General features: G+C 47.0%; 1 long non-coding RNA gene across 1 annotated transcript; it reads right to left on the minus strand.

Annotated features, from left to right (window-relative positions):
* Nucleotides 1–2100: 2100 nt before the first annotated feature.
* LOC138067553 (uncharacterized) lies at nt 2101–15877 on the minus strand. Its single transcript, XR_011141718.1, has 3 exons — nt 15756–15877; nt 6573–6763; nt 2101–2529 (listed from the first exon to the last, which is right to left on the minus strand). It is a non-coding gene; the product is annotated as an uncharacterized lncRNA (long non-coding RNA).
* Between the last annotated feature and the right edge of the window lie 44754 nt (nt 15878–60631).

A 60631-nucleotide genomic window follows, 5' to 3' on the forward strand; every position in this document is an offset into this window, starting at 1 on the left:
GCAGGAAGCAGAACTGGAAAGTGGAGTTGGTTGTGCCGCTCACAGTTTTCTCATGTTTGAGAAAGACAGGGAGAGATCTCAACGGATTCAGGAGCGAGTGACACAATGCGAGTGCTGGAATGATGCTGGTGTGTGCAGTCAGGGCTGGCTGTGTATCGCTGAAAGGAAAGCCTCCTGGGGCACGCGGGGGGACTGAATAATGACGGTGATGGGTGTGACTGAATACAGCAACAGGCACAGATAACGGCTCCCTAGGCATGCAGACAGAGTAGAGAGCACAAGCATTTCCCTCCACTTCCTCACTCACCCCATAGCTATCTCCTTTGTTTCCGGTGCGGGGACCACAGCCACGGGCCTGGCTATCTCACAGCTTTGTTTTGGCTCTTCAACAAATGCCAAAAATCCTTCTGAAGTCAGGAGGTGTTACTTGTCGCCTCGGGTAAGAGAGTGTCTCCTCCAAGGAAAGAGCACCGAGGTGGCCTCCAGACCTGGACCTCACCTCTTGAATCAGACAAGGCTAGAAAGGCTAATCTGCCCACCTCATACTCCCTCCTCCCACCCTCCAAGAGGTTAGACACAATTTGGGAGTCTTAGGAAGGTAGGAGGCAAAAGGCTATTCCCCAGTTCCCTTTTCAGGTCTGGCTATGAGGCCTTCTCCACAGTTTTCCAAGCAGTGACTCTCTAGCTTCGTTGCCTCCCTGCTGATTGCCTCTTCCTTTGTAGCAGTGGATCAGTAACCAGCGCAAGCTGTCTCACAAGGTGGGTCCAGGACAACACGTGCTGTCAGACAAGATTGTTTTGTACTACCCAGAAGACATCATTATCCTGGAAAAAACAGCACCTTCCCGCAAGATTCGCTGTTTATCACTGTATTTGCTTTGCAATGCTTAATGTGGTCAGGTGCTAAAGCATCATGCAGGGTGGCCAGCAGCCTCACACCCATTTAACATCCACCCCCTTCAAAGCCTCTGTAAGCAGGAAGGACACAGGCCAGAGGACTCATTACATCTTTATTTGAAGGTCACCATCCATAGCTGCAGCTCACATGATGAGAAGTTCATGCACCTCTGGGCTAAGCCAAGCTGAGACCCAGAAGATGAACATGTGGAAAACCCTGCAGAGTGCAAAAGAGAGGTGAGGAGGAAAATAGGCAGGGAAAACTCTGAATTACCCAGCTTGTAATGGGGAAAGCAAGAAGTTTGAGAGATGCTGTCTGCGGAGGCAAAGAGAGAAAGATTACCAGAGCTCAAACTGCACAGAGCTGAAGGGAGAGAAGACACCACCCTCCAAAATCAGTGCAGAGAAAAGGGAACAAGTAGACAAAAACCCACTCGAACCCATCCCACAGTAGAAAAGGCCTGGAAGAAAGAGATCAAAGGTGCTTCAGGTAATGACATTTCCCCTTTCCTGAGGGCTCCTTCTAATGGTATTCTCGAAGAGGTAGCTGGGAGCCCTGGAGCCCCAAGAGAGGCCACTCAAACTCACAAGCCTCTTTCCCAGAGCAGTAGCCGAGGGCGCCCAAGGTGGCGGTGGCTCCTGCTGTGATGCTGAGATTCGTTCCAGCCCCCTTGGGCACTACTGTGGAGACCTAGTGTTGGGGAGATGTTCTGCCTCTCCCACCACTTCTCACAGCCAACCCGAACACAAGGCATTAATTCACATGGCCTTGTGTTTCTGGGGCCACCGTTCATGCCTTGCTTCCAGCCTGTCTGTCATCCTGTTACATAGGATGAGCTCCCACTGCTGCAGTAACCTGCCTAAACACAACTACCGTGCTCGCAAAGGGAAATTTGTTTGAGAAACGCTTCCCCCCACCCCATTTCACGTGCTTTGCCTCTGCTGCAAGTCATCTGCCCTTCACATCCAGGCTGCTCATGGCTTCTTTTTCATGCTCACCAGCCCACGTTCCCCATGAAAAGCGGCATATTCAGTATGTAAACGTAACAAGACGCGCGGTGGTGTGTGGTGATGAAATGACTGTTTCAAGAAGCCAGCAGCAGCATGGAGAGTTATTGCAGATCCAACTCATTTATTTTCTGCAGCTTTGCATATTTTCAATAGCTGCTCAGCCACATCCTTACCTATAACACAGGGCTTCTTTGAACAGCGCTCGGGGGAGGGAAGGCTTGCAAATCCAATGTTATTTCTGAGGGAGTTCTCGTTGCTCCAGGGTAGCGCAGCTTTCACTTACTTTTTAACAAGTTCTCTAAGTGGGTTTCCAGCTGCGTGCGGAGGGAGTTGCAGAGCAGGGTTACAGCCTCTGGTGACTGGCGCACAGCTGACCCTGCAGACACCCATCTGCACCATGACCAGCCATGACCACGGGGCACTGGGGACCGATGGGGCTGGAGGGGAAAGGCCTCCATGAGGTCCTGTGTCTTGGTATCCCCAGTCTGTCCAGTCAGACCAGCCGAGGGATCCCGCCCCGAATCATCTCGTATCTCATAGAGGTTAATATGCCATCGGGAGCCTCGGCTGCTGGAGCACACTCAACTTGCTAGGGGAGGAACAATTCTGGCTCTCTTCATCCTGGAGAAAAAAAATAAAATCGCATAGAAACATGGCCTGGATGCACCCAAGCATGTAGAAAAAGCAAGAAGTAAAAAAAAAAACCTTCTGCAATATATTTCCTGTGGGACTTCACTCCTGAGTGTTGAGACATTTCATGCCCGCAAACTATGCTATGGGAGCATTACTCATTGCCATAGCCATCAAGGGTACCAGCCTGAATAGTGCTTTGAATTAAAAGGTGACTGAGAGCAAGGCTGAGGGACCGCAGGGTGAAAGCTGCAATTCCTTGAGCTGTGCAGTGCCTCCTAGGTAGCACCCTCTTCCTGCCCTAAAGTGCCTTTCACTTTGCAGACACTCAAATATCACTTAGACCCCATTGCTCACCTGCCATCCTCCGTCATGGCAACATCTCTTCTACTCTTCCTCATTTTGTACTCCCCAATACGGAGCAAGGGTAATCATTGCTGAAGGACATAATTACTGTCTTTCCATAGGAGACAACTACAGAAATGTCACTGCATTGGATCTGGGGGGTCTTGCTGGAATTACAAAGTGACCCAGCACAAACATTAAGCAAATAGTTAAATATCAAAAATAGGTTTTAAAGATAATTTTATAGTATTGATCTGGCATAATGGAAAGCAGTTTCCATGTTCTAATCAAAAAAAAAAAAATCCAAATTAAACAGCCCCTTATTAAAAACACTCCACTATATTTCTTGGTCTAGTGAAATTCCCAAGAGCAATTTTTATTCTGCTCACTTAAATGATCATCTCTCCTTTTAATCACCAGCAAGAAAATTAACCTGCTGAACAAAGACACTTTCAGCATTTTCATATTCAGCAACATAATAAAAGACAAACTTATGCTAAAACATCAAAATTGCTGCGAAATCCAAAAAGAGACAAAGACATTCCAGGGGGGAAAAAAAACTGTTTCTCCAAATCAGAACAATGCTCTGAACTTCTCTAAATCCCCACCTGCACAGCCTTTCACTTGTCATGTCCTATCCCCACCTTAAACAAAGCAGTAATTTATCGCTGCATCACTTCATTACTTTATTAGCCGCAAACACAGCAAAGACCCACGCCTATAAAAAGCACGTTTAAGGCGGGTAATTAAAGCAGAATAATTGACCAGCTTGAGGCTGCAGCAGGGAACACAGTGCCAATCTGTTATTTTTTATTAATAAGAGAGCTCACCCAGCATACTGTGACAATGAAGGCAACAGTGGGGTTTGAAGGGGATTGCAGGGGAAAGGGAGGGCTTGGTGCAAAATTACTGCAGAACGTGAGCTGAATTCAGGTGCTTTCTGGAAGCATAAACTCTTTAATCTTGCCGTGTTTGGATATGAAGGTCCCCAGAGAGGTTAGGTGGCTGCAGTTTAATCAGAGTCATCTATTTGCTCCCAAGTGCAAGGACTCCCTTCTCTTGCACGTTTGAGCAAGGTCATTGTCGTGCGCCGGTAATGCATGAACGCGCAGCGGCTCCAGCAGATTGCTCATTAGTATTCTGTACATTGCACGGGCTAAATTTGCCATTTCATTTGCAATGCTTCTGTGTGCATTTTTCTTCCATATCGCAGGCCTCATCAGGAGAAACAGGTGCTACTGGGAAAGATCCAATAAGCATTTATACATATTTACAGCAAATACTGGACACAGCTTTTTGCTTAAGATTCTGCATTTTCCGTGAGCAGTCTGCTCTGTGCCTTACAAATGAAAAGAAAGGGAAAAGAAAGGGTAACTTGAAAATAATTCTGCAAATATTTGCAGGAAGAAAGAAAACTGAGGGATTAGAAATCACATTAGAAAAAAAGATCCTGCTGTGTGCTGGGGTTGGAGAGAGCAGCCTAGCGGCACCCCAGGCCAGGACCAGTGCGAACTCAGCGCAGGACCTGGTTCAGAAGGACGCAGGGCTGCACGGTGCTGCGTGAAGCAGGCTGCGCCGTGATGGACTCCCTCTGCCTTCATGAGGTAACATGCACTAGTGCCCCAGATAAACCCAAAGCTGAACTCTTCCCACCGTTCACTCCAGATGCCTCATGCATTGAGGCTTTAACGAGTTAATGCGTATACTTAAGTCCAGTCTTATCCAGAAAAGTCCAGAAGTAGGTACTTCTTTTTTGCTACGGCTTCTGTGGGAGCAACCACGGATCCTCAAGGCCCCACTTTAACAAAACACTGTGTGCAGACACTTCAGTGTCAGCGCAAGCATATTCTTAAGGGCCGTGCTGAGTCAGAGCGGATCAGTCCTGGTCCTGCTGTCCACCCTTCCCCCAGATTACCCCCAAAACTGGTTGCTTGTCCCCTTCTCTCTCTTCCACCTGCAACGAGCCACTGCCAGGGACATCAGTCATGGGGTGGGAGGACCTGACCTGTGCCCAGACTGGCACGAGCATGGGCACAGCTCGCTGAAACCGCTCAGCTCCACCGACCCAAGGCTTCGGCACAGCTCCTGAAGAGGCCGAGAAAATCCACACTGATTTTGGCAATGCAGGATCTAGCCACAAGCTCTTCCTCTTTTTTAAAGAATTATTGAGGTCCTTCTCGCCAATATCTATTTCTAGGTCTAATTCATTATGAACGCAGCGCTGTGCCATTGGGGCTGTCAGGCGTTTTTGCTTTTAATTGCCTATTCCTAGCACTAATGCATGTCCATGTTCTTATGGAGGCTGTTAAAAGGTAAAGTCTTAAAGTTCCCAGGCCCTGGTAATAACACAGAAAATATCATTCTTCGCACCAGCTAGATTGGTGCCACAGTTATCCATTGGAACTGACATGATATTGCTTCCTGGTATTTGAAATATTCAGTTTAAAAAATATATAAATAAATGGAAAACTGGATCCCAGATTGAAAGCAAGAGAGAAAAATCCCAGAGTCTCAGTGCCTTTGAGCGCTCCTTACAAAGAACTCCCTCAAAATCCTTCCATGAAAAAAATTTAAAAAAGGAAACTCGGCTAATAACACTTTTCCACATAAATAATGTAGATTGTAACTCGCCTTTGGAGAAGCCTGGGTATAACAGAGGTCTCTTTGTAAGGCGGCACACCGATTACATACTGCTAAGCGCTTGAATGATGATAGCTTTTCATACTATAGCATCTCAAATGCACTTAAAATTAATAAACCAAGCTGGCTCCTGCAGGGCCAGACCATTCCCAGCAGACTTGCCCCAGGATGGAAGTAACCCTGGCAGATGTCAAGAGGATCGTACGTCTTCCCCATTGCCCTTTCCCAAAGACATTTCCGGGACTTACTGGCTGTCCCCTGCCTGCACTAAGGCAGGTGTCTCCAGATGTTCTCTTCTGCCCTTATATAATAATAATAAAGGGATTAGATGACACGGATACTTGCAATGGCAAGAAGCTGGGTTTGGTGACCCCTGAGGTCACCTGTAGTCGTGTTCCTTAACGAAGCAGTGAGATAAGTCCTAACGCACACGTATCTTTGGGAGAGGAGACTGCTATGAAAGCCTCTCGTGAGGCCCTTAACCCTGGCCGTGGCTCTGCCTGGGCTGTGGCAGCCCCCCCTGCACAGAGCGGCTGCCATGGTCACCCCAAGCAGCCAGTGTTACAAGAGCAGAGAGGCATTTGGACGAGATCACTTCCCCCGCCAAAAGTAGTCTACCTGATGCATCTACCCCTTCTCCCTCCCCCAATATTATACATGCAAAAATAACCGTTAAACAGTCCTTTTTCCAGTTTCCAAAGGAAAGGTGTGGATACCAAATGGCACCTCACAGCCCTGGTAGGACGTAGAGCAGGGAGCAAAGCTGACCTTTGCCAACCCCTCCTGCTGCACCATCCAGTCTGTCATGGAAGTTAAAGGCTGGTATAACTTAGAGATACAAGGTACCCCACATGCTCAAGCTTTAGTGAGAAAATGGGTCCTCATCATTTCTTGTGCTAATGCTGGGCCAGCAGCCCCAATGTTGGGCGATGAGCTTTGTGCAGCTCTTCTTGGAGGGCTTAGACACAGGCATTAAGCCACAGCTGTCCTGAATTCCTCCAAGGACCCAGGCAGCGAGGCACAGCTGCATGCAACATGGCCATACTGACCGTCACAGGGAGAGCACAGGTGAAGTCTGCAAGGATTTTGTGATCCTGCCCAGCTTGAAACCAGGGCTGACTCTCATGGGTCCACACCTTCAGATGGCACCGGGTCAAGCAGCGAAGCTAGACAGCAAGGTTGCAAAGGGCATGCTTCCTTTCAGGCATCTAAGGAATCCCAAGAAGACCAAGTTTCATATCTGAAATGGAAAGTAGAGCATCTAAATCAGAAAGCGAGGGCTGAAAAGCACCCAAAGGTCCAGGCTTGAGTGTTTGGCTTATAGCTGCATCTTCTAGGGAAAAAATGAAAATGTGCTTATCATTAGGTATTTTATCCTCCTTAGCAAGAAATCCATGGCAAAATCACCTTAGCTTTCAATCAGGGACAGATCAGACCCTTAGGTGCATGTTAAACTGGTAATGAAAAGGTTATTGATATGAAGACAGTCCAAACCTAAAAGCTAAGATTATCTCACCTTCAAATGCAAGCATAAATATTAAAATAGAGCACAATATTGCTTCACGGAGAAAGCCACTACCAAAGAGTTCCATTTTCTGATAGTCGACATTCAAAATTAAACAGCTCCATGTGTGTCAATAAAAAGGCATTGGCTTCATTATTTGCAGTCCCCTAGCGATAATTTCTAGTCCCCTTTGGTAAATGTCATTACAGTTCCCGACAGCCATCTGCACTGTGGGTAAATTGAATGATAAATGCTCTTAGCTGGGAAAGTAAACAGGGAGGGACAGAAGATGCCCAGCAACAAGATTCAGACCATGCATTCCAGACAGGAGAACATGTTTGGTTCACCCATCTCAGAAATGACATAGCCCTTTTCCCTGTCCATCCTCTGGCACATTACCCTTTTCCTTTCCTAAACAGAATAAAAGGCTTTAGACAGGAGAGAGTGAGCATATTATTTTGACCCAGAACAGTTGGCAAGACTTTTGCCTTATATTATGAACCCACTTGGTCGTTCCTCCCAGTCAAACCACCCTGCACTCACTAAATCTACTTCAGCAATAGGGGGGAAAAAGAGAATTTACTTAATTCTCCATAAAACTAAACTGGTGATTTATACAGATTTAAAAAAATTAATTGCAAATGGATTGGTTGCAATTGCTAGCTGGTCAGCAGAGGCATCATTAACCCAGATATTTTGCAATGAGAGCAGAACATCCTCCAGAGCTGCTGGAAATCCACTCTCTGCAGCACAAGGAAAGCCACAAGAAAAGCCGTGGGACCGATTCTGACCACCCTTACTTCACTGGCCCACAACAGCTTCCAGATTCCATGTGCATAACTAACAGCAAAAGCAGCCCAACATTTTCTGTAGCAAAACTGTCTCTGCACTGAAAAATTACCAGCTAAACTTTGCTTTCCGGTAAATGCCAGACTGCTTTTAGCTCACTCCACCTTTTCAGCCTTTCTTGGTTTATTATTTATGTTTCCTCTCAAAGTTTCCCACTTGCACCATCTCTATCAATAGGCATGAAGAGAAAATCAAGAGCAGCAGCCGGTCAAATAGCACAGCAGTAGTTCTAGTGTTAGACCCCAGCCAGGAACTGGTGGACAGTCCCGGTGAGATAACAGGACCCTTTTGGACCTGCCTCATATTTAACCTCAGCTCATTTTTCACCTGCCTCATATTTAACTCCAGCTCATTTTTCTGAGGACCAGAACTGGGTGAGCAGCTAGGAGTCTGGGGGGAGCGGCTGCTATTAGGAACGTGTCATGCCCAAAAACTCCTGACTATTCTTCACCTGCAGTAGCGGCCATCTGGGCTTTTCAGGGACTTGGCATGCTAAAATAGTCAAATCCATGCAGTTTGGTTACCCAGGACAACAGAGACAATTGCTTAAACCATTGCTGTGTTGATCAAGAGGAGAAGAGTCTGCAAGGCTGTGGCTCTGAGGAGCGACATGAGGAGTCAGCCACATGCCCAAGTAGCTGCCCAGGGCTTCATGGCAGGCTGAGCTGGTGGGACCTCCAGGGCCCTTCCTGGCCATCCTTTCACCCTGGCGCAGGAGCACCTCTACTTCTCCAATTCTCAACACAGCATTATTCACGCAAACCAACAGGGATTTTAATAGGTAGAATATTCTAGGATTTCACTGTCCCCCTTGTTAGGAAGTCCTTCCTTAAGTCCAGTGTAAGCCTTTCTTACTGCAGTGTAAGTCTAATTACACCTTATTTTATCCCTGGAAGACCAAGAGCTGTTTATTCCCTTCCTCTCTCCTCTTATTTAGTTCAGCCTTGTTACATGCACCAAGATATTCACGAGTGCAGAGTGTGGAGCGAGTGAACTCTTCCTCTTGGCATCCTATGGATCAGTTCCCCATGTCAGCTGGGAGGCTGTACCTCAAGGTACAAGGTTAAGCTGGCATGACATTTTAGCTAAATTTTGCAGAGGCACTTAAAAAAAAGACCAGCAAGGAAGAGCGGTCTTAAGTTTTCAAAAGCAATGATAATTGTGCATGCATGTCCTGCATAGAATGAGAAAGAGCAAAAGCTAAATTTGGCTCCTATTCCTAATGGAGATGCCCAGAGAATGAATTAGTTACCTCTGGTGTCTCCAAAGCAGTATCCAAATCATGATTTCCAGGAAAATGGCAAGGGTGGACTCTCTGTGCATTTAAATTTTAGATCAATCTGTTCCCCACTACCTTCACATCTTCTCCCTCAGTAGGGTAATCACAGAGAGGAACCAAGGACAGTTCAGTGGATCTGCAGGCCACTGAAATGGCCATGGAGACCACTCAAACGCTTAATGGGAATTTGCACTCCTAGGGTATTTGCATGGGGCTACACAGCAGCATTTGCCCCTGCATGCATCTGAGAGTCAGCTTCAGGCTGTCTGCACCATGTTCCAGTGCACAGCAAAGCACACCTGTACAACCTCCTCGCACAGATACTTGTGTCTATGCCCGGTCCCGAGAGACCCCCAAATGTCTCAGGGGCCAGCCCCAATGCCAAGCTGGGGGATGAATTAATCACAGAGAAGCACAAAGGAGGCCATGGCAGATACATTACTGGACTGCAGGGAGGTTGATGCGACCTCCTAATGAATCTCAGGACTCCAGCAGGCTAGCTTGGCTGAAGGAAGACATGAAACGTTTGCTCCAGTCCTCTGCCAGAAGCTACCATCTCTATGGCATATGCCCAGGTCTTGGTCAGTCTCAGCCCTCTGCACGAACATGCCTTTCTTGCTACTTGGTTCTAGGAAGTACAACAAGGGGCTGCAGACTCCCACATTGTTCTTGGTCTTTGGTCCAGCAGACAGCCCTGACAGGCACCAGAGCTAAGGCCTCCAGAGCTAATTTGTTAGAGCCTTTCACATTCAGACGTCCATCCATACATACATTCTTCTAGCTCTGCATTTTCACAAGCCCCAGCAGTGGCAAGCACTATGAACCTGAAGGTTTGGAGAGAATCAGCTGCTCCGTGAGCCATCCTCCAGCCAGGGCAGGCTCCCTGCCAAAGCATCCCTCTCCCAAATCACACCAAGCTCCTCCTTGCGGTTACTCTCTGCTCTTTTTCCATCAAATTAATCTCATTGTGTGCCATTTTGCCTCCCTCCCTGTGTCCCCAGCTTTACGATTTGGCAGGAATGAGTACAACCCAGTTCGGACAGGGAGCAGCTCAGTGAAACCTGGCACCTCCTATATTAATTGCATTTATTGTTAGGCTCTGTCAGGTTTTTCTGAAAATACAGGGGGCGTAATATGATTTCTGATGGCCTGCTGGGCTCCTACTGCCAACAGCCGCCTTGGTTCTCATCCTCACACTTCACATGCAACTGTAAAGGGCTTGTGCAAATGCACAAAAAGCAATGTGCCCTTGTGGCCAGGAAGGCCTATGGTCTCCTGGGGTGCATTAGGCAGAGTGTTGCCAGCAGGTCGAGGGAGGGGATCCTGCCCCTCTACTCAGCCCTGCTGAGGCCTCACCTGGAGTACTGTGTCCAATTCTGGGCTCCCCAGTACAAGAGAGACATGGCACTACTGGAGAGAGTCCAGCGGAGGGCTACCAAGATGATTAGAGGGCTGGAGCACCTCTCCTATGAAGAAAGACTGCAAGAGCTGGGCCTGTTCAGCCTGGAGAAGACTGAGAGGTGATCTGATCAACGTGTATAAGTATCTGAAGGGGGAGTGTCAAGAGGATGAGGCCAGCCTCTTCTCCGTGGTGCCCAGCAACAGGACAAGAGGCAACGGGCAGAAACTGAACCACAGGAAGCTCCATCTGAACCTGAGGTAAAACTTCTTGACTGGGAGGGTGACAGAGCACTGGAGCAGGTTGCCCAGAGAAGTAGTGGAGTCTCCTTCGCTGGAGATATTCAAAAGCCATCTGGACGTGACCCTGGGCAATAGGCTCTAGGTGACCCTGCTTGAACAGGGAGGTTGGACTAGATGATCTTCAGAGATCCCTTCCAACCTCAACCGTTGTGTGATTGTGTGTGAAGGGCTTTCTCCCAGGATGCAGCAGTTTGCGTGTTTCTTGATGCTTGGTAGCACAAACAGACTAAAAGGGCACCAAACCTGGGCAGGCACCAACACTGCTGACAAGCAGCAAAAAAGCTGTAGAGCTGTAAAAAAAATTAGGGGAGAGAGTGATACAGGGTGGAAATGGCAGGCTCCATCCTCAGGTGCAGGCAGGCACCTTTACATCAGTCCAGCAGTAGTAGGAGCATCCTGGGTATAGACTGCACCTAGGCTCTGCCCCAACCCTTGGCATGGGGAAAAGCAGGGGATAAAGGAGAAGGCAAAGCACAAAAGACCTGAGACTGCATTAAATCATATCTGAAACCAAATAACTCCTGCGCAACAGAGAGGATCTCTGGGAGCAAAGGTAGCCAGCCCATGGCTCCTGACCTGCACCCTTCCCTCTGAATGAGGACGCGTGTGTCCCCTGGCTCCTGAGGATGGAAAACCTGAGACAGCCTGCTGTGAATTATAGGGCATGGAAGGAAATGGGGTGGCTGCAGGCCTCTCTGACATTCTCTAACCCCAGGGCAGGAATTGAGGATGCAAATGTTGGGCCCTATAGGGTTAGCATGTGCAAATTCAACAGTCCATGTAGAGCCAAGGGGGAGAAACTTCCGTCATTATCAAAGAGAAGCATTTGGGTATACAGCTGGGCTGAAAGAGAAACATAACCCACAGGTGCCTGATGCTGAAGGCACATCCTTCCTCTAGTACTTATTTAGAGTACTAAAAATTAGTGTAACAGACATTATTCGCCTTCCCCTCCTCACACTTACTAGCAGTGAAACAGAAAAGTCCCAGAAAAAAAAAAAAAAGCCCTCATATACAGGCAGGATGTATTGGCCCAGGAAACATCCACGAGAGTTCGAAGGACAACGGTCTGACAGGCTGTACTAGTGGCTGGCGGAGTTTCTCCGTGGGAGAAAAAGGAAACAAACACCTCTGAAAGGGGCAAGGAAAGCATCCAGAGACCCACCTGCAAAACGTGATACTGCAGCACAGGCATTCAGGGCCACCTCCCTCCATGGTGGCACCTCGCTCCTGCTCACCTGTTCTGCAGCTGACGGTGTGCCATGAGCTGCGGGTGACTCTCCTGGGACGCCTATACAAGCAGCATCCAGTCTCTCAGTCTCGAACTTGGAGAGCTAATCTAGCAATGGCAGGCTCAGGCATCTGTAACTTGTGAGCCATAAGTCTCCTCAAATATTTAAAACAATTTTTTAAGAAATAGTCATTCTTATAAGGCAAATGAATAGTGCAGTTGGGATCTGTTTCCTTCTCTTTGTACAAAATACTCCTGCACTTTGATGTTTCAGCCTTTAAGATAAACCCCTGCCACATTTGGAAGAATTCCTCTGTCATCACAAGGGAGGGAAAGAGGGAAGACTTAAGATGAAAGCTCAGGATTTTCACACAAATCTCACATGCGCAGAAGCCAGAGCTCAGCATGAGAAGTAGCAGCTCCGAAGTCTGCAAGAGCAAAGACAGACGCAGACCAGTGTCGGTCCTGAAAACGCCACGAGCGTTCAGCTCTGCTCAACGGCTTAGCCCCAAGTGAAGCACAACTGCAGTTTGGGTGTGATGCGCCTTCAGCCCCCGGCCTCGGCGGCTCTGCCTGGCTGCCCCCGGCGCCGGATGGCCAGCACCAGCTGCTCTGCGCCCCTCTGCGCACGAGGTTCAGGAATTACCCCGGGGGCTTTGGTTGTATATGGGAGAGCACTGCAGGTTTCTGCAGATCAACCTCTAATGTCCCTGCTCTTGCAGAGGACTGTGCTGCCAGCTTTTACACCAAAAGCCACTATTTCCAGTCCTGGGGCCTGAATGATGCAGCTGGCAGACAGCAGAGCTGCAGACTGAGCTGCAGGGAAAGGGAAACTTAATACTGAGAGATTTTTGAAGCAGAGGGATCAGCGTTCATGGCAGAAGATCGGAAATAGCTAGTTTCCTAGGTGTTGGAGCATTCTTCCACACTCTTGAAAAAAATCCTTTTGCCAGATATCTAGCCCATTGCAGAGCCACCTTAAATATACCACCAAATGCTCACTAACTCGCCACACAGCACATCTGGAATGGGGGGGTAACACCTCCTTCGCAATCCCTGACAGCAGATTATATCCGGCTTGGACTGTTGCCCAGGCTTCTGTCCCCATCCGTGGGAGGACAGGATAGACACAGCAGGACAGAGCCTGGCCAGGAGCGGAAGGGATGCTGCAAAATCATGTGCTAAATGCGCAAAGCTCTTGCAGAGGCTCACTGGTAATAGTTAAAGGAGCTTTGGCTTCAGCGCTAACAGGACCAGGATTTCATCCTTCTGAGGAAATGATCTGTTTAACTTCTGAACTCTGAGCTAAAGTAGCCAGAGAGAGATTTGTGGTCCATGCCGGTGACTGGAGGAGGTTTGTACAAAGACTCCAGCTAGTCTGCAGAGCGACTATCCGGAAAACCAGCATGCTACAAGACAGCACTTTGTCTCAAACTTCAGCTTGTTACGACACATTGGCCTCTTCACTACTGTAACGCTAGGAGTTTTGGCATCTCTTGTACAGCCCAGCAGAAACCCTATGTTTTAATTGACCAGAAGAGATGTCCTCCTTTCCTCTTTCCATCCTGCAAGCCATCTGGAGCAGCACCAGCACCACTGGGGCTGTTGACCTGACTATTGTACCAGTATTTCTGACCAGTCCAGCATAACAGACCCAAAAGATGAGACCAAGCATGGCCAGTCGGGCCTGGAAGGAGCTGAACATTAGCTCAGTCATTAAAGTTGCTTATACAAACACAGGAAAAATCCACTTGAAGACTAGGAAGGAGCAAGGATCTGCTTCTTCAGCTCCCTCTGTTTCTTGAGTAATGTCAAGCTATCAGCAGCAAGTGGAAAGCAGATTACAGCACCACTTAATCCAGGGACATATTTATACGAAGTGCTTCCTCGTCCCTCGGTCAGCCAGTCAGCTCTTTTGGTTTCCGTACAAATGACTTGAGCAGCAAAGCTGCTGCTATATCCTAAGCTGCTTTAACCATATCCATGCCAGCTGCCTTGTGTGAACCACAGCTCTCGGCCTGCCTTCCCCCGCATGCGCTGCTCAGAACAAAAAGCTAAAACCCAGACCGTGCGCTCCCCATCCAGTCTTCCTTGTACAGGAGAGGATGAAAGAGATATTAAGCCAGCACATGACAGATGTTGGCTGTGTCAATAAGCTCTCAGGCTCCCTGAGGATGAGAAGAGGATAAAAACGTAGAAAGAAGAGAACGCCTCTTTTGTTGGGACAATTTTGTCAAGGTAGAGGTAGGGGTTTTCTGGCTGGGTTGTACATGTCAGACTGCAGCTCTGACAGTAGCACGTGCTGGGCCAGCATCCACCAGCAGCCTCCTCCACCCTGCCGTACATTCAGCTCTGCCTCGTGTATCTGAGGTTGGGCACTACGTTCAGGGCAGTCAGCACTAAGTAGGGCACTAAGTTTAGGACAGCTTTTGAAGCAGAAGACACAGTGATACTTGTCAGGAAGAGCTGGAGTGCGTTGAGAATTACAAATACTGTGAAATTCCAGCTCTGTGGAATAAACATGTGATGAGATTAGGAACTGCAATTCCGTTGGGGAATTTGGAGTGGGTCTGATGATTTCTGAAGGTATGGCACGCAGTGTCTGAAAGTGCAACATCTACTTCTATTCAGTTATTCAGTATTTCTTAAAACAACTTTACCCTGATGGGTTTGGTTTTCTAGGCAGTGCTTCATCCCCTGTTCCTGAGCTTCCCATTTGTTTCCAGATTCTCCAGACCTGGGGTAAAGTATCCTGGGGAAAGGTATATAGGGGAAGTTCTTTACACCACTATTAAAACTACATCACCCGCACTCTTTATGCCTGCAACACACAGGAGCCATTCTCTGACTCCCGGGCAAGGGTGGCCAGGTCAAGAGCAGGTCATCAGCCTGGGAAGGCAGCAGGATGGACAACAGTGAAGTGAGAACATAGCAGTGACAGAGCAAGCTGCATTACACAGCTGGTAAAAAGATTATAAATCAGGAATAAAATACGAAGCACACATGAATGCAGACCCTGCTGCCAATAATTTCCACTCTTGGCTCAATTACCATTGCTCTTTTTGCAGCTGCACACATGCAGTCATTACAGAGCATTTTGGCTGCACACACTTTGTATTCTTTTTGTGTCTGCCAGCTGAATGAAAGGTCTCCATGCAAGTAGTGTGCTCCATGACACAATCCACGACACTTTCCTGGGGAGCTCTGGTTCCCATAAAGCAATAAATTGATTACAGCACAGAAAGTCATGCAGAATCCTCATCTGCTTCCGGTGGAACAGAGGTACAAGTGTGGTCCTCACGAAAGCCTACACATCCTTCTTCCAAAGGAAAAGTGGGAGGGAGGTTGCAGCATGACTGAACAGTAGAGCGGCCATAGCCGCCAGACCACAGGTCAGTTTAAACCCTGTCCTGTTTCCAACAATGGCCAACAGAGGATAGCTTTAAAAGAGTGTGAATGGAGGGCGCTGATTAGTGACATTTATTCCAGCTTCCAGCCATTGTCAGCACAGGGGCTTCTCAAAACAGATGTGGTTCCTGTGTCGTTAGCCACCTTGCATGGACCGCTCTCCCATGAACTTGTTTAGTGTCCCCTGGAGCCCGCATCAACTTTTCAGTAACTGCATCCAACCTTGGTCAAGGGGCTGTGGCTGATCCCCAGGCACTAACCTATCATGTGAAAACGCACATCCTTTTCTTTGTTCTGAACTTCTCCTAGCTTCTTTAGACGCCTCCTCTTTTTGCAGTGAAAAAGACAATGAAGAGCCAATTCCAGTCCATCCTGGCAATGCCAATATATGAACAACACCTGGGAAAAGAGAACCGGAAGAGGAGCTCATAAAATGGAGAGTGGGTTGAGGAAGTCTTGTACAAGAACACGTAAGACTCTGCTGGCCACTTCTTGGGGTTTTTCCAGACCTCCCTTTTCAAAGCAGCACAAGGAAAATCTACTTTTGGCCCTGTGTTTTAAAGTTAAATGCTGAAGACAGTGCAAAATTTGAGGATGAGCCATGCTACACATGCCTACCCAATCCAAAGGGCTGGTTTGCCTCTACCAAAAGCTGTCAGCCTCCGCTTTTGGAAGCTGAGTTTTGCAGAGAGGGCTTCTGATTGCATTTCCTTTATCAGGAGGGCAGCAAGGCCTGCTGGGAGGGCAGCATCTTAAACAAGATGCAAATAAAGCTACCAACCACTAAGAAAAAACTAAGAAAAAAAATATATATATTTGTGGCAGGACTTATATGAGCAAACTGGAGCAGCCCGCATGGCACACAGAGCACTGATGAGGTTTATGGCTGAAGGTCTTCCTTCTCACAGTAAGTCTTCTGAAGTAGAGTCATAGGATTGCCCATCAAATAGAGCTAGAAGACATAATCATCCTGACACTAATAAACACATTTGTGACCCTAATCCAAATTGCTCTGTGACCTCTGTGATATTTAGTCATGTTAAGGCTTGCTGCTTTAGAGTTCCCCCAGATGAAACCATGCCAACCTTCCGGTGAATTGCCATCAATCATGTTAAGCCCTTCCCAAAGAAACTCTTCCACAGCCAGCAATAAATCTCAAATAATAGGAGAATACAGTCAAAATTTTGGTGCAACTGCCCCTGAGAAACCAGGCTATTTGCAAGCATTTTAAACAGAAACCCCCAAAACTGCCTAGCCACTTTGGAAGTGAACCTTGGCCTCTCATCGCTACCCCTTGACGCTCAAATATCCTATGTGGCTACTAACTGGATAGGTGAAGCTGAATGCGTTTAGACACATAAAGCCCCATTTCAGCTGCAAAGCTGACTCATGCAAACCAAAGTGGTTCCCTGCAGAGCGCTGTAGCATTCAGTTCATGGTGACTGACCTGTGCTTAGTCACGCTCTCCGCACAAGCTGCTTGGCGCAAGCTGCGGGATGCTCTGCAAGCAAGACTCTGACCTCACACGTGCTTGGCTGTGTAACTCCACATCTGTGGGTGCAGAAAACCAAAATGATGCAGAAAAGAGTCAGTCCAGAAATCTTTCTATACACATCAGAAATCACACATAAATATGCAGTTCTTTCTTCCAAGCAAGCCAAGAAAATTTCCAAGACTCAGTTGCTGGAAACTGGGAGAGCATGCCAGAGGAAGACTCTTTCCAATAAAGACCCGGTCTTAAAGTAAAGTTTAGGAATCTCTAACTGGCTGCAGAACGCACTGTTCTCATACTGCTGTTGAAGTTTCTTGATTCCCGGAGCTGAATTCACACTTGGCATGTTCTTCTCTGTCTAAAATCAGCTGTAAGAGCAAGGTGTCCAGATTCAGGCTTGGAGATGTTCTTGACATCTCAGCTGTAAAAGTGTTCTGGAAAGTGACTTAACAGGGAGGGAGAAAGGTGACCCTACAAACACTCAGAGATGTAACTGTTACAGGATAGTCCCCCAGTGCCATGAGCCCACCATGAATAAAATGATGTTGCTCAGAACAGATCGGAGCCCATGGTGTTCCCCCGACTATTCATGGCCACAGGAACTGCTGCTGCCACAATGACAATGTTTTAAAATGGATATTAATGTGGCTATCAAGCTTATCCAGCATTATCCTGCTCAACAATAAGCATTTTCAAGGGGATTTTTACACCAAACAGCTTAAACCTTAGAGAGCAGGAGGACAGCAAAGACCAGGCGAGCACAGCTGCAGATGAACACTCAGGTAGTCCTGCAAGGTCTCCCAAGCAGGGCTGAGTGCCTACGGGACAGAAAAAACAGGGTGCCCCAAGAATGGCAACTCTTTGGTGCCTCCACTGTGTAGTTTCGCCTTGCACTGCCTTGATGGGATGGTTGGGTTTTTCCTCAGCTCTCAGCTTCCTTCTAAAATGGCACATTTCATCTTTGGGTCTTTCTTAGGAAATACGGTGCTGCTTCCAAGGACCTGCACTGACTGATATACAAGTTACCTGTTGTGCCCTGCTCCTTTTATCTTCTGCCTGATCATCTGTTTTCCAAGGCTACAAACACCTTGGTGCAAGGAAAGCCTCTCCCTCCTGATTGTTTGGAGAGCAGCTAGTCTCAAGGTCACTCTTGCATATAAGTGCCAGATATCATCATATTAGTACTACTACTGAAGCGTTTAAAACCAAATCTAAACAAGAGAGCTCATCAATTTAGCTGTCTCATGGCTAAATCTCACCATTATTCATGGCTTCCTTTCCTTACTGATTATAGCACAGTAGATTCATTATTATTATTTTTAATTTGGTTAAATACAACTGCATGGTGTCTTTTAATTGCCTTTTTTCTCCAATTGAACTGCCAAGGGATGTAAGCAAATTATATGGCCTAACAATTCTGCCTGCTGCAGACAGACTTGTGTGGCCAGCGTACCAAAGACACTGTGAAAACATTACCTTTTACTGGAAGTGTAAACTCAATAAACCCCCAGGAGAGCAATAAAAATGCAGTAGCCAGCAGATTTAACAAGGACATGCTCAGTGCACAGTGTAATCTTATTATGTGCTTAATGCCCAGTGGAATTACAGGAATTTGATTTAGCAACATCAGATTTCAGTTTCTCAAATTATACTGACTGCTTATAAATTAAGACTGCGATTTGGGATAATTGCTTTTCATTTGCATTGGCAAGGCCCATATATTATATTTATTCTTGCTACACTGTTTATATTTTGGAAGTGTCATAGAGCACTGCCTTTGGGACGTAAACTGTGGTGACAGAGAGCTTTCCTTTGCGTCGGTGACACTCATGTTCCTTTCCCATTAAACTTGGGTAAACCTTCCAGCCTAGCGATCTTCATATGCTTGAAAGGGCTATTTTATGGTTTTGCAAAGCTGAGGGAACGCACAATGAAAGATGAGTGCGTTTCTGGTGAAAGACTCTGCCTTCCTCTCCACGAGTTTGAGCTGGGACTGCATCCTTGGAAAGGCAGTGATCTGCAGATGTGCAGTGAAGAAATAAGTGAAACAATGTCCTCGTGACCACAGCAGCATGACTCCAGAGCGTTCACTCTTCACGTGATCCTTTCTGGGCCCTTCCACTGCTGTATGTAAATGACCCAGAGAGAATTAGGCAGTGACTGATTAATTACCGCTGGGGAGGGGAATCACGACGTCAGAAGGGACATCGCTGTGCCAGCAGGTAACAGCAATGCTTGCAGCACTGTGGACCGGATCAATGAATTACTATTGAACTGCATGTGGACATTATGAGCACAGGAGCTTTGGGACAAAAACTGTCATTTCATCTCTAGAGAAATGGATGAAATAATTAAAGTTAATGGAATGAGCAGAAGGCATAGGAATACCTGTAGAAGAAGACAGGAAATACCTTTGCTGTTGGCTTTGGCTTCCATGTCTAAGGCATCTGTACAATTTTAAATAACCCTTTCTGTGCAAGATACTGTGTACACCAACATTAGTTGATTTGCCAAGGCACATTCAAATGGACTCATACAGCAGTAATTCTCCAGTATGTTGACATACCCTGGAGTGCAAAGCCTTTACTGCCCCAAAGTCGTTAATAGATTTTAATGAGTTGATTAAAAATTTGACAAGGTAACAACTAAGTATTGTACCATTGGGCAATAATTGTAAGTGTAATTGGCAAGCACATCAACCGATTGCTAAACAAGAAGCAATTCTGTTTACTTCCTGCATGACACATGGATGCAATGTCTCACCCTAGTCTGGGGGAAAAAATGTTTTCAAGCACTTTGTGATGGGCCATGAATGTTTACTGCAATAAACAAATATCATTCTTCTTCTGATTTCCAGGCCTATGCCTTCAAAGTCGAATCGAACCAGCAAGCCCTTTAACCTGTGATCAAGTTGCTAGGTGGCTAATGAGATGTAGATAACTCGCAGACAGCTGCAGAATTTCTCTGCCTCCGGACTCAACTGGAAATGTAGCTCACTGCTTAAAAAGATCTTCGGCAATGACAATGAGGTCCTCGAGCGTTTGCCCAGGTTTCAGTCAAATTTGCCCAGTGAACAGAAAGATTTATGCACTATCCCAATAGCTACGGTGGCAATGCTGCCAGACATAGTCAGAGAAATATCTGCTCTGGAGCCAATTTTTCAAAGCATAGAAAGGTTCACCTAGGATCAGTGAGAAAGACCCAAAAAAGCCATGCTTCAAGGAAAGCTACTGCATTTCCCAACAGTCGTAAGCAAGGAGACCCTTTATAGCCCTTTTCTCATTTCTGCAGTTCTGATTTCCAGCAGGACTGTGTTCAGAGTTCTGTTTCTGGCAGTATTTTGCATGCACTTTTAACCTGACCCATTTGCGCTTCAGGACGTGCTGTTCGGCTGCCTTTTGCAACATAGCGCCTGGCAGATTTATGTGTATCAGTTCTACACGACCGCACTGCACGGTGCTGTTAACCTTCATTAAGACATTTTAATAATTGAATAAATGATGCACCAGACATGCAGCTAAATCTCAGAGCATAAAGAAACAGAGGACAACGACATTAACTGCAGACTAGGAATAAATATCACCATAAATATCACCAAGCAGGTATCACACGAAAACACCTGCCCTTGACGTTAAAAAACAAACACAGCCACACTGAGAGGGGAATACAATACATAATACATTACATCTTATCTGCATCTCAGTACAATTAAATGCGCGTGGTGAATGCTTTAATAATCTGCCAGGGAACACTGCAGGGTCTGCATTTGAGATAACCCATGAAAGAGGAAACGCTCTCATGTGCTGCCCTGAACAAAATGAAATGTCATAGGCCCCCCTTAGCAAAGAGTAATTTTTTGAGCAATAATTACACGAAGGTTCGGGAGGAGCGAGCTCTGCCGTCAGTGACACTTCAGAGAGTGATGGCAAATTAGGGCAGGAGGACGAACTCTTAGAGATACCTGTTTCTCTTCATCGAAGGAGGATAAGGGAGGGCATCTCCCAACCCCTCTTTGTACCCAGACCTCAGCGGCGGCCACAGATGGGCCTGCCTCCCGTAAATGTGCCTAATGACTTTTGAACCCTTTTATAATCTTTGACCTCTTCAGTTTCAGGATTCAGGAATGCCCCTTCTAAGGCACTCTGTGAAGAAATGCTTCCTTGTGTTTTTGTACCTCCTTGATAACCTTGTGGGCTGCCCAGTTGGTGGTACTTTCTGAGGAACCATGCCTAGAGAAAAGCCGTGCTCCACATCCTTCATGGTTTCATAGATTTCCATCACATCCCTTCCCCAAACTTCTATCATATGAAAGTTTGCAACAAATATTATACTTTTTGATCTGTGAGAATGAGTCCCTGGAAGGCATTTGGAGCCTCCTTGCTTACCCCAACCCCAAGTCCAAACCTGAGGACGGTTGCAAAAGAAAACCACTTTGGGCTGGAGTGGGTTTGTTTCAACGCAGAAAGTGGCTGGACAGAACTGGTCAGGAGGATGTTCAGCCTGCCAGAACCCACAGGGCAGACTGGCGATTAGTCTTCCAGCTTTTAATTTATCTGTCTCAACAAGAGTTCAGTGTTTTCCCTTTTTCAAATAAATATTTTTTCTTGACCTTATAATTTTTTGTGTTGTAATAAAACGGCTTCAGAGATCAAAAGCTCTTGGGGGGTCTCTCAGTGCCTTGAAGGAGTTAAAGAAAAGGGCTGGGTTAGAGGGGGCAGCCCTGCTTCCAAGCAGACTTACACACACACTTTTCCAGCTGATGCTCTTGTTTTGAAAGAAAGCAAGGAAACCAACTTGAAAGTCAACGATTTTCTAATTTTCTTCCATGGGAAAACATCTCTAATGAGGAATTCTTGTTGGAAGATTTGGAGAGGTAAAATCCACGGCCCAAGTCTAGGTAAGATGCTTTCCTCATTTGCATTTGCACCTGCTAGCAATCAGACTGGAATGTACTGGTATCTAACACTTCCTGATCTCAGTCGATGTGCTTTAAAAGAAATTCCAGATGTGGGCATTAAACCAATCCTTTAACTTTCCCTGGGAACAGCAAGGTTTGGGGACCATTTATGTTTATTTGCCCATTGCTAGGGCTACTGGTCCTGCAAAGAAAATCAACAAAAGCCGGCAGAAACCAGCTGAAAGGCTGAAGAGAAGAGAAAAAAGAATCCTGGTCCCCTTGGGAAAAATATGCTGGTGCCATTGAAATCCACATCAAAACTCCCAGCGAGTTTAATAAGGGCATGTTTAGGCCCTTTGCCCAGTTCTGCTGGCAAAGGAGCATTATCAGTAAAATGCTAAATACCCTCATTGGGCCTGATTTCAGCAAGAAATGAATATGCAAGGGCCCCAAATTGATTTGATCCCAATCCAAACTAGGACAGATATATCTAAAAGTAAAAAATGCATTTCATTTCACATTTAGAAAGAAGCTCGCACTTCTAAGGCAGTGCTTTGGATTAAACTGTGTTTATCCAACGAAGTCCTGTGTTTTACAAGCTCCAGCATATTTTCCACTGGGACAAAATCACTTTCTGCACAATCTTTCGCCAACATGGAAAGGCACGACTCAGCCAGCGTTTCTGTCGCCAGCTCGGAGAAGCCCAGTCCCGGTTCAGCTTCGGCTCCGATGGGACACATCTGAAGGGACTTCGACTGGATTTCAAGTGCTCCCCCACCACACATCCTTATTTATCACTTAGAAAAAAAGCCCTATGTCCCCTGTGCTTTCCCCTGCATCTGGGGGAGCAATGCCTACGGCACATGAAGCATCACTGGCTGCGGCGGGGGGCCGTTGGCCGCTCTGTTCCTACCATGGGCATGGGGAATCAGGTAGACCCAGTGGAGGATGAGGAAGAAGAGGGGACCAGGTGCCACCCTGCATCCTAGAGCATCAGCATGGAAGCAGCCAAGCTTTCCAGGGCTCGATTACAGGAGAAAGGAAAGGTGCTGAGATTTTGGTTGTTCTAGGTCCCTGGCGGCTCTGCCTGTGCCTCGAGCCAGCTCAACCACCTGGGAACTGCCGCTGACCTTCCCCTAGCAGATGCAACGGTTGCTCCAAGAGGTTAGAAGGTAGAAGAGCAATTGCTGGCCCCAGCAATCTTCCCCTTGCCCCACCGTGGCAGGAAGAGCCAAGGAGGTGCTCCAGCAGGCGAGCGGCCCCCTCTGTTATCTTCAGAGTCGCGGTCATGTGAAGCAGAGAAAACAAACCACTCACTTGCCTTGTCTCCAGGGGGTTCAAATGTGAAGTTTAGATTAAACAAACCGTGTAATGAAATGTCTTATGTTCCCATTAACAGAAATTACAGATGCAATCAGGAAGGGCAAAACGTGGGGTCACGTTTCCCCCTCCGGCACCATCTCTCACACCCACCCTGGTGAGCACACACTCACAAACACGTACACACACACACACACACACACACAATCTCTCTGCTCTTGGCCTGCTCCCCATGCATTTATACGTGAGCTGTGCTCCCTGGGCAGCCACAGCATTGTCAGACCCAGCAAAAGGAAACAGCCAGCTTGAGGCTGCCGGGCCTGAGGATCCTATCACACCTTGAAAGGTTAAAATCTAGGTGAGAACACGCCCTTCTCTTTGGCAACCAGGTTTTCTGAAAGGGCCGGGCAATGGCAAGTTATCATCCCCCTCAGACCATCACCACTGCCCCTCCACAAGCCCCTGCCTGAGCCCCTTGCGCCCTTTCCTGCATAAGCCCTGAAAGAGCTTCACATCCAACTGGCCTTCGCCTTCGCTCTGCACCAGCCCCTCCAAAAGGCTTTGAATTGCTAAGCCTAAATGTTTTCCTGGAGCAAAGCTAGCATGGCACTTTTAAAATAGAGATGGCTCCAAGGAAGAGGGATGGAAACACGAGGGTCTGCAGACCTCCCTCCCCACCATGCCTGGCAGTTGCAGCCTCGCAGGGTGTCTGCTCCCCCTGTGCCTCTCCCCACCTGTCCCTTCTGGAAAAAAAATTTCTCCTGCATGCACCCAGCTGCTCTCAAGGAGGATGTATCTCCTTGCAGAGGGCCATAGGACATCCTTCCCTCTGCTGGACCTGCTTCACCCAAAGCACCACCAAGACCAAGCAAATAAGCAGCTGTCCCTTCTGCTAGAGGCTGCAGCCACCCGAGAGCAAAGCGCAGCCTAGGCACGTGCTAGGAACAAGCAGAGTTAAGCAAACACCACCTGCCACCGCTGCCAGGAGACCAAAGCAACGAGAAAACGCACACCACGCTGCAAACACTGACAGAGTTGGTGAAATATCGGGAGGTTTAGCAAGACGGCGTTGCGTTTGCTAGCTGTAATCTCATTACGCCTATACCAAGCAGCTGAAAAGCTTTTAATGGTGAGGGGAGGCTGCAATTCCCCGTAAAAAAAGTCTTTCTGGGCATGCAAATTTTCCTTATTTTTACTTTTGAAACTGAAATTCCCACTGCAGGCCGTTGGCATTAGGTGGTAGTTGAAGAAGTTGATTTAGGCAAGTCTGTGAATGAGGCAGGGGTCAAAACATGTTATTTAGCCCATTACAGAAATAACTAAAACTGTGCATTTCCACAGAGGAGCTTTTTAAAGGTTAAAGCAACAACCTCAGTTGTCGTTTCCTAACTTCTAAGTGTTCAGAGAAACTGCAGCCTCTGTCTTGCTCAGTATTACGAATATGACACACAGAGGCCTTGCATGGATGAGGTATGACTTGAAGAGCAGCTCAGGCGGCTAGCAACCACTCAGCACTATCTGGCCCCAAGAGAAAAGGACCAGACCCTCCAAAGTTAAGGGAGCCCGGACACAGGTCCACAGAAAAGCAGCAGCTTTTATTGGCAGCTGATTATCAGGAGTCCTAATTCCCAACCAAGCTCCTGAGCCAGACCCCAGTACCTCACTTGTGTTGAAAAACAAAAAGCTCTCAAAAATCCAGAAGGCTACCTGTGTTTTACAGGAATACAAACCTGCAAAGATATACTGGCAATGTTAAAGCGCAAAAGTTACTTGAATTAGCAGGAAAAGGGGAACGGTGTCCCAGCGCTACCCTCCTTCCCCTGCATATCTTTGCTTTCTTAAAAGGCTTGCACGGGCACAATTCCCGCAGGCTCCCAAGGGACCCCTGCCCATGCTCACCTGCGGGTCTCTGTCCCAGCTACTCAGCGTCCTACGGGGTGCAGCAGCCTTCCTTAAGCTCAGGAGATCCTTCAAAATAGCCAAGAGAGGAGCACCGTGCGGTAGATGCTGTGGGGGAATTTCCTGAAGTCTGAATCCAAGCCAGAGCCTGTTTCCAGGGTTTTGACAGCTTTGTTTGCTACTTAACACCAAAATGCACGTTTGAAACCATTCATGGGCTTCCTCACCACTCCGGCCCTGCAGCTGGCACCAGGCAAGGGCAACATCAAGCATATCCCCGTCTAGGAAATGTGAGGCATCTACTGACAGGCCCTCTCCCCTCTGCCCCAGCCTCACTTCTCCCCGGCTGCTCAGAGCATTTCCTTCAGCTTTCAGCCCCACTCAACCTGATCCTAAATATCCCCTCATGGTCATTTCTCCCCTTCATTTTATCGGACTCTTTTTTTGCCTGAGTAAGAACAGAAGATGTGGTATTTCGCCTGCCACGCACCAGCCTCTGCAGATTTTGAATCAAAGCGTTTAGGAGGACTATCCCCCAGCGCAGCGTGGCTTCATACGTTTCCATTTTCACCACAAACACAAACACAACCAAGTGCAAAAACACCAGTTCCCCATGCCTGCCTCTTTCTAGCTGCCAAACTCAGAGGGGAAGGCGAGATCCGGTGTGGCAAGCACCTCCTTTTAATCATCTGATACTGCATTTCCTAAGACTTCAGCGGTGCTGTTACACATCAGTAGCAGATCTGTTCAGCTGGGGTTACAGGAAGGTGGTTGTTTTCAGGGTACAAGGGCCCTTCTGCTTTCCAGCCAAATAGCTACAACTAACAAAAACATTGCTGGTAAACCATGTGTTAGCAACACACTCCTGATATAATCCAGCTAGATTTATTGTTGGCAGCGTGAAGGTTCCAGCAAGACAGAACGCGATTTTTTAAAGGAGCGCACCCAATTAGCTGTATTTAAACTAATGTTCATTAGTCCTTTTTCCACAGCAGAAACTAAACAAACATACACACTGAGCAAGCAGAATTGAGCATTTTTCCCTTAATTGCTTTTTATATTCAGGGAGCTTTTGTGGTGAATGAGCTGAATTTTCTCAGGCTGCAGCAATCCTTTTTTGACTTAACATCTCCCCCAGCAGCTCTTCAGGCAGAAGCTCTCCACCTTTTCCATAGGGAGCTCTTCCTGGCATCAATATGCAAATGCTGAGATCACACAACCCATAATCAGCTCATGTACTTCAGTAAAGAGAATATGGAAAAGAAGCAGCCTCAGTACCTGGCTTGCTAGATCGGGGTTAACCCACTGTCAGATTTGTTGGTTGACCCGGTGGCAATCTGCAGGGCTAATCCTTTAGTTGTTGGGGAGCTGTAGCTCACCCGCGCACAAGCCTCTCTCTAGCAAATCCTACATTGCAGCTTGGTAGGAAAAGCTACAGCTGGGTGCTTTTGTCACTTCACCAGAAGCACCAATTTGCAGAAAAAATTTATTTAGTCACAGACAACAAACAGACACCCCACTGCTAACACATCTAATAACACTTTCATCCTTCAATAAGTTACCAAGCAAACACTTGTAGATCATCACTTCTGCCTAGATCTCTTTTGGTGCCTCCATTGCTCTCCCTCCCAAAAAGCCCCTCAGGCTCTTTAAAATGCTAATTTATCTGTAACTAAATGACTTTTTCTTTTTTTACATCAAACCACCCTTACCATTCATTCTTTCTTATTATTCTTTGTAAAATAGGACACAGCTATGCTCCCAATGATAGGTAACTCGAAAAAAACTTCCTAAGCGTGGCATGTGACCAGCCTACAAGGCTCTCTCCCGTCCCTCCTCCATGCTCCTTTTGTACCGAGATGCTGGTGTATGACCCAGACATTCAGACACTCGCTCACGCGCTGAGCAGTCCCGTGGCTGGACTAGCTCTGCCTTCCTCTCACTGAAGGCTGGGGGAACGGCGAGAGCCCTCGTGGCACCGATTTCGATTTCGATGGAGGCCCGGTGGGATTCAAACATACCGGTGTAATTGCTGTTATTCAGATGCAATGCAGATGTCTGTAACCACTTGGGATGCTGATTGCCGTGACTCAGTGCAAGTCCTTGGCCAACTGATAGCATCATAGCACAAAGAGGGTAATCATTTCTGAATGCTACGAGGTACTGCAACAAAAGCCGTCTCTGGGCTCCTGTTCCATTTTGGCATCTGTTCCATGCAACGTTATTCATCATCTGCAGAGACCTCATAGTCTATTAAGTGGGGAGGTTGAAGACTTATTCTTTTCTAATCACCGTACCACCAGTGAGGCTTGAGGAATGAACGCTCATCCCATATCCCCTGTCCCCACCCAGTCTGTCCTCTGCTCCTCATGCTGAATATGTTAACTCTACCAGAAAATATTTGCATGGATCAAATTTCTTGGGGGCTGTAATCCAAGCCCCTTAAAAAAGAAGTTAAATATACATTAAAAAATAGAGAAAATAAGTGTTCTGCAGCTTGGAGGCATGTAGCATTCGCTCATTAAACTTTAAACATCAAATAAATTAATTATATATGGCAACAATAGGAACTAAGTCTGGTCTGTGTTTTTAAGGCATCCTAATTGAAACCAGAGCTGGGTTTGCACTTCCTTTGTGGTCCAGGTGGACGCTCGCTGTCCTATGAACATAACGAGGGTGTAACAAAGGCTTTTCTCCAGCCCTGCAGCCCCTGTTCAAGATCACAGCAGCTTGCTCAGTTTGAGAGCTTTCTTCCTCTTGTTATACAATACAGGGAAAGGAAGCAGAGGTTGTTATTGCTGCAGTGAGCTTGGGCTTTTGATAATATTAAACTGTTTAGGTTGGATGTGAAACCTGGCTTTGTCGAGAACCATATGGTGCTTAAATGATGTTGCTGCCTTGCAAGTCTGCAGGGTGGAAAACAGGGCCAAATTCCACAATATCTGTAAATTACCAAAGCTGTGAATTTAATGAAGAAAGAAGAGAGATTAAGGAAGTCCTGGCTTTGATGGTAAAGGTATAACTGAGCACAGGAATACCCAAAGGGGAGAGAAGAGATTACCTGCAATAAATTATAGCACCAGCTTAGGTATGGATTTAACTATCACCATTAAGGAATGAGGATACTCAGAGGAACTCAGAGCCCGCAGGCCTTAAACAGAAACACTTACCTCTCACAAGCTGCAGGGAACATCATCACCGTAAATCTTTCTACACTAATAGAGAATGATCCTCTGTCATATTTTCAAGTTTCCCTTCTATTATAACACGGCATTTGCTGCATCAGGGCTGCCCAACCAAGGACAGCGTGTTGCGTGTGAGGGATCTCACTGGGGGCTCTATGCGACCAGCACACAAGCACAACGATCTCTTGGAGCACTTACGGCTTTCAACCCCTTCGGCAGTGCTATACGTAGGTAATGAAGTGCTTCAGCATCCTTCCGGATGAAAAGCATCGTGTAAGTATAAAATAACATTGTTAAATCTGAGAGGAAAATATGCACTCGTAGCCTAGAAACATTCTTCGCAATGGCAGGAATCATCAATCCAGACTTCCTTACAGGCAATGAGAACCATGGGAGCAATTTTTTTCCCAATGTGCCCAAGATCATATATTACTTTTCTGTCACATCAAGGACTCTTAAAAAAAAAACAAAAAACAAAGTTTTTTTTTTTAAAGGCTTTTTAAACATTCTCTTTTAATTTGTCCTATTCACCTCAGGAAAGGCAGAACTACTGGAACAAACACGTTTGATGTAAGGAAGTCTCTGTGACAGAACCAGAGCTGGCAGCTAAATTCCTAAATTCATGCTTGGATCACTGGGAAAGCCCTCAGGAGAAACGATTACCAAAAGACAGGGATGACTTCTTAGGGCCCAAGCCTTCCAAGAGGTGGAACAAAAATCAACCATTACATTATTCAGATAGTCTCGTTAGCATCAGCATCCAGCCTTGACGATACGGCCGACGAAGGCAATGGCTCGAGCAGGGTGCACCGGCTCCTACTGAGCCTAATTCACCCTTAGTCACTGTATGAAATCACACAATATGAACCCATGAGAACAGTCCACCTAAAACCAGACCAGGTATTTTGCTCTGTTGCAGTTCTCCAAAGGTTTGAAATATCATCTCCTGACGTTCGGCCTAAATTAATGGTGGTCTATTTACGTACGTATGTCCAACAGTTTTAATATTCCCCTCACATCCTGGTATTCAAGCCCAGATACATTTGCAGAGTGAGTACAACCCTCCCCTGCTTGGCTACACAAAACAAGTCAAGGGCTTTCAGGCAGCTTCTCTATCTTGCAGTAGAGCAAGTTGTCACAATCCCCAAATCAGCCAGCTGAAACCAGCGCACGTGCACCAGCATCACTCATGGTACGTATGCTCCTCTGAGTTCACCCTTTGCGACTACAGATGACCAGACTTGTGCTGGGGGTTCATTAGATCTCAGTATCATCGTACACAACATTAATGGTAGAATCAGAGAGGCTTGGAAGGGACTTAAAAGGCCACCACCACAGCAACTTTAAGGCCTTTCTTGACAGCTGTGTAGCAGGTCCCAAGAACCCCAAGTACTGGGAATTCCTCAGCAGCCCCACTGTCCTATCCTCCTATTTTGTTATCCTTACATTAAAAATGATCCCTGACTTTCAGCATAGATCTCCACTGTTGCAGCTTGTTTCCTCTCCCTTCTCAGCAACTTTGGATGTTTGGAGACCATTTGGACACTTTGGACTTGTCTCCTCTGGACCACAGGTTATCCGGTTGATTTGCTGATTCGTTTCCTGCACTGCCCCAAGTGCGATCCTCCCATTTGAACAAGCAAGAGATAAGTTACTGTGGACTAGGTAGACACTCCTGTCCTTTACTGACACTGTGATTCCTTTCCTGTCCCTGTGCTTGTTTCCCCCCCACACAGAGGCTGAACTCTGCTGTAAACTAAGCAAACCCAGCTCTTCCCAGTGTTCTCATTGCTTTTGTTTTCTGGAGCTCCAGCCACCCCTGTTCTTCAAATCAGACTTCTTAATATTTCAGGACCACATTAACCACAAATAGTCACAGGCCTCTCTTTTCCCGTACCCATCCTAACTACAGAGCTGGTTCCTTGCGATGGAAATTCCCATGACTCTGCGCCCATGTCGTCCCATCCCAGTTCTCTCCCTCCAGTCTTCAAACACATCTAGTTCTTCCCAGAAGATATTCCCAGTCTCACGTCAGTGACATCTCCCCAGCTCATGCTGTAAAAGGAGTCACTGGCTCACTGTTAACTAACTGGAGCTGGTCCCAAGGTCAGTCCTTGAGCGACTTCCCCAGGAATATGTTTCCATCCCAAAGCTCTCCTTTCAGCAAAATCCACTAGCTTTCCCTTTTAGACAATTTACGTTCCCAGCCTCCCCCCTGCCCCAGACCCCAATTCTTGCATTATTCTCCCCTCTTTTAGCCCACCTAGTCATTTTTCACATGGCACCATATCAATTACTTCACTGAATCCAGCTAGGAAATGCCATAGATCTAATCAGTGTCTAGAAAAAAATCCATTATTTTATCAAATATATCAGATTCGTAATGCACAACATGCCTTCAGTAGACTCAGGCTGCATTCTCTCCAATTTCCTATTTACCTCCATGCCTTATTTTAGTTCCCTGAACATTCATTTATATCCTTGTGACTGGGGTCAGACTGATGGGCTCCAGTCCTTCCTTCTCCCTTTCTTTGAGACAGGCCTCCCTTTCCTATTCCTTCAGTCATAGCCTACTTCCCCCAGTCTGATAAACTCATGAGCCACCCTTGCTACTGGATTTGCAATGCAGCATTTTCTGTGCTCTGGTCTGGAGATTATCTAGCTTGTTTCTATCCTCTCACCACCAGTTTGAGTGCAGTCAACTTTGAAATTGGCTCTTCTCATGAATGTGGTCATGTATGCACCCACAGCCTCATTATCACTGTCCCACCTGATTTTGCCTTAATGTTTACTTCACCGCCTTACTCATAACCGATGCAAACAATTTGCTTTCAGGCCACATTTAGGGTTTTCTTTAATCTCAGCCTCAATCTCACTCCATAGCAAACTTTACTCCCTTCTATTTAAAACAGGGCTATTGAACATTACTGCATTTGTTTAAATTTTCTCTGCAAGCTCTGAATTATCATAATGCCAGCAACACCTACTCATTCTTTCTAGACCATCAGCACACACACCTTTTTGCAGATGAGTCTCACCTCCAGGAGAAGGCCAGGCAATCTTCCTTGGAGACATCTCCTGGAAAGGGACCCCAGTTGAGGATGGCTTTAGTTTCCAACTCTGTATCAAGAGCCTGAGACAAGACACGTTCCCTCCTTGTTGTAATCTCAGTACCACCAGTTTCTGTTTCCAATTTCTATTTCCAAATCCAATTTATAACAATAAAACCCTGAGGAGCAGCAAGGTGAATGGCGCCTGCCAGTGAACCAGCAGGCAATGAGGAGCAGGGAAAAAGGGACTGACAGGAGCAGGGAGAAGCCTCAGCACGATGCTATAGGGAAAGAACTGGGGGATTCCTCGAGTGGTCAAAGGAGAGGTGGGCAGAGCCCATCTCTCCACCTCCCAGACACCACCCTGGTGAGCAGAGGAGTTCCCAGAACATATTAGATCATCACAACCAGCAGCTAGGCCCTTCAGAGGGTGCCTGTGCATGATATAAAGGAAAAAAAAAAGAAGCTTCCACTAGCACAGAAACGGTTTGCCAAGGGGAAAAAACAACTGCTGGCAGCCTAAGCTCCTGAACACGTCAAAATGAGCTTTCACATTTTGTCAGAAAGACAAATTAAATTCCAGATGGGCTAAATCTCCTCCATCGAAATGAATGGAGCTGTTACTGATTGATATCAGCTATGAACATGGCCCACTACCTAGTACGGAAGAAAGGACGGGCATTCACAGTTTCTAGGAACCAAAGGCTACCTGACGAATAATCTAGAAATTCTTCTGCAGTTTCAGAGTTGCTATGTTTTTATTTCTAAATGCTTGATGAGGAAGTAATTTGCATGTTCTCCCCATTCCCATTAGCAGCAGATTACAACAGGAAAGCAGTGTTTTTTCACACATAGATCTAACACTGTGTTTTGGCTTCTGTAACACTGGAGAGCAGTTATTTCCTCCTGGCATTGGCCGTCTATCTTCTAGGTCCTTTTAATGCCAGAGGGACAGAGCAGTGTCAGATAGCAGTAGGGGGATGGAGCATCAGACAGTGCTAATGCTCACTCCCCCACCTACTTATTCAGCTTAAGCAAGAAAATAAATTACTGCTTCAAACAGAGGGGCCCAGATCCTCCTTGATCTAATGCACAGGAGCATCAGCATGTGCAAGTTGACCAGAGCAGGGAGGTCTGCAGTGACTCTGGCTGTCATTTAAGATTTCATTGCAAAATAAGGTCATAAAGGTACTTACAAAACTTATGCTGCCTGCATCCCACAGTCATCTAATCGACTTTGCCTCACTGAGGTCAGTGGGAGATAGTAACTCAGAATCCTAAGGTTCAGAGCCACGCAATTCCCTGGGTGCTCCTGGGAGAGAAACACGAGTTGAGAAGCTGGACTTGGGTTCGTGAGTGACTCCATGCCTACTCCACCCTCTGCCTTTGGTGTGAGCACAATTTCCCTTGACATATTCATCTGAGACTTTTCCTGAATACAAGAAATTATTTCTCTAGCAAAAGTCAAAATCAAAGCAGCAGTACTTCTGAAACCGTACAGGAAGCTTTTAAGTAGGGATTTATAAACCAGACATTGGTCAGCTTCATTTGAAATGACACTGCATGGCACAAAAGACATCAGAGGAAAACACAAAGCTACATCTCTGGCCTCTGAGGTCTCCTATGTGCTGTGAAAAAGCAGACTGATTTCACACCAAAACCACCAAAGCTGGACCTTCATGCTTCATGCAGGAACCTCCTAGCAGGGTCTCCCACCCAGCATCTGCAGACCACCTCCTTCCCTGCTATCTAAAACGCCCTCGACAGCTACAGCAAGGAGAACACAGTTTTTACCAACCTCTTTCACCATTTCCCCATTGTTTCTAAAGACTTGCAAGCGCTGCAGAAATACCCAGGATTTCAGTTTGATCACAGATCTTCACTAAAGAGACTGTCTCACGGTTTATTATGAGTCCATTTTACGAAATGAGTGTGACAGTAGGCTGCTAATTAATATCTGGCTGGAATTAAATTAGAAAGACTTCTAATGTTGCTGCCTCCCTGTCTGGTCAAATCGTTCAATCAAAGTATCCTCTATGCATCAATGAAAACTGAGTTACAGAAATTCAGGCTAGAATTTGATCAAAAGGTGCACTAAGCCAAGACCTTAATCCGGATGGCAGAGGAAAGGCTGCTTCTCCAGGAAGGCGATGTTGAGAGGACCTTCCAAAATGAGTGACCTTCCGAAAATCTTGAGTGAGTTTTGCTCAGCTGTACATCTGGCAGATGTGGAACTTTTACTGCTTAGTTTCACATAATGCGTTTGAACTGCTTTTAAGCTAGCAGAACAAAAAATAGATGGAAGGAAGGAGAGTTAAACAGCAGCTATTAAAAGAACAACAAATCTTGCCTTTCATACCTCTTTTTCATTTTTTTCCTGCCTCTTTTTCTTCTCCATTGTTTTGGCGGGTGAATTTGAAGTGCTAAATTCGTCCCTGATGGAGCTATACCAAACCAGCATTTATACATCAGGAGAAGAGCAAGTTTAGACAGTAAGCCTTGGCTACCGGCCACAGTGACACCGCAGATTTTCTGTCTTGCTGCAGTGTATGAGGGAAAGTCTAGCTTAGGAAATCAGATATAATTAGTGAACTGAGAGAGTCTGAATATGTATTCATTTACTCTGTGGAAATCAGAATGACTTATCTAAATAAAATGTCCTGCATCCAGAGAAAGAGCATCTTTTGTCTTCAAGACACTGTGCCAAAGAAGTCTCTTTAGAACAAACCTTACGCAAAACAGACGTTGCAGCTGTTAGGTGGGTGTACTATTTAGATTTCACAAGGGCCCAGATTTCACCCTTGATTCCTAATCAGACTATTCTGACCTTTTTAATAAATGGCAATATTCATACAAACATAACTCTGCTCCTAATGGATATCTGTGAGAGTGATTAACGAAAAGTAAGGGTGTGCATTAGGGCTGAACTAAGTTAATTTCCCATGGAAATAACTTCTTTGCAAAGTACTAAAGTACCCAAACAGGGAACACAAACAACAGTACATTAATGAGGGAGGATAAAGTCCAAATACTCCGTTAACCTCACATTTGTGTAGGGACATTCCCCGCCTCCAAAGTTACTCCTCATATAATTTATAGTAACAAATATGCGCGTAAAACTTCTGAGTAAGTTAGCACTGGTTAAAACAAGACTGCACTGGGAAGTCTAAGGCCTAATCCTCACAAAGAAAAAAATATTGTGCTAGGAGACACTGAAAGTCACATTAAAATACCAAATGCAGTTTTTGATACAACTCTTCTCCTTCCTTAGCCTAGGTTAAAGTGCCAGCAGATACGTTTCTGTAGTGCAATGATTGTTTCACCATAAGAGGATCCATTTCCAAATTTCATCAAGCACTGAAACTGCAATAGTGTCAACTGAGAAGTCAGAAAAATCAAAGTGAGGATTTGGATCCTGCGTGGGCACTTTCTTTCCTCCGAGTGCCCAGTTGGGTGGATTGTTTTCTTTATAATCCCTCTGTGCTCCCTCTCTTTGGGCCTCCAACATCATAAGGGCAACACCATGTCTCTTGGCTTATGAGATGCTATTTCTGGAACTCCATCTTGCAGAAAGTCATGGTATGGAAGTTATGATTCATACACTTCATAGGAGTAAAAGTGTCGGTGAATTTGGGCAGGGGGCACGGTGGCATTAACGATGCAAGATGGCACGACAAATACCAACAGCTAGGAAAGTATACTCCAGAGGTGCAAGACTTAGAGATACAAGTCCCTGGGGAGTTATATCAAAGCCACAGAGCCCTCCACTTACATCAGACCTGGGAAACCAGACCTCATAAACACACAAAGTTTTAATGTTTTGCCTGCCATTTTTGCTTCTTACATCACAAGAAACTGCTGTGTCCTAGCCATCTTCTGTGTCTGTAACTTTTCCCTTCCTGGCTTCTGTTTGACTCTGAACTCTGCCTTCATCACCTCTCTCACTCCTTCCTGCACCACCTCTCAGTGCGGACCAAGACATTACACCATTTCCTTTGCAGCCTGCTCCCTCTCCGGCCTTGGCCATCCCCACTGCTGCCCCTTGCGCCTGGCACTCTCTCCTGTCCCTCCTGCCAACACGATCACCTTCTTGAATTCAGCTCCTTCCCCCCAAATCTGTTGCTCTCTTCCCCTCTAGCTCCAGCAATTTTTGATTCATTTAATATAAAGTTGCTTAGATGGTCAGTCACAGCCCAACAACAGCAGAAAATGCCTTGCAACACTACATGATCCAAGACATTTCAAATCTGAAATATTTTTGTAAGCGATAAACTCCTTAGCAGGCCTTGCCCAGCCCTCATATTGCCCTGTGCAAGCTGTTGAGGTTCATAATAAATCACGGCTTCCACTAAAGCCAGAACATGGCCTGTTCTCAGAAAGGTGTTGGACGAGGTCCACTGCTGGTTTCCAAAGCATCCATCTTCACCTCACACTTTGTGCTGCAAACGGGGTTTTCAAATCTCTTTTTTCAAACCGCTATAAAAGAACTCTCTTATTCTTAGGAACTTTAAGACCAACAGTCTTAATAGGGAGCTTTTCGTATATGGTGGAAAGAACGGATGTTCCTGCGTGGGCCGGGGAAAGGAAATAGTTCCTCTTAATGGCATTAGCCCTCAGCCTAAGGTTCCTGGCCGCACAAAGAGAGGGAGGTCTGAGGAATAGGAAGTGGAGCCCGACAAAAAACCAGTTGTACAAAGAGCACTCGCAAGCCTGCAAGAAGAACCGACCACAGGAGCAAAAGGGTCATCAGCCACAAAAATTTGTGAACAGCTCTCCTAAAGAGAGGCACTGTTGTTACAGGCCTCAGGATCCCATACACAAAGTGCCAGATAAGATTGATATGGCAATGAAGGTTGCTGAGCTCTGCTTGGCCCATTTCTGCCTAGCCAGCAGCATTGCAACCTATCCCAGGGACAGTGCAGTTGACAGCCACGGGATTTCGAGGGCCGGGGCAGCACAAGCCAGCTGGACCCCGTTTTCTGGTGACAATCCACAAACCCTTCCCCTTCACACGTACGAGCCCATTCATCTCATCGTTCTTCTCAGCATCGGCCGTCTCTCTTATAAACACTCCATAGTGTGTGTGGTGCACTGCAATACTTTAAGGACGTTGGAATGCACTTTATCAGCACTTTTAAACACTGCAGCTTTATGAGGGGAGTCTGAAAATGTATTTACCATTCCAGACTGTGCACAGATGTGCTTTTAATATAACATCCTGATGTTTTTCTTCTCTTCTCATGACCCCTTGCTGTCCAGGCAAGGGCGCTCACCCTTCCTCATGCCACCAGATGCTCCAGGAACTCTGCCTGCAGCACCAACCACAAGAAATTTCTCTGAATAAAGCAGCTTCCTCACATCTTCTGCTGACAGTCTTCTGTCGGCGCTATAAAGATCGCTTTATGGAGAACCTCCCCAGCCACATGCACTTGCCACATGGCTGTTTCTTAACCGATGTCACAAGTACTTACATCTCTCGAAGGATTTTCCACCTCTGCATCGACGTGTGCAGGGAGCCATTTCTTGCTCAGTGCATTGCACGGCAGGTTACGCAGATTGCCACGGCAGCCCCGACAAACAGTCAGCCCATGTCTCTTCTAGACTCTTCCCAAGAGTAGGCTAACACCCCAGGGCTGGCAGCTGGAGGTACTGGGGACTGAAGGGAAATGCCTTCCAGACGAAGGGGCAGAGAAATCACTCCTATGGTGCCAGCATCACCGAGAGCTTTGCAGGCAGGGCCTGCAGGGAGGCTCTGCTGGTCTCAGGAGCACCTTCAGCCCCAGCCTCAGCCCTGCAGTACCAAAAGATGAAGACAGAAAAACCGCTATTGGATCAAGCGGTTATAGTGGGCCAAGGGAAAAGGAACCCTTTTCGGAGAGGAAAAAAAAAAGAAGATAAGACTCTAGAAGGCAAGAAAACATGGAGAAAACAGAAGGGAAAGAGAACCAATAAAAGGACTTCCCTCAGGAGAAGGAAGAAGTATTTAACCCATTTTCTTTAATCTCAGGCACAGCTTTTACAGCTCCACTCAACAAAAGCCATTTTCCAGCTCTATTCTCCCACATTTGTGACGTCTTGCTTTGATATTTACTATTCATATAGAGCCTCTGAGGTGTAATAGCAGGACAGACTACTGCCAGGTCCAGCAAAGGCAGACTTACCCTGACCCCTCTCCAACACTAGCTCTCGGTAACTAATAGCGAGCTGCTCACAGATAAGTGGTTGGTACCACCCAGGTTCTTCTGCAACACACAGAAAGGCATCACCTCGTCCAGAGGTTGGTATCTTCTGCCTCAGACATGTCTTAAATAAGAAGTTACTCTACTTCAGGAACAGGGCTCACCTACATCCCCAGAGTCATCACTTATTACCCAAGCAACACCTCCTGTGAAACTTTACATCCAGTTTCCTCCCTTTTTGCTGGTCTAACAGTGATGCTGTTTCATTTTCAAACTGTCCAGATGTATCACCCTTTTAGACCCTGAAAGGTAGGACAGAACAAGTTAGGAAAAGCATCATTTAAGCACAGCTATAGCTCAATGTCCCTGACATAAGCTTTAAGAGATCACTAGTTTTCAGCATAATGAGTATCTAAGAGCTCAAAAGTAGGACTCTTCCTCAGGCAGATTTTTCTTATGGTGGGGGGTCTCATTTAGATCAGGTTCAAGTTGCAGTGTATCTTTCAGCTAAGGAACAGGTATTGTAACTGGGGCCCTGAGAGCTCAGCGCAGACTGGGGGATGCAGCCACAACTCAATTGCAAATAGCTGGATGAGGCCCAACATGACTGCTGCAGCCAATCACAAACAAGACAGCACGAGGCAACACAGAAATCCATGAGGTTGACAAATGGCAAGTATTTAAAATAACTGGCTCAGCAGGGACTGACTCAATAAGAGCATGACTTGTTCCTGTGTGAAGATGCACCTGAGACCCCAAACACTATTCAATCCCTGGAGCTGGAGCCGGGTCCCATCTATGTCAAGTGAGGATTTTCCATTTACTTTAATGGAGCTGGAACAAGCCCAAGCAGAACTGCATAACAAGCAACAGTTCTATTCAACAAGAGAAAGAGTCTTCTCCCTAATTCTCTCCTACTTCCTTCCACAAGCTTTAGGTCAGAATTAGGCGTTCCTACCTTTCAAGCCGTCTTCTACTGGGAGGTTGGGTATTTGAAACAAACCAGCCAACCGAAGTAACGTTTTTGATAGCGAAAGAGATTTGTTCCATTTACAAGGGTGACAGCTTCAGATGATGAACTGGACTGTGCCTGACTCAAACACCTCATTTTCTGAAGAATGTCGTGTTGATTTTATATGCCTCTTAGTTTCTAACCTGGGAGCTTCATACCTCTTGCTGCGGTTACATTTTCCTTTAAAAACATTTTGTCTTGGAGCAGTAGCAGAAGCCCACACAAATACACAAGTTGAAAAGACAACAGAGATATATTTGCCAAGGAAGGATGGATGTAAGAGAACCTGACTTTAATAACCATGGAAACAAAACATGCGTATTATGAAAATGATTCACACTGTTTTGAGGACTGTTCTGAGAGGCAGTAACTTACTGCCTTTGAGGCTGCACAGCAAAGCACCACAAGCAGAAAGTCAGGAGAGATGGGTCCTAGAAGGAATACAACTCATCCTTAATTCTCTTTGGACCAACTTACAATACAGCTGCTAGGACTCTGCTGTAGTGAAACTTCAGGGCATACCACTAACGTCACCGTGGTCTTCGCAGCTAACCTGAGTGCAGTGACTTGTATGCTGTCAGCAGTGGGACTAAGCTCCTTCCCATAAAGCTGCATTCATTCTGCATTGACTGCTAGAAACTGCAGTCTGCAGGTTAAAGCCAGGCAAGAAGGTCCGTGTCCAGGTGCTGGAGGAGGGAGATGGACAGCTGAACCACCACCGGCTCTCGGCTCTCCAAGTCTCAGCTGCAGGCTTTCCCCAGCTTGTCAGGGCAGTTCATCCTGCAGGAAATCATTCACCTGAACCTGCAGCGAGGATATTCAGCCTGCAAGCTCTGGCCAAATGATAACATACAAAATAGATATGGTGACATGCCCAGCCGTTAACTGTAAGGTTTTCCCACAAGGTCCGTCAGCCCGTCGCCCCCAGGGTCAACTTCCCCCACATTGTGCACATGTAGGACCTCCTTTGCTCGCCTCACTTCTTATGCTAACTCCAAAATAAGCAAACAAACAAAAACCACATGTACCACCCCCAGCACACTGTAAACTGACTGCCTGGAAACACAGTGATAGCCTTTAATCCTCCTGGCAGCACATTACAGAAGCTTTCAAACTCCAAACAAGCACTGCAATGCCACAGCCTCACTTGTGAAATTATTTATCATGGGTTCGTTTATAGAGTCTTTTATAAGCTTCATATTGGCTAATGATGGCCTGGAGGTCTTACGTCCGCTGGCTTGACTGTTTCCATGTTTATGAGATTGGGAGCTTGACTCCTGGAAGAGATTTGCAGTCTGGAGCCATACTGTCTGGCTGACCTATATTTATGCAGTAAGCCACAACAGGGTGCGAATCGTGCTGGGCTAGTTCTGTGCCTTAAACACAGAGTTAGGCAGAAGGCTGGAGGCCGTGGGAAGCCTGTGCCCCACGAGAAGGGGTGTCACGCATGACTATGCTGTTGGGAGTCAATTATTTCCATGAGACAAAAATCAGAGAGACATGCTTGCGTCAGATGGTGCCCCCAAACTAAAGTGAGGCTGGCAAGGCTCTTCGGAGCAGCATTTTCTTAGCTCTGGTTTATGAGCTTTGGGTAGCAGCCACCCCTTTGGAAAATGCTGGAGACATTCAGGCGTTTTCCAGTTGCAATCCACCAGTGAGATCCATTTATTCAGGCATGCGGTGTTTCTGTTTCACGCCAGCTGGGCTGCCACCGCCTGGGGCACCTCTCCCCTCCACCACACATGGGAGTCTGCGGGTACATGATACTTCCTTCAGATCCCCAAGGATGCTTGGGCAAAGCCAAGTCTAAGAAAACTCACAGTTTGTTTACTATAGTGTTCAGTGCACAATAGATATTAATAGATGGGAGGAAATACAGCATAAAAATGTTCTTGTCAGGTAACAAGCTGGTAGCTTTTCACTCAGTGGCCTGAAACGTATGTTAATGATATGAGAGTCAATATACTGGGATTTGGGGCTTAGAAGATAATGCTTGGTTACCAATTATACAGTAGCTGGAAGATGAATAATCCAGAGGTACAGGTAATAGCTTCGTTATTGGATTTCTGAGCGCATCTGCTTGTATAAGCTTGTATATACATATATGCCTATGTATGTAAACCAAACGCACTGTGAAAGAGCAGAAACCTTTTCTAAAATTTCAGTTTTTATTGTCTGTAACAGGAAAGATCCATAAGGCAAAAGGAAAAAGCTTTTGTTTTGGAAAATGACTGCCAGCTTTGGAGAGACCTAGCTGGCAGACACCAGCTAATTGCTAAGGGTATGAAAAGAAATTCCTGTTTCCAACTAGATCTTCAAAATAAAAAATAAATAAGAGCAGCAATGAGGCACCTCACAAGAGTGTAACTTTTTTATGGTGAGCTTTCTCAAAGCAACCACGAGAAGAGGCTAAATTCTTCCTTTTGGTTCGGCAACCAAAAAAAAAATCTGTTACGGGGAACAGGCGGCCACAAACGCCCACCACAGTTATTACCTGAACACAGAGATTTCTCTGCTGATGCTGGTGGGGAGGGAAGGAGGCGGCGTTCAGGGCTGTTGGACGTGATCCAAGGAATAGCAATCAGCCGGCCAGCACGACATTAAACAGCAAGAGGCAAACGGATGTAAATGCAGGCGTGTCATGGCGCAAACTCAGGCAACTGAGATCAGCCAAGGCTTAAGCACCAGCGAAGTCTGCTGATCTGTACAGTCTGTGAGGTCAGCTCTGGTAGCCTAGAGCATCTGTTTTATCCTCAAAAGGGAGAGAACAAACCGTGGGGTAGCCGCAGGCCTGTTTCTGGGTGTCTCTTCTGTGCCAGCTCGGCAACGTGGGAAAAAAAAACAACCCACAACACAGATATAGCCAAATTCGTGAGCTTGATGGCCCTTTTATACTGCCGGAGCAGTGAAAGGATGTGGGCATGCACACTCGTTCGTTCCCCAGCTGGCCGGGCACGCAGCGGAGGGAGTTTGTTCAGATTACCTGCCTGCATGAGACACTGTCATAATATCTGCCACCTGCCCAGGACCAGTTGCCAAATGAACTCGCTGACACAACGCGGGCGCTGGTGAAGTTTCGCAGCCACCCCCTTCCCCAGGCTTTTGTTACCATCAACAGTGTTTCATATTAGCCGCAGAAACCAGATGGCCCCAACATGAAGTCAGAGCATGGCAACCTCCGTTCTTCCCTTTTTCCAAACTTTCCCTCGCATCCATTCTTCATACAGGTCATTCTCTTGCGAGGTTAAATGAAAACCTCAGCGTGCTCAGTACCCGCCGGATAAAATTAGAGCTTTCATTGCACAGCATTCAGCCACCCTTCCCTTTTACCAAGGGAAGTCCTGAAATTATCACCAAGCTGCTTGAGTGTGAGAAAAAAAAGGATTTGGAAGAGATATTTAGGAGGAGAGCAAGATACATTTACTGGAAGCTTGTTCCAATGACAAAAGGTAACATGGTTTAAGTTGCTGGGTAAAGAGTGCCAGTTTAACAGAATAACTGGCAGGTGAGAGAAGACATTTTCTAGGAGCCTGGAAAATGCTCAGGTATCAAATCATACAGCACTCAAGAGAATAAGATTCAGTTCAGGAAATTTAAGGACTCCTGCAACATCATTCAGCTCAAGTATCTGGTCTCGTGTTTGTCAGCCAGCGTGCGTTGGAGGCTGCATTTTTACAAAGCACAGGATTTGGGACATGCAAAAGGCACTTATCTAGACGAAAGAGCTCTTCATTTTATACAGTTTCTGAGTGCACAACAGGCTTCTCCAAACTCCGAGCCCCGCCCCTGGTCTCCTTCAAACTCATCATCTAAAGTCATGTCTTCTCTGCTAATATCCACTAGCGCTTAGCCCACTTTCCATTTCCACGAACAGCCTTTCCAGAGGTCTCCAAGTCATAAGCTCTACAACCTCCAGTCCCATTCTCTAGTTTTGAGAGCTCTGGCTCAATACATCAAGGCAGTGTCCTCGCATACCCCTTTATGATCTGGAGCAAAAAAAGTAGCTAGGGCTCAAGTCTGCTTATCATGTTTATTTGAATGAAAATTAGTCCTGAAATCAAACCTCTGTACTATACTATTCTCCGCTCCGTTTTGTGGGCAGCTGTTTCAACTCTCCCCCTTGACTGCCAGAGAGCTGATTTGGCTACCTTCCCTTTGCCTGCCTCTGCAGTGCAGACTACGAGTAGTGAAGTTATTTGCTTCCAAAGCTCCCAGTTTCATGGAGGAAGACAGAAGGTCTGAGGACAAGTTGAAATAGGTCATTTACTACATGCCAGTAAAAGTGAGACAGGAACCGGGAGCTCACTGCTCCCAAGCTTCCTAGAAGTGGAGTTTGCTGGAGGCATTACCAGCTCTGAGATCCGTGTGTATCAGCAGTGCTCTGAGAACAAACCACAAACAACTACTAGCACATAGTGTGCATAATACAGTTTCATGCAGAATTTAATCAGAGCACTTAAACTAATGGCTGAAAACGTCTAATGTCTAACAGTCAGATGATCAAGACAACATGATGTATTATTTGCATTAGTACAGGGCCTGCCGAGGCTTTGCTCTCTTCCATCTCTTGATAGACACAGTCTTTGTTGGCTGGAATTAGTGTAGCAGTGCAGGGTATAAAACAGTCATTAGCTTGGGAGGGAGAAGAAGAGGAGCAGAAGGAAATCACCTGCCAGTGTGCATGGAGCAAGCACACAAAAGCGGGATAACATTGTTTATTTCAAACAGGCTAAACTTGCAAAAGAGCTGATGAAGAGCCCCAAGAACTGAGGCACAGGCTGATGTAGACAAGAGACTCCTGTTTAAATATGTAAATTATGACCACAGTATGTTGGTTTTTCTCATATTGGCTGTTTGGAGCCTGGAAAATTACCTAGAAGGCAACAAGAACTGAGGCTTAGTGTCTTCTTTTTGCCAGTTTTCCAGGAAACATTTACTTTCGATTTCATGGTTTTAAGCTCAGGCGCTTGTTAGTGTACAGCACACTCTAAAATGAGGATAAGAAGTTCTTAACGCTACTATGAAAATCCTTTGGGAAGTTAGGAGAATGGAAGACAGGTCTTCTGGTAGATACAAACACTTTAAGAGCTGAGTAATCTTCCTAAAGAGCCTGGCAGCCTCCTGACCTCCTATTCTCCCACCTGGTAAGGGAGAGAATTTGTCCTCTGAGACCTGCAGCAGTAGTCTGAGGACTACACAGTAATCACGCTGTGATTGCTAGCTGCAGTCAGACCCTTCTCCTGGTTACACCAACACCACTCTGGGGTGAGAGACAAGGGCATGTTTCCATTATCAGTGAGACTACAGGACAGGAAATACCACCATGAGAACAAAATCCATCTGCTGCCTGGGCTGTCATGTGCAAAACACTTAATAAGTAAGTGAACCTCAGAGGCTCGGTGTTTCCTTTTATCTCAGAAGGAGAGTGGATTGCTTCCCCCTGCCATGCCCTTATAGGCACACTCTGAAGCAAGCCTCTCTTCCTTCAGCCACCACTTTTGCCTTCATATATTTACAAGGGCACATTTAAAGTCAAATCTATCCTCCAAAGTCACACAGCGACGTGTGGCAAGGAGAACTGCCTTGATAACTGCACAGGATGCACAGCAAGGGTTCTCGCCTGCATTTCTGTGACACAGATGCTGCCAGAAGCACTGATTAGCATCAGCAAAGACAGGACAAAGGACACTGAGACAATTGTGAAATAACAGCTACGATTTTTCACCCTGAGACCAGCAATCACTGGTTTCTATCCCAGACCATACAGACCACAAGGAATGGAAAGAAGAGGAAATATCTGCCTCGGTCACTCTTTCATCCTGTCAGTTGTAGGCAAGACAATTGGATGACTGAAGCTTTTGTTTCTCCAGCTGCAAAGCAGAGAAGGGCGAGGTCTCTGCATACTTTTTAGTTAGAATACAGGTACCCGCCATGATTTCCCAGTCTTGCCTTTGCAGCTGTTTCACTGACTGGCTTGCAACCTGACACAGTCAGGCTGGTCTCTGACTATCGTATCTCAATAGTGTTTCTGAGATCTCCATTTGTTGGACAGGAAAATGGCTCATTTCTTGCTGTGCTCTTGGCTGCGAGCTGGGATTTATGCTAGTGCATTTACACTGCCACCGTGGTTTTAGCTTGGGTATAGCTCAGGCTGAGCAGCACAGAGCTCAGGGCAGGGTTCGAGGTCTGACCCAGAAGTGAGATTATCGGTGGGGCTGCGCTGAGCCCTGCTATGGCTGGCCAAAATGCCAATTCCAGAGCCAGCAAGGAAAGAGCTGGGCCAGACTATGGACAGCCCCTGCCTGGCTGCACCAGCCACATAGGGCAGGACTTGACTCCAAGACCTGTCACACTCCTTCTGCTGGAGCCTGCAGTGCTCGCCTGGGAACAGAGACAAGCAGGGAAATAACCAGCACTGGGGCTGGTGGAAGGGAGAGGTGGGGATCTCACATGCACACACATCCACTGGTCAAACAGTGTCCCATTTGTGGCCAGGAGTGAAGGAGAAGGAGCCACATTTGGGAAACAAGCACTCGAAAGAGGACAGGGAACACCTGGAAACAGCAGGGTGGATGCTCACATGTGGCTGCGCAGTCTGGAAACCCACTTCATCTACTCTGCAGAAATATCATGAGATTGATTTTGCTCCCAGGATCAACAAAGTCCTTGCAGCACCTCTTTTTTTTCTATCTTGGCCTTTTGTGCAAGGGTGCTATGGCTCAGTATGCCTCGTGCCCGGGCACAAGCAGCAACCCATCTCTAGTCCTCCCCAGGGCTGCCTCAGCCCAGAGGAGGAAGCAAACACCAGCTAAACACACACACGGATTGCACACACAGTTTCATCGCAGAGATTAAGAGCTAAGACAATATCAACTGACTGCTGGGCAAGATGTTACCATGCAACAGCTGTTCACATGCTCTCAGTCCCCCACTGATAAAAGAGAAGTGAGTCAAATTACTCTTCTGTCACAAGCTCAGATATCACGCTGAGACTTACTGAAGTTCACCTTTATGAGAAGGAAAAAGAGTTTTTTAGTGGTGTATTCTATAAGAAATTGGTGGAGAAGAGAAGACACTGGAACTAATAGACATAATTCTAATTAAAAAAATAAAAGAGATGCTTCAAAGAATTAAGATAAATATCATTTGACTCATCCAGGAAAGGGAGAAATGAATATTTTGAGAGTCTTCAAGTCAATAGAAGATTTCTTTGGAGGGTATGGTAGAGTTAAACACGGGTTCTCAATCTGAGCCTAGTTACAAGCAGGTAAGTCCCATAGACCCCACAGGGAAGTTCTTCAAACTGTAGGATCCATCTGTCTTTTCACACAATCACAGAATCACAGAACGGTTGAGGTTGGAAGGGATCTCCGAAGATCATCTAGTCCAACCTCCCTGCTCAAGCAGGGACCTCTAGAGCCTATTGCCCAGGTTCGCGTCCAGGTGGGTTTTGAATATCTCCAAGGAAGGAGACTCCACAGCCTCTCTGGGCAACCTGTTCCAGTGCTCTGTCACCCTCCCAGTCAAGAAGTTTTTTCTCAGGTTCAGATGGAGCTTCCTGTGGTTCAGTTTGTGCCCGCTGCCTCTTGTCCTGTTGCTGGGCACCACGGAGAAGAGTCTGACCCCATCCTCTCGACAACCCCCCTCCAGATACTTGTACACATTGATGAGATCACCCCTCAGTCTTCTCTTCTCCAGGCTGAACAGGCCCAGCTCTCTCAGCCTTTCTTCACAGGAGAGATGCTCCAGGCCCCTCATCATCTTCATAGTCCTCTGCTGGACTCTCTCCAGTAGTGCCATGTCTCTCTTGTACTGGGGAGCCCAGAACTGGACACAGTACTCGAGATGTGGCCTCACCAGGGCTGAGTAGAGGGGCAGGATCCCCTCCCTTGACCTGCTGGCAACACTCTGCCTCATGCACCCCAGGAGACCATTGGCCTTCTTGGCCGCAAGGGCACACTGCTGGCTCATGGTTGACTTGCTGTCCACCAGCACTCCCAGGTCCTTTTCTGCAGAGCTACTTTCCAACAGGTCAACCCCCAGCCTGTACTGGTGCATGGGATTATTCCTCCCTAGGTGCAGGACCTTGCACTTGCCTTTGTTGAACTTCAGGAGGTTCCTCTCTGCCCAGCTCTCCAGCCTGTCCAGGTCCCTCTGAATGGCAGCACAGTCTTCTGGGGTGTTAGCCTCTCCCCCCAGTTTAGTATCATCAGCAACCTTGCTGAGGGTGCACTCTGTGCCTTCCTCCAGGTCATTGAGGAATATATTGAACAAGACTGGACCCAGGACTGACCCCTGGGGGACACCACTAGCCACAGGCCTCCAACTTGACTCTGCACCACTGACCACAACCCTCTGAGCTCAGCCATCCAGGCAGTTCTCAAGCCACCTCACCGTCCACTCATCTAGCCCACACTTCCTGAGCTTACCTAGGAGGATGTGATGGGAGACAGTGTCAAAAGCCTTGCTGAAGTCCAGGTAGACAACATCCACTGCTCTGCCCTCATCTACCCAGCCAGTCATTCCGTCATAGAAGGCTATCAGATTGGTCAAGCAGGATTTCCCTTTGGTGAATCCATGCTGACTACTCCTGATCACCTTCTTGTCCTCCAGATGCTTAGTGATGACCTCCAGGAGGAGCTGTTCCATCACCTTTCCCGGGATGGAGGGGAGGCTGACAGGCCTGTAATTTCCTGGCTCCTCCTTCTTGCCCTTTTGGAAGACTGGCGTGACATTGGCTTTCTTCCAGCCCTCAGCACCTCTCCTGATCTGCAGGATCTTTCCAAGAGGATGGAGAGTGGCCTAGCAATGACATCCGCCAGCTCCCTCAGCACTCGTGGGTGCATCCCATCAGGGCTCATGGATTTGTGGATGTCAGGTTTGGACAAATGATCTCTAACCCGATCCTCCTCGACCAAGGGAGAGTCTTCCTTTCTCCAGACTTCCTCTCTTGTCTCCAGGGTCTGGAATTCCTGAGGACTGGCCTTAGCAGAAAATACTGAAGCAAAGAAGGCATTCAATAACTCTGCCTTCTCTATATCCTTCGTTCCCAGGGCACCCGCCCCATTCAGCAGCAGATCCACCTTTTCCCTAGTCTTCCTTTTGCTCTTGATGTATTTGAAGAACCCCTTCTTGTTGTCCTTGACATCCGTTGCCAGATTTAATTCCAACTGGGCCTTAGCCTTCCTTGTCGCATCCCTGCACGCTCTGACGACGTCCCTGTATTCCCCCCAAGTGGCCTGGCCCCTTTTCCACATTCCACTTCTTCTGCTGGAGTTTTGCCAGGAGTTCCTTGCTCATCCATGCAGGTCTCCTGCCCGCTTTGCTGGACTTCTTCCTCAGAGGGATGCACTGCTCTTGAGCCTGGAGGAGGTGATGCTTGAATATGAACCAGCTTTCTTGGACCCCTCTTCCTTCTAGGGTCCTTCTAGGGCCCAGGGGATTCCCCTAAGTAGGTCCCTGAAGAGGCCAAAGTTAGCTCTCCCAAAGTCCAGCGTTGCAATCCTACTCATTGCCCTGCTCCCTCCTCGTAGGATCCTGAACTCCACCATCTCACGGTCGCTGCAGCCAAGGCTGCCCCCAACCTTCATATCTCCAACTAGACCTTCTTTGTTAGTACAAGGTCTAGCATTGCACCTCTCCTTGTTGGTGTCTCCACCACCTGAGTCAAGAAATTATCATCAATCCTCTGCAGGAACCTCTTTGACTCTTTGTGCCTAGCTGTGTGCCTAGCCAACAGATGTCAGGGTGGTTGAAGTCTCCCATGAGAACCAGGGCCTGTGAACGTGAGGCTACTTCCAGCTGTCTGTAGAAGGCCTCATCGACGACTTCCTCCTGATCAGGTGGCCTGTAGTAAACCCCCACAACAGTGTCACCCATGTTAGCCTGCCCATTAATCCTTACCCATAGGCTCTCAACTTGCTCTTCATCCACCCCGAGGCAGAGCTCCATACATTCTGGTTGCTCCCTCTCATAAAGGCAAGTCCACCACCTCACCTTCCTGGCCTGTCTTTCCTAAAAAGCACGTAGCCATTCACCCTTTTATACAATTCAGAGAGATGACACATGACTGGACCTTTCCTGGGAGCATTTATTGCCATTTTTGTGCACTGCCACCTGGTGTAAGCAGTGAAATCAGAATAATTAAGACAAGAGGAAACGTCTAAAGGTCTCCGGTCCGAGCCCCTGCTCAGAGCAAAGCCAGCTTAGAGCAGGTTGCTTGGGGCCTTTTCTAGTCACATTTTTAATATCTCCAAAGATGGAGATTTCACAGCCTCTCTGGGCATCCATCCAATGTTAGATGACCCCCATAGTGAAAAAATTTTTCCTAATATGAAATCAGAATTTTCCCTATTGAAACTTCTGTCCAGAGGAAGCAACCTGGAAGCCCAGGTTAAACATCGCTATTGCAGGAGATCACAGGTGAGTAGCACCGGCACAACCTCAGCTTAGTTTGCATCCCTGGGGAAGAGCAAGGACAGTGGCTTGCCATACGAAGCAAGCACGTCTTCTGCTCTCCTCGGCCCCGCTGGGTGGCTCGGCCATTTCTGCTGATCATAGCAAGCTGTTGTGTGGTCTGTGCAGAGAGGTTGCAGCCTGCCAACACTTTGCTCTTTTCAGCTGGTTTAATTATTCTCTCATAATAACTCTTCCCCTTTTTCTATGAAGAACAGATGATCAACACGGATCGCATGGACTTTCAAAAGCTGCTGTGTGTACTGCGGGAGTCCTTCCCAGCCACCTTCCCCCGCCTCCCCCCAGATTCACAGGGGCCGAGCTCGCTTGACTGATTCCGGACTCCTAACTTCAATAATGACAGTATTGCCAATACTGATATTAAACTAAATACTTTCCATGTTGGGGCACAAGTAACAATAGTCAATATTTTGATGAGGCTGAATTACAGGCAGCAGTTGCAACAGCTGCCTTCAGTTTTGGCTCTAACACCCTACTCCCCAGTGAGGTACAACACACCATTTGATGAATTCCACACTCTGTTCTTCAGTTACAGTTTATTAAAAGATGGATTAAAACATTGGCACAGCAGTGGCCACAGGAATATTTTTCCAGCAACATCATCCCAGAAGGCTTTAGAGATGCAGAATTGTGTCTAAATTGGGACACCATTCACACACAGTTTGAACTGGTGTTTAGAAAGCCAGTGCTCACTATTAAAGTAATTTTTTTGCTACAAAAAATAAATTTAAGTACACCATGGACTCAGTATCGACATTTGTCATTATAGATATTCAGCAGAATGACATTGTCTGCGAAGTACCTTGTGAGCTTTGAAGTCAAAGTAAAAGAGAGCAGCTAGGCTTGGAAAACATTGTTTGCAAACAGCTGGCAGGCATTACATGCGAGGAGCAAGATCTGCCCAAAGTTGAACAAGTAACTATTCTCACTTCACAGCCTGGATTACAGAATTTAATGCAAGCTGTGCAGAAGCTGAGTTGCCTCTGCAGGAGACGCGCTTTACCTATCCCACATGCAGGAATCCTGTATCCCATATTACACAGGGGAGCTGGGTCATGAGCTCCCTCCTGGATTTTAAAGAAAAAGTGAGACTCTGTGATTGAGATCCAGGCCTTAATACCTTGGAAAGATCATCATGGGTAGTTGAGTTAGTTCAACTCAATGCCGTGAAAAGTTGTAATTCAGGAGGTGCCAGAGAAAGGGTGGGAGCTGAAGTCAACGCAAGCCAAGAGGAGCAACAACTCCAAGTTCAGCTGTCTCCTCACTTTACCAGGCCAATAATTCAGACACTATTGAAGATGTGAGAGGATGCACTTGTCCTGCTCAGCTCAGCATTTCACTGCAGCTGAGATACTCCATCCTTCAGATTGAGCAGAGAGAGGCACCAACGGAGGCGTGGGAGACACTGATACGCTCCTGCACATAGCACTAGCCCTCACGGGCATTGACTCTTTCCTTTTGTATTGGGGCTGCACAATTCCAGTGCTTTGAGTCATTCAGCTGGGGTCAGACACTGAAGGCTTGAACATTACCCCGAATATATTCCAGATTTCAAATTAACTGGCCTGTTTGAAAGGGAACTTGAGCTCCTAAATGCCTTTAAAATATTCCCCATGAGGCTTATTCACCGACGTCCCATGTAGCCTGAGCACTGTACAGAGCCGCTGGAACGTGCTGGCTGCTGTGTCCTGGCCAGATCTCCTGGAGAACATTTACTGTTTCTTTTTCTCTAGATATGTCTCCTAACCTTCATCCTGTGAGAAGTACCTAAAAAGAGTTGACTACACTTCGTAATATTACATTGAACCCTGAGATGGAGAAACAGCAAGGAGCCATTTAGAAGCTGTTGGACTGCCGTTTGCTGGCACATGTGAGGAATGTATTGTGGTCAGGTGAAAAGGTCCGGGGCACTGATTATATGATAGTGACAATGGCAGGCTTTCAAAAGCACTGTGCACCTGCTGTCACGGACAGCAGAAACCATCACTTCAGATGAGCAGCCGACTTAATCCAGATGCTCCTTTTAGGGACTCACTGCTTCAGCCAAGAAACCCAGGCTGAGCCTTCACCTGATCCATCACCTCCACTACAAAGGAAAGAATTAAGGCATCTCCTTGGTACCTGTTGTCCTCCCCACTCCTAGTTTCCTTTTCATCACTAACACATGCAGACATGTGCTAACATCCGTTCCCTTGGGGAGGTGGCCTGGATTTTCCAGAGTCTGTCTTCCCATCAGAGCACGTCAGAAGTGACTGGCAGATGCGGTGGGGTGGAAGACAAACAGTTCTACATTTCCTCTGCCCTTGTGCTTTTGCATTTGTTGTCAGGACGTATTAGCTGGGTTCAGTCCCAATGAGATATTCCCACTTAAAGAGAGGTTAAAAATTATTCTATTTTTAGCTGTACCTCCATCTCCGGACAAGCTTCCACCCTGCCGTAACCGCCCATCTCCTGCATCTGTTTAGAAATTAACTTGCACATGAGGGATCTTAACTCTGAAGCAGTGTATGTGTCCAGAAGCAGGGTTGACAAGGGGATACCGCCCTCCTGAATAGGTAAAATATTTTCCCTAAATGGTACCAGAGGAGTCCTTTTTACACCCAAACTAGACAGATGTGCACACAGCTACTTAAATAACTCAGTACTAACATTTGCAAAACTCAAATTTCTCAGAGCTGCTATTGAATGCTGAAGCCTAGCCACTTTGAATACAACCAAGGTATAAATCAAGGGAGCAGCGGTAACAGCTTCCAGAAGAGTGACGCAGTCCTGAACAAGCCAACCCCAGGTCATGTTCACCTCAGCCTGGCTAAGCCTGCTCCTGCCAAAGGGCCAGTCCATCAGCAGGCTCATCTGCAGACAGCAAAGGCTGCCGGAGCCTACAGTCCTCCACAGCAGTAGAGTGAAGGCAGAGACCTCACTCCAACCTGTAACAACTCTTCTTTTTTATAGATGCTCTGAGCTTAGACTGCCAGATGTGTCAAGCAGAACTCCATCATATGGGCTTTTTGCAAGAGGAACAAGGACTTCTCATTACCATAAGAGGAGAGAAGTGATTTGCTTTGCTTGCAGCTTAAGCCAAATTGGGCCACACAAGCAGAAGTTTGGGGTTTGCATCAGCATAACTCCACTGGTTTTTGCCAAACCGTAACAGATGTCCCCAATGTCTATGGCAGGTTGAGTTCAAGTCGATCCCCAAAATAGCACAGATCTCTAGCAGTCAGGAGACGAGAGTTAATTCTTCCAGTCCATTTACCATATGTTCTATTTTGGTGCACAGCATCTTGCAGTAGAAGAAAAAAATCCTATATGCTAACCTAGACATTCATTACAAACATTTCAAGCATGTCAGTCAACCTCCTTTCATCTTACCACTTAAGGCAGCCTGCACATAGAACCTCACTCAGAGCTTGATGTTAGTGCGGGAACGTCAGTGAGAAAACACCTGCAAGCGCTCACACCTTAACGCAAACACCGTCTGGGGAACCAGCAGCATTTTCTATTGGAAAGTATAACTGCTGGGAACTACGCCAGGCTTTCCAAAGAGGGCACGCTCAAGGAAAGAGCAGTTTCAACCCACTACACAGAAGCTAGTATTTTGTCGTGAGATTTATTGTACTCTCTACCTATTCCTCACTCCACAGCTATCTATAGTACTAGAGATCAGAGTTGTTTTGCAGAGAAAGGTGTCCTGTGACAGCATTTTATTGACCCTATCCAGTCACAGTGACATTTCTCTGTGGTTTTAGATTTTGGTTTTAGATTTTTTCTCCATTTCAGCACACTCTAATTTATCCATACAAGAGGTTTGACCTCTGCAGGAATTTGCTTTCATATCAGAAAGCACTTTGGGACATTCCAGGCCCTTTAAAGCCAGCTCTTCCCTTTTACCTGCAGGTTACAGCATCGACTACGCTGCAAAGTGACATAGATGTCAAACAAAATGGTGACACGCACGTCAAGGAAAGGTGACGTCCCCGGAAACACAGGCATCTGAAATCAATAGCAGCAGATCCACCTTATGTGGCAAAGCCTTTCTCTAGGCAGGCCACAAGAGAACTACAGACATTTTCATTTCCCAGATCTATCCAACCCCAGCCTTAAGCCTCAGCTCCGCAAATGGCTTTGCATCAGCTGAGCAGAGCCCAGAAGCACCCCTTTAGCTTCCAGCAGATATCAGGAAAGATGCATCCTCTTATGCTTAAATAAATCTCAGACCATCACAGCTCACGCTGGCCACATGGGAAGGGAACATGCCTGGGCAGCTGCCACAGTTCAGCTGTGGCTTAGAGGGCTTCATTTTTTCTCAGTCGGCCATTCACAGGCACTCGGTTTCCAAATACAGTCACAGTTCAGAGGAGCAAAACCAGAGGAAGCAGCCTTTATTGCAAGTTGCCACAGTGAGTGCCTTCACGGGGCTGGGTATCCTGCCTCTAACTCAAACGGGTGCTGCACAGCCAAGCTGAAAAATGAAAGATCAGCTCACTAATAAACAATTAAAAAATAATTTGCTTATTACAGAAAATCCTTCCTCACCAATAGTTGCTATTTTACCCCCAAAGAGCTTGGAGATTTATAGCCTGTGTATCATTGAGTCATGCAAGTCTGTTCTCTTTCCATGGTTGTTGTTTTAACCTCTTCAGTCTCAGCCTCCACAGCAGCTCATGGGAAGAGAGACAGATATTCCCTCACGTTTCTAGCACTGACCATGGAGGCTGGGATCTCCGTGGCCAGGAGGGGAGTGCTGTGCAAGGCCGAGAGGGAAGGGTGCAATTGGCGTGCACCGTGCAGCAGACAGATGCGCTGGCACTCTGTGTCACTGGTGCCCTATGGTTCTTCTGCACTGGCTCCCTCTTTCCTACCTTTCTCCTGCCCCCATGATGCCTTTTCCCACTTTCTAACTGGAAGATGACCTCAATTCCAAGCTGGGCTCCCCTGCAGCATCTGGTTCCCTTATATTATCAAATAGTGACTCTGTCCATCGGCATTTCTGGGCTACTGGCAGTCCCAGATTTCTGATACTTCCAGTAACAAAACCTCCTTTTTAACTCATGAATGAGATCTTTGCTGGAGCCTACAAACTTCAGTTGCCTGGTGGCATTCCGTAGGGCCACCATGCAGGTGGTCCTGCTCGTTGCTAAGGCCCAGGTCCAGCACAGGGTTTGCTGACCACGTGCTGAATGCACCACATGAGACCCAAAGCCCCTTCCCTCCTCTGAGCCATCTGCTTTTATTTGCCTGTTATGGTAACAACAACCGTCATCCTAGGGAAAGGCGAGAGCTCCTCCTCATTTGAGGGTGTTGTGCATTCCCAGAAAAAGGTCATTGTCACCAAATATGAGGTGGCACACAAATTTGTCAAAAGTGAAGTGGTTTCCCTGGCAACAGAAATCGTATATAAGCGAGCTGGAGTCCTCCGCTGTGCCTGCCAGAGCACATGTTGTTGCACTGATTATAGTCACAGCGATGAGGAAGTCGTAGTATAGTGAATATCCTCCAGTGAGACAAGGTAAACCATGCTACAGCATTCCAATTGAATAATTTTAAATATAATCGGGCCTGGTTTTCAGCCAAGGCCATGTTCGGTTGACAACCATTTGTGGTTTGAAATGAGGTACAATTTTGTTTTAAATGGTGGAACCACATCCTCAGTAGATTTTCCAACAGTGGCATCATTTAAACTGAGATTGGAAGTCATGCAAGACATGAGACATGAGATCTAATTATACAATCACTTATTGGCTATTTAAACTGGTACCTCAGCTATTAAAGGTTCATGCAAAGGGCTCTCTTGCAATAAGAGCAGAATCTTGCTTTTTATTTTTTAAGAGTACCTTTCTTGTCCACATAAACAAAAAACAGAAAAGCCCAGAGAGCAACTTGTGTTAAGTGATTCATCAGTCCTCTGACACTCCAAGAGATTTCAGCTGTCCCACGCATCTCAGCGCAGTGTAAACACTTGCCATCGTGGCTTTGGGCCACCTGCACTATCAACGCCAGCCCGTGTGGCAGTGGAGAAAGCGGAGAGCTACGTACATCCACTCCCATAGACCCTGGTTGCTCCCATGTCCTCTTCCCTGGGGACCTTGTACTACTTTCAGGAAGAGAAAGGAGCCCCCACCACTATGGATAAGGGATGGACACTACAGAGAAGAGATCATGGAGATGGACCAGACACAGTGTCCTAAAACTCCAGACTAGGGCTTTAATCAATGGAAGAAGAGGGAAGGAAGTTATCTACAGAGCCCTACTTGGTTCAAAGTGCTTGGGTTTGTCTCTACCAAGTTAATAATTTTGGATTGCAATCACAACCAAGTCTAATAGAAAGAGCAAACAGTTCCTCCTCTGAACCTGTAAGTCCTACAGCCCCCTCCAGACACATGCACCCAAGTAACTACACCCCAGTCACTATCATCTTCTGCTCTAGCCCCTGACTCCATCCCTAACGTTGCAAAACTCCCAGACACCAACACCTCTTTGCACCATGACCATGCCCTGGCCACGCAGCCTACCAATGCTGTGCTACGCTCCCACGGCATTTGAGTGTCTTGGCATAGCATTCATTTCCCTGGCATTTCAGGCTGGGATCTGACTGTGCCCAGGGAGGTACTGAGGGTGCCCTGGAGGCAGAGCATGTCTTGGGCTCTCCTCTCTCGGGAGTCCTTCCTGGCTTCTCCAGAGTAGTCTCCAAGAGGGCTGGTTAAAGCTCAGACCACGTGGGCCAGTACCTGACCCACACTTCCCACGGGTCAGGAACTCATCTCTAGGCTTTGCAGGCAAAGAAATCTGGGAGAGTCCTTTACAGTAAGGCCATAACTTCCCTCTTCCTGCAGAGAGCCTGAAACCATGTTATTCTGGTTATTTCTTTGTCTCCCAACCAAGGCACCTTAGCCGGATCACAAGCAATAACCCCAAGAGGCAGAGAACAGGAACATGCTACCTCTCCAGTGAGGACCAAAGCCAGCAAGGCTGGAGGAGGCGGAGGCCCCAGCTTGGCCTCAGTCCTAATTGCGGCACTGATGGAGCAAGCACATATCTGTATAGAAGAGGTCAGTCAAGTGCCTCCCACTTAATATGTAAAAGCTGTTTCTCTTTTCAGTCCTGGGTCTCTGGAGTGCTCATGTCTCACAGCACAACAGACCACATTCACATTTTTCAGATGTGTATGAATGTTAAAAATAGCCCACTGGGTTTCTCTTCAAACAGGGATGAGATCAAGCCTTTGAATAGCCCATTGCAACTCCCTTTCAATTTGCGGTGATCCTTAGGGGAGAAGGGAAGGGCAGGGGAAGAGGGAAAGGTATTCTGTAATGGAAAAAGTGATTAAATCTTCTGTCCCCCTCCTTGCTGCTCGGTGCACCTCTGCCCAATCTGCTCGCCTGTTGAAGAGCTGCGTTGGAGGAATGGCTCCATAAAAGCCTTCAAGAAATTCCCATCATTGCTGAATGAGGGTCACTGGTCACAAGAGGCAGAGTATTACCAGGTTACGCAGCTTGAGAGACGAGACCTGACTGATTCCTCTCATAGAGCAGCCTGTCAGGGGCTCTCACACAATTCACTCCTTTAGCTGATTAAGCAGGAATACAATTACAATAGGACAGTTATGCTTGCAGTCCTGGAAAAAAAAAAAAAGATAGGGGAAAAAAGAAGATTTTCCAAGTTTTCAAAGGAATTCCAGGGGATGTGCGTCCCTGGTGTGTGAGGCTAAGATTGGAGCTCCCAGGCACTTTGCATGAGCAGTACCACTGTCTGGTCAGGTCTAAGGAAGCACAAGAAGGTGCATTGCACAGACACAGGACTACGACTGGAGTCAAACAGCTGCAATGACCCCAGGGACGCAATAGATGGACACCCCACTGGGGCCAGGGTGGGAGTGAGGGCCTTGGCTTTGCACACACTCCACTCTTGGTCTCACCACGGGGGCTTGGCTACAGCAACAGGCATTCAGGGAGTGCCACCTGCAGGGTCACTAAACCTGCCTTTTGGGAAGTCACATTTTGCCGTGTTCTCTGTGAAACTGAGGGGAGGAATAGCTGTCAACCTCCCCACCTCTATAAAGGCATTTAGTATAGGTTTCTGAAAGTTGGAGGGCTTCAAGAACTGGCTTTTTTGCTTGTGTTGGGAAGGATTTTGAGACGCGTTCACCTTTCATGGTTTCCATCCCGTTATTTATTACATATATCTCCCATCCCATTATTTATTACATACATCTCATCGCTAGCTAACTCAGGCTTAAAATATCCAACAAAAGCTTGAATGCATTTCTGTGCTAGAAGCCTGAGTCTGGGGCTATGCGAGAAAGAGGAGAAAAGGCAGGGCAGTGATGACTCGTGCAAACAATGCAAAAAGCAAGGAGGGGGCACGTCAGGGTGTTGCCACATGCTCATATCAGCAGGACCTGTCCCAGAGCCACCTCCAGACCTGATGCCTCCCGCTCCCCCTCCCCACCACCAGTTGCTGGGCATGGCTGGTGCGTGCTGCCTGCCACTTTCACACACCTTGCAGATAGCGGCTCTGCAAGGCAAGCACGTGCAGGGACAGGTTGCGCATGGCACTCACAGTGGCTCCTGCAGTCACTTGTCAGCCTGATAATTGACTGCCACCGAGTCCGTGTGCGCGACAGCTAACGCTCAGAGCAGGAGGCAAGGCGAGACCATCTCTGTATCTCAGAGATGATCCTTGAAGAAATAATTGCTCAGACCTACCGGGCAGCACAGCCGTCTAATACTTGTTTGTTTAGTTGGGGTGTATCATTCTGCTTGCCAAGAGAAAGCTTAGAGTGTGTTTTCTTTGTATTGGCTGGGTGGAAGAAGAATTTATGGAGGATCCAGAAAGAGGCAGGAAGTTTGATGTTCTGTTTTTCTTCTGTATTTTCCCCCTATATTTTATTTTTCTTTGATTTTGGCCAGATAAATCCCCCCTCTTCCCAGGCCCTCATCCCCAGATGGACAAAGCAGGAGCAAAGGACAACAGACACAGGAGAGAAGGAAATTGTCTCACTGCAAGACAGACAGGGGCAGACCAGGTCCAGACTTTTCAGAACAACAAAAATGCCCATCAGTCCTCCAAATCTCAAAGAAATGATCCTTCTCTCCCAACCCCTGCCACAACCCTCTGCCAAAATGTGACAGATTGGAGAGAGGCCAGTCATTGCCTCATCCACATTCAGCCACGCTGCCACAGCATGTGGGAGAAGGAGAGGAGTGCAGAGGGAGAAGGCAAGGCACGTTTCTTAATTAAACTTGCCCTCTGCAGACCTGGATCCGTCCTCTCTGTGGCATTGCAGAGCTGCTGGCACAGGGCACCTACCACAGATGGCCCCGGAGAAGCATAGAGACGTGCACGTGTCCGTGGTTGCAAGTGGGCCCGCGCCAGCCTCAGGGCTTAGAAGAGGGAAGGGGGAGGAATGCTGCCGAGATCAGCTGAACTGCCTATTAATCCTCCTAACGGCTCCACAGGCTAACGACTTGACCCCCAGGTTTCCTCTTCCCTTCCCAAGCGCTGACTCAGTGTCTGCTCTTCTGCCTCGCTTCATAGCTGGGTGGGAGACTGGAGCACGCATGGGAGAGGACGGAGCGGGGGAGAAGAGTTGTTTGTGCCAAAAATACTGGCATGCAGACACACACGGACATGCACAGGCACACAGACACACAAGCAGGCTCCGTGCAGCATTAGCCCGAGTGCTTTTAGCCTGGGGCCTCCCTGGCGGTAGGTCTTGCTGGTGGGCTGAGCATTTGCTGTGGTCCTTGTGCAGGGGAGAGACTGCTTGTCACAACTTTTCTGTCACCCTCACACTTTTACTGTGGGAGGCAGCAGTAAAAGCAGGAGCATGGCTTTAGCAAAACGATTGCATGAGTCTGGCAAGCTTAATGCAGGGACGGCTAGAGCTAGCTGTGACTTCACCTCTCTTGCTGTGCCGGCAAGACTCTCTGTCCTCTTTTCCACCCTGTCTACCAGCAGCAAAAGGGCCAGATGAGACCTTTCAGCTCAGTATGTGTCTATGGGCTAGTGGTGATGTATAGTAGCTCTCATTTACACCTGCAGCACCCAGTTTCCCAAGTAGCCTCTTGTCTAAGTACTAGGTGAACCAAGGCTAGTTTGGATTCAAGGTCAGGGAAGGTCAGGTGCATCAAACCCTATGTAACCAAGCCATGGAAGTCGTGCTTCTGACTACTGTGTAGCTGTAACACTAGAACGGGAGGTAGAGCTTGCTTATCAAATCAGCCGCTGAATTGTTTCATCATGATAGAGAAATCTTGATTGGCGCTGTGGGGAGGGGGAGAGATGCCACACTGAGCACCAAATGCTGCCCCCACACTAAGTGTACACAACTGAAAATGGCACTTCGCAACATGATGAAAGAAATTATTTACCTGGGATAAGGCTCCATATTTATAAACATCTTCTACAAGATAGAGACGTTCCTCACTGATATGTCGGTCTACCCTTCTCACTAGACCCCCTTCTGCATTATAGACTTCTTTCCCTTTCTACCTTACTCACTGGTTCTGTATCCCCTACCCTGCTACCTTCATCCCTCTACAGATTCCCATTACCTTTTTTTACCCATCTTCCCTTCTTCTCCCCATTCAGTGAAACACTAAATCCCACATCCCCATATCTACTCGTGCCCTAGCAGTAAAGCTTTCTTCACACCCGCTGTCTTCACCTCTCACGTGGACAGTACAACCACCATCCTGGCCACCATCCCATCCCATCCTCAGGATCAGTCCCCTTTCCCTGCCTTTTTGGCACTACAGGAACAACACTACATATTCCCACCTCCTCTCCAAAATGGTTACAAGTAAGATTTCTTCCTCTCTTGCTCTCTCCCAGTGCTTGGATCTTGAAGATCTCATCTTGCCTCTTCATCTATTTTTTCAATACAGTCCTCACTGAGATGTAGGTACCAGGCTTTTCATCTCCTTTCCTTTGCACCCCATCCTGGCTCCCTTCTTGCCTGTTCAGCTGCCATCTCTCTTTCATGTCTCACCTGATCTCTGACTATAATCACCTCCAGAGTCCCTCTCCTGCAAATTCATTCCAGTCCATCTTCCACCCTTCAGAGCCCATTTCCAGTTCCTTGTCTGGCCAGTGCTCAGGACCAGTATTCCAGCTGCATCCTCCCAGCTGCCTTTGAAACTTCCAGCTGTGCTCTGCATTTTCAAATCTTTCTTCCCTTGGCTTCATGGCTCAGATATCTCCCCCTTCTCTTCCAGCTTTTTAGCTACTCTTCACGCTCCCCAGAAACGTCCAGAACTACTTAGTGAGCAGTGCCAACTCCCTTCTGAAACTGCCTTTTACCAGGATGCCTACAAAAAGACATAAATAAGGCTAGTCATGTGCTAAGGCCTCTGGCCACTCAATACTTTCTCAAAATTTAATTGCACTCCTCACTCTGTATGTCATCATCTGAAGTCTCTTGTTTTGAGCTGTGATGGGGCTGTTTTGTGGCACACAAATATCCTTTCATTTGGAGCAGTCCGTGACTGGGCCTCTTCAGCACCAGAAAAATTATATGTAAATAATGCACAATACACCTCATGCCTTGTGGTTACTGCAGGAATACAAATAGTGAATAAGTTCATGGTACACAAAGGTACATTTAGGCCATGAATATCGCAAG

The sequence above is a fragment of the Struthio camelus genome, chromosome 5 (genome assembly GCF_040807025.1).
Source record: "Struthio camelus isolate bStrCam1 chromosome 5, bStrCam1.hap1, whole genome shotgun sequence".
Lineage (NCBI taxonomy): Eukaryota > Metazoa > Chordata > Aves > Struthioniformes > Struthionidae > Struthio > Struthio camelus.